We start from the raw sequence: 72,089 nt of genomic DNA, 5'->3' as shown, positions 1-72,089 counted from the left end.
AATCCACAGTTGCAGCAGAATGGAATAAAAAAAAGCATGTGTCGGCTTGCGTGGTCCTTACAGCAGTGCTGGGGCGTCCTCCACTGTCGCGGCGTGCGTCCTGCGTGGGCACACTGCCTGGAGAACTCGGACAGTGTGGTGCACAGACACATGTCACTGCTGCCGAGCGTCGCGTTAGCCGCCACCGCAATGCTGTTGGTACCTGTCAACAGTGATGGAAAAAAGTACAAAATTTTTTGTACTCAAGTAAAACTATCAATAATGCAATGTAGAAATACCCCGTTACATGTAAAAGTCCGTAATAAAGAAATTACTTGAATAAAAGTACAAAAGTATTGGTATCAAAAGTAGAAAGTAGTCGTTATGCACAATGTCCCATTTCACAAGTTTTCAAATGTATTACAATATTTTGAAAATAGCACATTGTGACGCATTGTGAGCTTGTAGATCGGCTATTTTAAAATGGCCAAAATGTATATAGGGCTGAAGTGGGTTATGAATGTTTTGTAATAACAATCAAAATCTACAAAGTAACTAGTAAATAAAGTTTTCAAATAATTGTAATGGAGTAAAAGTACATTATTTGAGATGAGATGTAGTGGAGTAGTAGTAGAAATATATAATTGGAAATACTCAAACTACTTTCCACCGTTTTACATTGCCAAATCATACAGTTACTGTCAACACGTCGCTGTCAGGCAGAAACCTCATATCTCCATATATACACCCATGTATTTTTTGCTAAATTCACACCCTACTAATTCATCATACAAGGGTGTCACACAAATGTAATGAAAATAGCAGATCTACAGGCTCACAGGCCTTGTTAGCTTTTAGATCAGTCATTTTCATTATTTTAAATAATTTTTAAAAATAATAATAGAAAGGGAACGGTTTTGGACATACAAGGTTTCCACCCGACAGTGACGATGTACAGTATACAGAGACAACATGACAAGTATACAGGCACGCCGATTTATGTGCGCGGCCGTGGGGGCGCAACTCGACCCCCACTGGCCCCGCCCCCCCCAGCCACGTCATTTTTCTCTGTCTGGGGCCTGGGCTATTGTTCTATAGTGCGTACCAAAAAATCCTGAAGGGGGCGTCAACAAGTGTCATTTGGTAGCGCGGACATCTTGGTGGGGTATAAACAGGTTGATTGAACATTGACCCCCCCAAGTATGTCTGCAGCTACTATGCCACGCCCCCCGCGGTAACGACACGTTGGCAAGCATTATAGCTGCGCCCCACTATAGTAATGGTAATGAGTAGAGGTGTAACGATATAGTAACTGCATCGAAAAATATTTTTTTATTTCCAATGATCTACTATATCGATATGCAAACAGCAAAATATCGTATCGTTTGACTTTGTATCGTATCGAATCGTTTTGCAATGCAAATAATCGTATCGAATCGTTTTGCAATGCAAATAATCAATTTTATCAATACTAAGTACTTTTAAGAAGAAAAAAGATAAACAGGGGTTTATATCCAGTATCCAGGTATTTATTTTTCACACAGAATTTTTGGGTAAATAAATAGTTACTATATCGATTTTAAATCATTGAATCGAATCGTATCGTTCTAAATTAACCTGTCCTGTATCGTTCATGTATCGTATCGACTAAATCACTGAATCGAAACGTATCGTTCTAAATGAACCTGTATCGTTCATGTATCGTATCGACAACCAAGTATCGTGATACGTATCGAATCGTTGTTAAAACGTTTAGTTACACCCCTAGTAATGAGCCCCGACATCTGAGTTTGATGTGGGGTCTGATCATTTCGAGTGGGGGCTTAAGCCCCGAGGCCCCCGCGGTATCGGCGTCTATGAGTGAGTAACATACAAAACCGTAACAGCCAAAAAGGTGCATTTAGACATACATCCTAACATTAATAAGTGAAGAAGAAGCCACTATAGTAATAATAAAAACCTGTGAATAACAAACACTGAAACGATGATAACAGTGATATGCAGCAGTTTAGTGAGTTTGTCACCTGTCACCAGGCTGCTGTCGTTGGCACAGTGACAGATGTCAGCCGCGCACACGTCCACGAACGAGGTCAAGTCCAGCACGTCCGCGCAGTCGCTGAACGCCGGAGCTGAGAACAGCTGCTCACACATGGGCTTCTGTACAGCAAGACAGGAGAGAAGACATACATGAGACCAAATTAAAGGCAGGGTTAGTGATATGTTTGGGTTAAAATATGTGTCAAATAGCTCTATATTCTGATAGCAGTCATTGGTCAACCTTAGGCACGGGTGCCAACATTGGCACAGGGGAGAGTGATCACTGGTATTAGTGTGAGAGAGAGGAACAAAACAAACTCTGTTAAATTAAGTCCCCTCACATCTATATGCAAATTATCTAAATGCATTCAAACTCTGAACTCTGACTGGGGAGGGAGTCTGGGAGATAGGTGGGTTATTGCCAATGAGATCAATACATCCTGATGTGAAAGAAAATATTTCTCAAGAAGAAGAAAAATCACACCCAGTGTGAAGTGGGCGGTGTGGTCACAGTGGTCATCACAGTGATGGAAGAAGTGATGGAAGAAGTGATGGAAGAAACCATAACTTTAAAAAAAAAAAATTATGTTTTTTTTTAAGTTATGGTCCTATTTATAGGGCTATGCACATGTGTCATGTTTCCCTAGCCAATCACAGTCCTGAATAGACTGTGATTGGCCAATCACGGTGCAGGGTTAGGGGGGTACATTTGTGGCCAATCACAGCGCAGGATTTGGAATATCCAAACCTCACATATAGGGGCGGTTTCAACGCCCAAAAATATGTTGTTATCTATATGGACAATCAAAATATGTTGGAAATATAACATTTTTATGTGGTGTCATAATCAAACTTAATGTTGATATAGCACACATATCAAAAAAATTTAAACATGACACTTCATCTCAAAAAGGTTTGCCGATCCCTGCTATGGAGTGTTTGTTCAGTAACAGGAGTCTCCCTGTCTCTTCAGCTCTTTAGTAAACAGAACATACATGTTCAGGTCAGGACACCAATTTCATCCCATCAGGACAGATATCTTATACACTAGGATACAGGATAAACAAGTGAAATTAGAAATGAGGAAACACAACAACATGAGCAGACAAAAGTTTGAACTAGAACAGAAGCTGATCAATGATCTTTGTGGCGTTCTCTCTCCTGATTGGTTGAAATGTGTGACCCACCAGAAAATGTATGTTCTGTTTACTAGAGCTGGATAGACGAAGTTCGAGGGAAAAGCTTTGTTCTTTATTTAAGAAAAGGAAAGTATTGTCTTAAAATGACCACAGTATTCTATAGTTTCAAATGTACAGAATGTTATTTAGATAGCATGTTGTTTAGAGTTTAAACTGATACTAGGCCCATTGTTTAACCTGGTATCCTATAGCTTCAATGCACAGATTATTATCTTGATAATATATTGTTTAGACTGACAGTTGGGTTACCTGATCCTTAGTTTCTTGTCTCTCCTTAGTTTCTTGTTTCCTGTCTCTCTGCATTCTATGTATGTGTTCACCTTGTTTATTGTAAGTCACTCTGGATAAGAGCATCTGCTAAATGCCTATATTGTAAACAGTGGTGTAAAGTAACTAAGTACATTTACTCAAGTAGTGTACGTATGTAAACTTTTGAGGAATTTTTACTTTACTGGAGTATTTCTCATTTTCAATACTTTTACTTCTATTCCACTACATCTCAGAGGCAAATATTATACTTTTACTCCATTACAATTATGTGACAGCTTTAGTTACTAGTTACTTTACGGATTTAGATTATTATGCAGCGCGACGCATTGTGAGCTTGTAGAGCTCACATTTTGATGCCAATACTTTTGTACTTTTACTCAAGTAAACTTTGAATTCCAGACTTTTAGTTGTAACAGTATTTCTACACTGCAGTATTTTTACTGCAGTGCAATACTTTTACTTAAGTACAAAATTTGAGTACATTTTCCACCACTGATTGTGAATAGTAAATTGTACCATGTTGTGGCAGCTCTCTGCCGGAGGTAAGATGAAGTCAGAGCAGCTCTCAGTGGGACCATTGACTCTCCACATGTTACCGTAGTCTGAGGGGGTCATCCTGGCATCTGATGAAACATTAAAAAAAAGTTGAAATGTTACCTACGGCACTTGGTTCTCAATGTGGGGTTCGGGGAACCTCAAGGGTCCTTGAGGTGGTTCCAGGGGGTCCCCAGCCAAATTGAAAGCTGGGAACCAAATTGACCCTTATCTGTCTGTAACTGAGAGAGAGTACAAATGAACTAGAACACAAGCTGGTTCCATTTGTATGCTCTCAGAGTTACATCAACGCTGATGATACTATACCGTGCAGATTGGGGGGTCCCGAATATCAAAATACTGTATCTTTTCAAACGGGGGTCCGCGGGCTAATATGTGTCAATTTGGGGGTTTGAGAACCGCTGACGGTAACTGAGGGGGACATTTTTACCACCTAATTAATCAATGAATGCATACATTCATACAGTACATAGATACATACATGCATGCATGCTTGTATACGTACGCAAATACATACATGCATGCATGCATGCATGTATGTATGCGTACATACACACACACACACACACACACACACACACACACACACACATCAGGGGCGGCACATGCGCTGGGCAAACAGGGCAATTGCCCTGGGGGCCAAGTCCCTAGGGGCGCCAAAGGGCGCTGTGCCATCACAGCTGAAAAAGATTTTAGTTATTATTGCGCTCGCTATGACGTCAGTACAAAGCATTTCTGACCAATTTGCCCGGGGGCGCTACATTGCCTTGCGCTGGGCCTGGCACGCACGCACGCACGCACGCACGCGCGCACACGCACACGCACACGCACACGCACACGCACACACACACACACACACACACACACACACACACACACATAAAAAGGTTACCATGGCTGAAATAGAACTCGTCGTGGAGCTGGACTCCGTTGAAGTCACCACACAGACCACAGGTTTGGTTCTCGTACTTTGCGTCGAGCTCCACCTGCATTGGTGGACAGTTACAAAACACATCTACTTGAGTACTGTTACTTAACTGTACATGTTTTGAGTATCTGTAGTTTACTTGAGCATTTCAACCACTTCAGCCGTATGTGTACGCGGCCTTCATGCCTAGATTTTCAGGCTGCTAGAAAATCCAGGGTGAAAACCCTGATGACTGGATTTGGACAGACATGTCATGTTTTGGGACATTTTGCACCTGTTAAGACAAAGAGATATACAGTATCATCGCTGTCAGGCAAAAACCTCATATCTCCATACCGGTATTTCAACTTCGTGTTTTTTTCCTTTTTGTTTTGTAAATTTATGTCGTACTTTATCGTTTGATTGATTGAATACGTTATTAGTCATAAATGTAAACAGCACGAGGTACAGTCAGACATGAAGGCCTGGGGACTTGTTTCCATTGTGGTCCTATCATGTAAGAGTGATGCGCAAAAGTAGCCAAAATAGCCTATCTACAAGCTCACAACGCATTGCGATGCGACACGCTGTAAGCTTGTACCCTATATCCCAGAATAGAGATGCTGGGGTTCAAGTGGTTAATCGTAATGGTGAGTGCTACTCACCAGTAAAGAGTCCTTCTGGTTCCAGTAGGCTACCAGCCCCAGCTTGGCTTTGATTTTGATGTAGGAGACAGTCTGTTCAATGAGGACTCCTGATTCACTGTATGGAAGGATGATCCTACACACAAAACAGATTATGATTATTATGATTATGATGAGGATTATTATTAATTGTATTATTATTATTAGGGTGCCAAGCACTTGTATTTGCAAGTTTTACTGGGTCAAAATAGTAGATCTACACAACGCGTTGTGAGCTTGTAGATCTGCTATTTTCACTACTTCTTAAACTTTTTATTCATTTATTTACGGAAATTATTAGATTTATTTTAATTTTGTATTAAATACTTTTGAAAAATGTTGGATTTGTTTTTAATTAAAGAACAGTTGTGATTTAAAATGTTATTTTAAATCTTTTGAAATAATATATATATATATATATTTAACCATAGGCAATGGAATAAAGGAGATAATTACTCGCAACCCATGAAAATAGGTCGACCCACTGTTTGGGAAACAGTGCATTATATACATGGGGAAGTTCATTTACTTAAGTACTGTACTTAAGTACAATTTGGAGGTATTTGTACTTTACTTGAGTGTTTCCAATTTCCAATACTTTTACTTCTACTCCACTACATTTATTTGAAAACTTTAGTTACTAGTTACTTTGTAGATTTGGATTATTATTACAAAACAAACATTAACCACATCAGCCCTATACATTTCGGCCATTTGAAAATGGCCGATCTACATGCTCACAATGCGTCGAGTTGCGACGCATTGTGAGCTTGTAGATCTGCTATTGTCAAATGACCCCCCCCCCCCCCCCCCCCGCAGGCCAACTGACCTAAACTGATTCGACTGTGCTGGACTGGACATGATGTGTAATTGCACTTTTGAAATGCACAACAGCACTTTACCAAGACTGTGCTGGTAACTTTACTTTTCCTACTATATGTGCTGTGTTGGTAGCTTTTTAATGTTTGTTTATGCTGTTGTTATGTTTGTTTATGCTGTTTTTAGTCTGGGTCTTTTATGTTTTTTTAGATAGGCTTGATGTTTTATGTTACACTGCTATAGTGACTGAGGGGGAACGATATTTCATTCTCTGTATGTATACAAAGTACATGGAGAAAGTGACAAATAAAGTGATTCTGATGATTCTGATTTCTAAACGTTTGAAAACTTGAAATGGGACATTCTGCATAATGAGTACTTTTACTTTTGGTCCATTTTCATGACAATGCTTTTGTACTTTTATTCAAGTACATTTTGAATTCCGGACTTTTACTTGTAACAAAGTATTTCTATATTGCAGTATTGATACTTTTACTTAAGTAAAAATGTGGAACACTTTTTCCACCAGTGATGGGATGCATGCATAGCAAGTGTTACCAACTCATATTTTATCTCATTGAGTTGTGCTTCTGGTTGTGACTCACGTCTCTCCGTTGACGACGACAGAGCCGTTGGAGGAGAGCTCCACCACGGCGCCATCAAGCTTCATGACGATGCCACTGATGGTGGGCGAGCCGCCCAGCACGCCGCGGCGCATCTGCACGTGGAAGTCGCTGTAGGTGGCGCCGCAGTGTGACGTCAGCACGTGGTTGCAGGTGGACGGCAGCTGGAACACGTCTCCGTCGAACGTCTTGTAGTGGAAGTTGCCCCAGGTGCTGCACACGCGGTCGTTATGGCCGGGCTCTGCGCGCAACAACAGACAATTTTGTATAGTTATTGTATTTGTATTGACCTTATTCCTGGCCACACCCACTGTGGGCCTGGCCATGCCCACTGTGGGCGTGGTCATGCCCACTGTGGGCGTGGTCATGCCCACTGTGGGCGTGGCCAGGTAGGGGAGGTGGGGAGGTGGGGAGCCCCATATCAATGAGTTTCCTGTTTACCAGTGTTGCCGTGTCTGCTTATAATAAGCAATTTGGGGCTTTTTAAAAGTGTAGTTGCTTAATTGGGCTTGCTTTCTAATGTTTTTTAAACCAGTGGTTCCCACATTTGTTCATGTCAAGGACCCCCAGATTATTATTAATAGATTAATAATAATATATTTGTCCGCAGAGTCGCAGACCCCCATCTGAAAATATGTGGTGCCAGGGACCCCCATACAAGATGTGTGTTGTTAACTCATTCACTGCCTAGAACGACTAAAACGACTTTTGTCCTTTAACACTCGCATGACTGAGGTTTCATTCTCCTCCACCAAGCCTGAAAAAAGATCATTTTGATCCCCAAATCAGGCTATCCTATTGGCCACTGTCTCCCTCTGTTCTCCAGACTAGTTCACACTTTCTCCCCCAAACAGTGGGGGGTTCCATTGTCTTCTAAAAAGCTGAGAGTTGAAACTGGGTTGCCAAATTTTGAGAGAGAAATAAGCAGGCAGGTCTATGAAAGTGTAGGCAGTAGGCTAGTGTGTATTTCTATCTGTCTCCTATATGTCATCATGATTTGTGATTTGTGTATGTGGGGATCTCATTTTTACTTCCATGCAGTGTTGATTTCGTTAACGTTAATTTATTTGAAAATAGCAGATCTACAAGCTCACAATGCATGCTTGTAGATCGGCAATTTTCAAATAGCCAATGTACGTCGCGATGTGACGCGTTGTGAGCTTAAGTACAGTACTTGAGTAAATGTACTTAGTTACTTCCCACCACTGCAAATAAGCAGCTACACGACGTCGTGACGTCTTTGTTGAACTGCAACATGGCGTTTGCACTTTGTTCATTTACAGCCTGTACATCTACATAAACGTTCAGATGTCAAATATAAAGTGCTTACCCCATGGCCACACATGTTACAATTCACTTCGGGTGGGTATAAGTACCCGTATCTTCAGCATTGTTCAATAAAAAGCATTTCAATCCAATCGGCAGCCATTTTTTCATAGTTATAATGTATCAAGAGTGCAATACTCCTCCCAACCGATGCGGTCGCGTAGTTGAAAGCAAATGGATAAAATGGCCACCGATCGGATTAAAATGCTTTTTATTGAACAATACGGAAGATACGTGTACTTATGTGGGCCCGTACATAATTTTAACATCCGTGGCCATGCGTTAAGCACTTTACATTTGAAATCTGAACGTTTATGTCGATGCACGGGCTGTAAATGAAGAAAGTGCAAACGCCATGTTGCAGTTCAACAAAGACGTCACGACGTCGTGTAGCTGTTCAGGCAAGACACTCGCCACAACGAGCTAACGAGGCTATGCCTAGCTACACGTTGTGGAATACAGTGGAATACTTCCATAGAAACAAGCGGCCTGTTTAGCTGAAAGGTTGGTATAGCTCAAAATGGGGGTGGGGGGTCATCAAACACACGGAGGAATATGAATGAATAATCCTTTCTGCTGATCAGATCAGAGCAAAAAAAAAGTTATTTAGCTAGTTTCTACTGTTTTTCAACTCGTGAGTTGATGCCTGAAACACCAGGCCTGCTCACAAATGTGCTCAATCCTGCGCAAAATATCTGATCTTCATGCATAAAACAGTTGCTGCGTGACAAGCTGTATGCTTGTAGATCCAATCTTTTTCCACCGCTTTGCAGTGAAAGGGAAAGTGGAAAATGGGTCGCCAAATTTTGAGAGAGAAATAAGCAGGCAGGTCTATGAAAATGTTACTGCATACATTGTGCCTTTCTGTGTGTCTCCTATATGTCATCATGAGGACCGTTAGCACCTGTTAGGACATCTTCCATAAATAACACTACTACAAAGGTTCCAATCTTTCGGCCATTACAGAGGAATGCACTGAAATCCATCCTTGAATAATGTAAATGTGTGCAATTTAGTAGCTACTTCGTTACAGGTCAGTCAAAGTCCAGAATTAAACAAACAACACAAAATGAAGGAAAACATTGCATTGTATTATGGGGTTTATAGCCGAGGCTAATTTGCACCTAATACCTAAGACCTAATAAAAACATTGTAATGCTGCTATAAATCTAGTAGCAGCAAGCGAACTATAGTAACTTGTAAACAACCCAGTGTGCAAACTGTGCACAAAACACGTGGGCAGCTATATTATTATTACCATTATAATGTAATTATATATATATAATAATAATAATAATAATAATAATAATAATAATAATAATAATAATAGAAAGACGTGAAAAACAAGCCCAAAGTCGCTTATAATAAGCAGACATGGCAACATAGACTCTGAGTCTGCTCGTCTACGGGCCGCTCTGCGGGGGGTCTAGAGGTGTCAACTGCTCTTGCCTGGGGGAGAGAGGGGGAGAGCGGTCAATTTAGCCAAAATATAACGGTTGGGATGGTATATATGGTATATATTTCATATTTATAATACGTTTCAGAAGAAAAAAAAAACGGAGATGATTTGAAACAAATATTTAGGAAAAGTCATGAAAGGGGAACTTTCTCAGAGCTTCATGAGAGAAGATAATCCACTTTAAATTCTCAAAATCGGTCATATTGATAGCTTAGTCATGCAAGTGTTAAGCCCCCACTGCCAAGAACAACTAAAACAACTTTTATTTATTTTTTCTTATTTATTTATTTAATTTTTAACCTAAAGACCAAGGAGATATGATTTGTTGAAGATCTAGACTCCAATCCACTTCCTTGTTAACTTAAAACTTAAACATTTTGTATCTTGGCTCCTGAGTACTTTCTTTTTCTATGAAAAATCTCTGGCAGTTTGGTCAAACGCAAAAATAAAATATAGCTGCAAGCAGCGATAATACGGGGCCAGGGAATGAAGAGAGAAAAAGAAAGAAGCAATGATAAGTAATATGCACAATAAGCCATTGAAACATAGAAGACTGAACTTGAGAGAAAGAAGACCATGCAATTAACATGAGCATTACCTCAGTAAAACAACACCTAAGCCTATCCTCAAGAAACACTATGTGTTATCCGAATAATGCCAAATCATGATCATCTCAATACATTGTCGTGGACAGGGATCGAACCAGCGACCTACGGACTCCAAGACTGCCTTTCTTCTCATTGAGCTAGATATATGGCCTCCCTGATAGTATCTGTTGATATTTATAAGTATTTCCGTCCATTTTGAACCAGGCCTCTGTCTCCTTAAAATCATTATGTACCCTAAAATCATTATGTAGTCCTTAAAATCATTATGTACTCCTTAACTCATTCACTGCCAGAACTTTTTACGGGGCCAGAGCTCAGCTCTGGACCTGTTTTAATGTTCCCCTCTTTTTTCTTCTGCCACTTTTGGCAGTTCTGGCTGAACCATGCATACGCTTTTTACGAAACTTGGCCATATGGTAGATGGTCATGAAAAACTATCAAGAAATAATTCTCACAATCTTTCGTCAAAAGGTGGCGCTATAGCAAAATGCCAACTTTGAACAGGTACAACTCATGCCCTGTTTGACCTACAGCCATAAAACTTCAATACACACATGCGTCTACTCATGATGAACAACTTTAACCCTCTGACTTTTGACCTCTGACCTTTAGATCTCCCACCATTTTGAATTATATGAAAAACAGTTAAAACCTATCTCCTCCTGGGATTTTTTAGTAATCTGCACGAAACGTTTTACACATGAACTTTGGACCTATGCCGACAAACAAGCAGCAAGATTTTTCCATAAGTGAAAAAATGAAGCTTTAATGAGCCAATGAATATTGCAGTTTTATGACAATTATTCATCTGCCCCTAACACATACATGCAGACTCACATTTCTTTGAAACTTTGCGTTAATGTTGAGGGTCATTCCAAATATTACTGAAACCAATCTTACTCCAATTGGTCAAAGGGGGGCGCTATAGCGATTTTTTGAAAGTGCAAACTTTAAACAGGCAAAAGTCATGCCTCGTTTGGCCGACAGCCATTAAACCTGCTTACACATGTGCCTTGACTCATGAGGAACACATGTATCACGTTGACCAGTAAGCTCCGCCCTTAGATTGTCCGCAATTTTGAGCAGTTTGAAAAACACTTAAACCCAGGATTTTTCAGCTATTTGCGTGAAACTGTATCATCTGTGTGATCTCCTTTTTCACAAGTTCTTGTCTGTTGGTCCAATGGCTTCTCCCTTAAACGTGTGCCTCACAACCTGAAGGTTGCCAGTTCAAGCCTCACTTGATGCGGACTTCATTAAAGTTGCATTGCACACAACATGATTGTGTCAATTAATACATGTGCAATTGTTAAACATAACCTGAAATACTTATTTGAGAGGGTATGTTTTTGCAATGTATGACATGCTTCATTCTGAAAATAGCCGATCTACAATATCAAAACTTTTCAGATAGCAACGTGTTTCTGAGTTTGTAGATCGGCTGCTTTCACTGGTTCACTTTTATCTTCAACAGACAACCTCAGCCTGGACAAAGCTATAGCACTATAGGTAATGTTGCAGCCCGTCAATCCGAAGGTTGAGGGTTAGATTCCTGTTAATGGCAATAGGTTGACACGTCCAATCAATCCATTCTGCTTCCATCCTTCTCTCTCTTCAATCTATTGTTTCCATGTCTCTCTCTCTTCAATCTATTCCGTTTCCATGTCTCTCTCTCCGCCCTTAGATTGTTAGGCATTTAGTCCATGAGCCAGAGCCCCAAAATTGAGCAGATATTGAATATTCCCTCGTTAAAAACCTTTGAATCCAACATCTTAACAAAATGAAATAAGTATGTTGACTCTGGCTTTGTCCAATGTTGATTCTGGAAAGTTATGCAAATTTGGGCATATTTTCCTATGCCTAATTTGCATATTTAAATATACAATTTCAGAAAACTTGTAATACGATAAATCATTGTCTTCATGTAAGTAATCAACTCAGGAAGTTTCATTATGATAACTCTTTTTTAAATTTTGTCATTTTTTCACCTGTCATGTACGTATGGGGAAAATAACAAAATGTGTGATAACCATGAAAAAGCTGCTCCTGTGGAAAGGTTATCATATATTTATTTACTCGTATTGACCCTATGAACAATTTAATATAGGTTTGGTTTTGCCCACTCTTTCGATAAGTTTTGCTCAATTTTGGGGCTCTGGCTCATGGACTATCTATTCCGTTTCCATGTCTCTCTCTCTCTCTCTCTCTCTCTCTCTCTTTTGAGGGGCGGCCATAGCTGAGTGGTTAGTGAGCCAGCCTAGGGAGCCAGAGGCCCTAGTTGCCCCAGGTACGATTCCAGGCCAGGCCAGCAAATGAAATTTGTCCCTGAGCAAGACTCTTAACCCTTATCTCTTCAATCTATTCCGTTTCCATGTCTCTCTCTCCGATCTACAATCTCACAACTTTTCAGATAGCAACGTATTTCTGAGCTTGTAGGTTGGCTGCTTTCACTGGTTCACTTTTATCTTCAACAGACAACCTCAATCTGTACAAAGCTATAGCACTATAGGTAGTGTTGCAGCCTGTCAATCCGAAGGTTGAGGGTTCGATTCCTGTTAATGGCAATAGGTTGAGATGTCCATTCAATCCGTTCTGTTTCCATCTCTCTCTCTCTTCAGTCTATTCCGTTTCCATGTCTCTCTCTCTCTCTTCAATCTATTCCGTTTCCATGTCTCTCTCTCTCTTCAATCTATTCCTTTTCCAAGTCTCTCTCTCTCTCTCTCTTCAATCTATTCCTTTTCCAAGTCTCTCTCTCTCTTTCTCTTCAATCTATTCAGTTTCTCTCTCTCTCTCTCTTTCTCTTCAATCTATTCCTTCTCTCTCTCTCTCTCTTCAATCTATTCCAATTCTCTCTCTCTCTCTCTCTCTCTTCAATCTATTCCGTTTCTCTCTCTCTCTCTTCAATCTATTCCGTTTCTCTCTCTTTCTCTTCAATCTATTCCGTTTCTCTCTCTCTCTCTTTCTCTTCAATCTATTCCGTCTCTCTCTCTTTCTCTTCAATCTATTCCGTCTCTCTCTCTCTCTCTCTCTCTCTCTCTCTCTCTCTCTCTCTCTCTCTCTCTCTCTCATAATTATGTTCTTTTAGAAAGTGAGCAACAGCAACAGTCCACCTGGCCTATTCCCATGGATTGGATCTACCCACCTCACCTGCTGTCATTCCAGGTGAGGTGGGATAGCCTGGAGGGATGATTCCACTGCGATTGGCTAGTTTGTTGCATGGCCAACCGACAGACTACACCCCATAGCCCGGAAGGATGTTTTGTCTAACAATGAACTAGCCAATCGGCTGACAATTGGAGCAATCAGCTGGCCAAAGTTGTAACTTCATCCCTTTGTGTTAAAAGTATGACATGTTTTCCTTGACATTATCACCTTTGGGATAGCATCCTGCTACTCCGCTGACCTCACGACACTCCTCTGTGGGGTCACAGGAATTATCCTCACACTGCAAGGTGTTGTTCCCTGCACAGCGACACAGCTTGGAGCAGCCGTCACCAAAGATGATCTCTCCAGGCTGACAAACATAAGACAGGGCATGAAGTCAGTCTTAAGGCTGCACATTGTAACTTTCCTGTTCTACTTGGGATTTGAACTCACATCAGGTAGATCATTTACATATGGCGTCTAACCTCGTAGTAGTTGTTGTGTTCATCCAGACAGCCACAGGTCTCCGGTTTGACACAACGGCGTCCGTTTAAGACGTAGCCCGGCTTACAGAAGCAGCCACTAATGCAGGGGCCTGTACAGTTGGTGGAGGGTTCCTTACAGCTGGGACTACAAGCTGGACCACACTCATTGTACTCAGCATTAGGAGGACATGTTACTGTGGGTCACAAGACAACGCAGAGATGAGAACATTAAATAAATGATTCATAAATGAGGTATGACAAGCACACAGTTGGTGTGCTTGTTGTGGTTGGTTTGGGTTTAGTTGGTCCTGGTGTTGGAGGTTTGGGTGTTGTTGGAGGTGGAGTTGAAGGTCATATATTTTAGTACTTTTTTCATAAGTTTCTATTTGTAATTTTGGAACCAACCTTTCCTGATAGCTTTTGTCTCTGCATAAAAAACATGTTATTTGACTGTATCTACATGCATTGAGTGTGAGGTCTCTTTTATTTACACCTGTAAATCTATGATGTCAGCACACATCTCTCAAGTGAAGTGAACTTACTGTTGGGGTAGCAGCCCAGATCTCCTCCTTGTAGTTTACACTCATGCAGTGGAGGGCAGTCTGCTGCCGAACAGTTGACGAAGGGAGCATTACACCTACACTTCAACAAACAGTTATCCACATAAAACTCCTCTCCAGGCTGAGAGAGAGAGAGAGAGAGAGAGAGAGAGAGAGAGAGAGAGAGAGAGAGAGAGAGAGAGTATGAATTCATTAGTCAAAATAAATATGTTAAAGGTGCTGTCAGTGAAAACAAGAATACGTTTGTTAAAAAGTTAAAGCTCTATAATACTCTGATCACAAAATTCATTTTCAGCTAGGACACCAATTTTATCCGATCAGGATATTAAACCCATGTAGGCCTATCAGCTTCAATGTCATAGTGTTCCAGTTCCAATTCGGTCTACATTTCCCTGGAAATGTACACATTTTCCAACAGCCTGGTAAATTACTATATTTCCAGGGAAATGTAGACATTCCCAGCAGACTGGGATAATTGGATAAAAAGCAATTAAGCACACAGACACACACTGACACCCTCCACAGAGCAGTCTGTCAGAATGCTCTTAAGTGGTTAGTGCTATAGATAGGATGAGATGGAGTGAGAGGAACCAAAAGTAAAAGTACAAAAATGTTGATGTTTGCTATGAAATGTTGAAATGTTGTATGAAAAGTTGCTATGAAAATAGCAGATCTACAAGCTCACAACGCGCCGCGATGCGACGCATTGTGAGCTTGTAGATCGGCTAATTTCTAATAGCCTAGGTATAAAATAGGGCTAAAGTGGTTAATGTATGTTTTATAATGTAATAATTGATATCTGCAAAGTAACTAGTAACTAAAGTTTTCAAATAATTGTAGTGGAGTAAAAGTACAATATTTGCATCTGCGATGTAGTGGAGTAGAAGTAAAAGTATAGACAATTGGAAATACTCCAGTAAAGTAAAAGTACCAAAACTTGACTTAAGTACAGTACTTGAGTAAATGTACTTAGTTACTTTACAACACTGATTTCACTCAATGTCCTGCACATGTGCAATTTCCAAACTATTGATAGCCTGCTCTATTCCGTCCAACACGGCTTGTCAACCCTGACCCTTGACGTGTGAGGCAATCGGCTGCTAAGTACAGGCACTCGCTCGCCTACAGTAGCTCCATTCTTTATTAGTAGTAGACATTTCAGTCTCTCCTATGTACCTCATAGTATTGTCCGTTGGTGTGTTTGCATCCACAGTCAGTGGTCCTCACACACTTTCCAGCGCTGAGGATGTAGCCGGGGTCACACACACACGACTCCACACAGGGACCACCACAGCCCGTGGGGGGCTTCCCAGCGCACGTATTCTGACAGGGGTCTGCACACAGCTCATAGTGGCTGTTAGCAGGACAGTCCAGAGCTGCAGGAAGGAGAGAGAGGAACAGGTATAAACAAACACATACACACACCTTTATCGTTAGTTCAATACAGTACTTTATAATTCTGCTTAGATGATTTTGAAATATCGCTCATCTAACATTCATCCCCTCATCTCCTTATCCATCCATCCATCCATCCATCCATCCATCCATCCATCCATCCATCCATCCATCCTCCACTGGTCAGTTGACTCACGGCAGAATGTTTGGTTCCTCCAGGGGGGGATGTTGACTCCACGGTCCTGGCACTCATTGACGTAGGCTTCAATGGCCTCACACAGGATGGGCTTGGCCCCATCCAGCTCACACAGGTCAAACATACAGTCCTTGAAGTAGTCCTGGAGAATAAACAAACATACAGTATTGAGAAAGAAGTTGAAAATGTGTTTTAGTGCATTATGTATTTGTGTCTGTGTGTGTGATATTTGTGTGTGTAAAAACACTCACATTGGGGTTGACCTTGCGGTGACAGACAGCAAATGGTCCCCTCTTGTCCAACAGGATGCCACAGTATCCAGAGCTCTCATACAGATCCTGTTCCTCATCCGTACATCCCGGGACCGTGACGTTGGGCTTCTTATTACAGCTATGGAGACGCGTTTGTGGATGAATGTTTGTGTTTTTGTCACGTTACTTAGCCACACATTTGATGACCGGCCGAGTCTCCGGTAAAAGACTCAATGATTCATTGAGAAAATATAATAAGTGCTTTATATGAAACATTAAGAAAAAACATATAAAGACAGAGCAAAATAAGCACAGATGATATTGTTACTCACGTAGGGTCGGTCACCCAGCTGTGTCCGAACACATAGGGGTCATTGGTCACGATGCCGTCTGGCTTTCGCATGTCATCGTTGGCATTGTCATTGTAGTCTCCACACAGACCACACAATGTGTCCTTGTAACTGCAGGTCACCAGTTGGAGGCAAAGGAACGAGTGGAGAGGAATTAATTCATGGGACACCTGTTCAGTTACTGTCTGTATCTTTAAATTAGAAAAGTGAAATGATTCAAATAACAGACTGTGATGGGTGTCACTCACTCTTTGATCACTTTGATGTCCATCAAGTGGTTTCCATCGTAGCGGACGGTCACACCAAAGTCCATGGCTACAGTGTAGTGTATCCCAGACTTGAACACAGAGACACCGCTGGCTGGAGTGACTGGCAGGTTGACATTGGGCCCATTCAGCTACGCAAGAGCAACACAAGAGCATTTTATCAGCACTCCAACATTTCCCTTTCCGTTAAGCATCACTAGGTAGAAGTATGAAATCGCAGGTATGACAGCGGACCAGGGTGCTGCAGGTGCATCGCTGCTCAGCAGCAGTGTTATTGTTGTTCTTATGGTTGATTAGTTACAGACTGCAGGGTGAAGTGGGATTTTTATAAACGCCTAGAAGATGAGCTCCCTGTCGCTCTTGCTTAACAGCCAAGCTGTTAAGCTATTTCATCAAATATGCCACTGTCAATATCTGCAGGCACAAATTGATCACTAATGTGGGTGCTACACCCATCTCACCTGTACTGTGCCTCCCCTCAGGATGGAAATCTTCATGCTGCGCACGTACACGTGCACAGCCTTCAAATAGGAAACGGTAGGGTTGTTGTAGCGGTTTTCGTTGTCGACATGGACCTCGAAGTTGGGCATGGAGGTGTGGTTGCAGGGTTTAGACATCACATAGCTGCAGTTGCCCATGAAGTCGTACTCGCGACGGTCAAAGGTGGTGTAGTGTGGGTCTCCCCAGGCTATGCAGGTGGAGGTAGCTGTATGACAGATGGTGGAGGAAGGTATGTGTTACTGTGTGCTCGGGTTACAAATAATGTTTCATCATCAATCATCACAAAGCCAATCACATTGTCAAAGTGATAGGATAGCAACTGTTTCCTCTATGGAAACGTCAAGAATATTATCAACCACCCTTTAAACTAGGCTTTGTCCATGTGAAATTAATCAAGATTAAGCAACTGCATGAACTATTGCTCTCTTAAAATGTAATCAGAAACCGTATATGCAAAATAGAGATTGCTCCCAGACAAGGTGCGTTTGTCATTATAAACGTCCTCAATCCCATAGCCTGGAGGGATGATTCCACTGCGATTGGCTAGTTTGTTGCATGGCCAACCGACAGACTACACCCCATAGCCCGGAAGGATGTTTTGTCTAACAATGAACTAGCCAATCGGCTGACAATTGGAGCAATCAGCTGGCCAAAGTTGTAACTTCATCCCTTTGTGTTAAAAGTATGACATGTTTTCCTTGACATTATCACCTTTGGGATAGCATCCTGCTACTCCGCTGACCTCACGACACTCCTCTGTGGGGTCACAGGAATTATCCTCACACTGCAAGGTGTTGTTCCCTGCACAGCGACACAGCTTGGAGCAGCCGTCACCAAAGATGATCTCTCCAGGCTGACAAACATAAGACAGGGCATGAAGTCAGTCTTAAGGCTGCACATTGTAACTTTCCTGTTCTACTTGGGATTTGAACTCACATCAGGTAGATCATTTACATATGGCGTCTAACCTCGTAGTAGTTGTTGTGTTCATCCAGACAGCCACAGGTCTCCGGTTTGACACAACGGCGTCCGTTTAAGACGTAGCCCGGCTTACAGAAGCAGCCACTAATGCAGGGGCCTGTACAGTTGGTGGAGGGTTCCTTACAGCTGGGACTACAAGCTGGACCACACTCATTGTACTCAGCATTAGGAGGACATGTTACTGTGGGTCACAAGACAACGCAGAGATGAGAACATTAAATAAATGATTCATAAATGAGGTATGACAAGCACACAGTTGGTGTGCTTGTTGTGGTTGGTTTGGGTTTAGTTGGTCCTGGTGTTGGAGGTTTGGGTGTTGTTGGAGGTGGAGTTGAAGGTCATATATTTTAGTACTTTTTTCATAAGTTTCTATTTGTAATTTTGGAACCAACCTTTCCTGATAGCTTTTGTCTCTGCATAAAAAACATGTTATTTGACTGTATCTACATGCATTGAGTGTGAGGTCTCTTTTATTTACACCTGTAAATCTATGATGTCAGCACACATCTCTCAAGTGAAGTGAACTTACTGTTGGGGTAGCAGCCCAGATCTCCTCCTTGTAGTTTACACTCATGCAGTGGAGGGCAGTCTGCTGCCGAACAGTTGACGAAGGGAGCATTACACCTACACTTCAACAAACAGTTCTCCACATAAAACTCCTCTCCAGGCTGAGAGAGAGAGAGAGAGAGAGAGAGAGAGAGAGAGAGAGAGAGAGAGTATGAATTCATTAGTCAAAATAAATATGTTAAAGGTGCTGTCAGTGAAAACAAGAATACGTTTGTTAAAAAGTTAAAGCTCTATAATACTCTGATCACAAAATTCATTTTCAGCTAGGACACCAATTTTATCCGATCAGGATATTAAACCCATGTAGGCCTATCAGCTTCAATGTCATAGTGTTCCAGTTCCAATTCGGTCTACATTTCCCTGGAAATGTACACATTTTCCAACAGCCTGGTAAATTACTATATTTCCAGGGAAATGTAGACATTCCCAGCAGACTGGGATAATTGGATAAAAAGCAATTAAGCACACAGACACACACTGACACCCTCCACAGAGCAGTCTGTCAGAATGCTCTTAAGTGGTTAGTGCTATAGATAGGATGAGATGGAGTGAGAGGAACCAAAAGTAAAAGTACAAAAATGTTGATGTTTGCTATGAAATGTTGAAATGTTGTATGAAAAGTTGCTATGAAAATAGCAGATCTACAAGCTCACAACGCGCCGCGATGCGACGCATTGTGAGCTTGTAGATCGGCTAATTTCTAATAGCCTAGGTATAAAATAGGGCTAAAGTGGTTAATGTATGTTTTATAATGTAATAATTGATATCTGCAAAGTAACTAGTAACTAAAGTTTTCAAATAATTGTAGTGGAGTAAAAGTACAATATTTGCATCTGCGATGTAGTGGAGTAGAAGTAAAAGTATAGACAATTGGAAATACTCCAGTAAAGTAAAAGTACCAAAACTTGACTTAAGTACAGTACTTGAGTAAATGTACTTAGTTACTTTACAACACTGATTTCACTCAATGTCCTGCACATGTGCAATTTCCAAACTATTGATAGCCTGCTCTATTCCGTCCAACACGGCTTGTCAACCCTGACCCTTGACGTGTGAGGCAATCGGCTGCTAAGTACAGGCACTCGCTCGCCTACAGTAGCTCCATTCTTTATTAGTAGTAGACATTTCAGTCTCTCCTATGTACCTCATAGTATTGTCCGTTGGTGTGTTTGCATCCACAGTCAGTGGTCCTCACACACTTTCCAGCGCTGAGGATGTAGCCGGGGTCACACACACACGACTCCACACAGGGACCACCACAGCCCGTGGGGGGCTTCCCAGCGCACGTATTCTGACAGGGGTCTGCACACAGCTCATAGTGGCTGTTAGCAGGACAGTCCAGAGCTGCAGGAAGGAGAGAGAGGAACAGGTATAAACAAACACATACACACACCTTTATCGTTAGTTCAATACAGTACTTTATAATTCTGCTTAGATGATTTTGAAATATCGCTCATCTAACATTCATCCCCTCATCTCCTTATCCATCCATCCATCCATCCATCCATCCATCCATCCATCCATCCATCCATCCTCCACTGGTCAGTTGACTCACGGCAGAATGTTTGGTTCCTCCAGGGGGGGATGTTGACTCCACGGTCCTGGCACTCATTGACGTAGGCTTCAATGGCCTCACACAGGATGGGCTTGGCCCCATCCAGCTCACACAGGTCAAACATACAGTCCTTGAAGTAGTCCTGGAGAATAAACAAACATACAGTATTGAGAAAGAAGTTGAAAATGTGTTTTAGTGCATTATGTATTTGTGTCTGTGTGTGTGATATTTGTGTGTGTAAAAACACTCACATTGGGGTTGACCTTGCGGTGACAGACAGCAAATGGTCCCCTCTTGTCCAACAGGATGCCACAGTATCCAGAGCTCTCATACAGATCCTGTTCCTCATCCGTACATCCCGGGACCGTGACGTTGGGCTTCTTATTACAGCTATGGAGACGCGTTTGTGGATGAATGTTTGTGTTTTTGTCACGTTACTTAGCCACACATTTGATGACCGGCCGAGTCTCCGGTAAAAGACTCAATGATTCATTGAGAAAATATAATAAGTGCTTTATATGAAACATTAAGAAAAAACATATAAAGACAGAGCAAAATAAGCACAGATGATATTGTTACTCACGTAGGGTCGGTCACCCAGCTGTGTCCGAACACATAGGGGTCATTGGTCACGATGCCGTCTGGCTTTCGCATGTCATCGTTGGCATTGTCATTGTAGTCTCCACACAGACCACACAATGTGTCCTTGTAACTGCAGGTCACCAGTTGGAGGCAAAGGAACGAGTGGAGAGGAATTAATTCATGGGACACCTGTTCAGTTACTGTCTGTATCTTTAAATTAGAAAAGTGAAATGATTCAAATAACAGACTGTGATGGGTGTCACTCACTCTTTGATCACTTTGATGTCCATCAAGTGGTTTCCATCGTAGCGGACGGTCACACCAAAGTCCATGGCTACAGTGTAGTGTATCCCAGACTTGAACACAGAGACACCGCTGGCTGGAGTGACTGGCAGGTTGACATTGGGCCCATTCAGCTACGCAAGAGCAACACAAGAGCATTTTATCAGCACTCCAACATTTCCCTTTCCGTTAAGCATCACTAGGTAGAAGTATGAAATCGCAGGTATGACAGCGGACCAGGGTGCTGCAGGTGCATCGCTGCTCAGCAGCAGTGTTATTGTTGTTCTTATGGTTGATTAGTTACAGACTGCAGGGTGAAGTGGGATTTTTATAAACGCCTAGAAGATGAGCTCCCTGTCGCTCTTGCTTAACAGCCAAGCTGTTAAGCTATTTCATCAAATATGCCACTGTCAATATCTGCAGGCACAAATTGATCACTAATGTGGGTGCTACACCCATCTCACCTGTACTGTGCCTCCCCTCAGGATGGAAATCTTCATGCTGCGCACGTACACGTGCACAGCCTTCAAATAGGAAACGGTAGGGTTGTTGTAGCGGTTTTCGTTGTCGACATGGACCTCGAAGTTGGGCATGGAGGTGTGGTTGCAGGGTTTAGACATCACATAGCTGCAGTTGCCCATGAAGTCGTACTCGCGACGGTCAAAGGTGGTGTAGTGTGGGTCTCCCCAGGCTATGCAGGTGGAGGTAGCTGTATGACAGATGGTGGAGGAAGGTATGTGTTACTGTGTGCTCGGGTTACAAATAATGTTTCATCATCAATCATCACAAAGCCAATCACATTGTCAAAGTGATAGGATAGCAACTGTTTCCTCTATGGAAACGTCAAGAATATTATCAACCACCCTTTAAACTAGGCTTTGTCCATGTGAAATTAATCAAGATTAAGCAACTGCATGAACTATTGCTCTCTTAAAATGTAATCAGAAACCGTATATGCAAAATAGAGATTGCTCCCAGACAAGGTGCGTTTGTCATTATAAACGTCCTCAATCCCATAGCCTGGAGGGATGATTCCACTGCGATTGGCTAGTTTGTTGCATGGCCAACCGACAGACTACACCCCATAGCCCGGAAGGATGTTTTGTCTAACAATGAACTAGCCAATCGGCTGACAATTGGAGCAATCAGCTGGCCAAAGTTGTAACTTCATCCCTTTGTGTTAAAAGTATGACATGTTTTCCTTGACATTATCACCTTTGGGATAGCATCCTGCTACTCCGCTGACCTCACGACACTCCTCTGTGGGGTCACAGGAATTATCCTCACACTGCAAGGTGTTGTTCCCTGCACAGCGACACAGCTTGGAGCAGCCGTCACCAAAGATGATCTCTCCAGGCTGACAAACATAAGACAGGGCATGAAGTCAGTCTTAAGGCTGCACATTGTAACTTTCCTGTTCTACTTGGGATTTGAACTCACATCAGGTAGATCATTTACATATGGCGTCTAACCTCGTAGTAGTTGTTGTGTTCATCCAGACAGCCACAGGTCTCCGGTTTGACACAACGGCGTCCGTTTAAGACGTAGCCCGGCTTACAGAAGCAGCCACTAATGCAGGGGCCTGTACAGTTGGTGGAGGGTTCCTTACAGCTGGGACTACAAGCTGGACCACACTCATTGTACTCAGCATTAGGAGGACATGTTACTGTGGGTCACAAGACAACGCAGAGATGAGAACATTAAATAAATGATTCATAAATGAGGTATGACAAGCACACAGTTGGTGTGCTTGTTGTGGTTGGTTTGGGTTTAGTTGGTCCTGGTGTTGGAGGTTTGGGTGTTGTTGGAGGTGGAGTTGAAGGTCATATATTTTAGTACTTTTTTCATAAGTTTCTATTTGTAATTTTGGAACCAACCTTTCCTGATAGCTTTTGTCACTGCATAAAAAACATGTTATTTGACTGTATCTACATGCATTGAGTGTGAGGTCTCTTTTATTTACACCTGTAAATCTATGATGTCAGCACACATCTCTCAAGTGAAGTGAACTTACTGTTGGGGTAGCAGCCCAGATCTCCTCCTTGTAGTTTACACTCATGCAGTGGAGGGCAGTCTGCTGCCGAACAGTTGACGAAGGGAGCATTACACCTACACTTCAACAAACAGTTCTCCACATAAAACTCCTCTCCAGGCTGAGAGAGAGAGAGAGAGAGAGAGAGAGAGAGAGAGAGAGAGAGAGAGAGTATGAATTCATTAGTCAAAATAAATATGTTAAAGGTGCTGTCAGTGAAAACAAGAATACGTTTGTTAAAAAGTTAAAGCTCTATAATACTCTGATCACAAAATTCATTTTCAGCTAGGACACCAATTTTATCCGATCAGGATATTAAACCCATGTAGGCCTATCAGCTTCAATGTCATAGTGTTCCAGTTCCAATTCGGTCTACATTTCCCTGGAAATGTACACATTTTCCAACAGCCTGGTAAATTACTATATTTCCAGGGAAATGTAGACATTCCCAGCAGACTGGGATAATTGGATAAAAAGCAATTAAGCACACAGACACACACTGACACCCTCCACAGAGCAGTCTGTCAGAATGCTCTTAAGTGGTTAGTGCTATAGATAGGATGAGATGGAGTGAGAGGAACCAAAAGTAAAAGTACAAAAATGTTGATGTTTGCTATGAAATGTTGAAATGTTGTATGAAAAGTTGCTATGAAAATAGCAGATCTACAAGCTCACAACGCGCCGCGATGCGACGCATTGTGAGCTTGTAGATCGGCTAATTTCTAATAGCCTAGGTATAAAATAGGGCTAAAGTGGTTAATGTATGTTTTATAATGTAATAATTGATATCTGCAAAGTAACTAGTAACTAAAGTTTTCAAATAATTGTAGTGGAGTAAAAGTACAATATTTGCATCTGCGATGTAGTGGAGTAGAAGTAAAAGTATAGACAATTGGAAATACTCCAGTAAAGTAAAAGTACCAAAACTTGACTTAAGTACAGTACTTGAGTAAATGTACTTAGTTACTTTACAACACTGATTTCACTCAATGTCCTGCACATGTGCAATTTCCAAACTATTGATAGCCTGCTCTATTCCGTCCAACACGGCTTGTCAACCCTGACCCTTGACGTGTGAGGCAATCGGCTGCTAAGTACAGGCACTCGCTCGCCTACAGTAGCTCCATTCTTTATTAGTAGTAGACATTTCAGTCTCTCCTATGTACCTCATAGTATTGTCCGTTGGTGTGTTTGCATCCACAGTCAGTGGTCCTCACACACTTTCCAGCGCTGAGGATGTAGCCGGGGTCACACACACACGACTCCACACAGGGACCACCACAGCCCGTGGGGGGCTTCCCAGCGCACGTATTCTGACAGGGGTCTGCACACAGCTCATAGTGGCTGTTAGCAGGACAGTCCAGAGCTGCAGGAAGGAGAGAGAGGAACAGGTATAAACAAACACATACACACACCTTTATCGTTAGTTCAATACAGTACTTTATAATTCTGCTTAGATGATTTTGAAATATCGCTCATCTAACATTCATCCCCTCATCTCCTTATCCATCCATCCATCCATCCATCCATCCATCCATCCATCCATCCATCCATCCATCCTCCACTGGTCAGTTGACTCACGGCAGAATGTTTGGTTCCTCCAGGGGGGGATGTTGACTCCACGGTCCTGGCACTCATTGACGTAGGCTTCAATGGCCTCACACAGGATGGGCTTGGCCCCATCCAGCTCACACAGGTCAAACATACAGTCCTTGAAGTAGTCCTGGAGAATAAACAAACATACAGTATTGAGAAAGAAGTTGAAAATGTGTTTTAGTGCATTATGTATTTGTGTCTGTGTGTGTGATATTTGTGTGTGTAAAAACACTCACATTGGGGTTGACCTTGCGGTGACAGACAGCAAATGGTCCCCTCTTGTCCAACAGGATGCCACAGTATCCAGAGCTCTCATACAGATCCTGTTCCTCATCCGTACATCCCGGGACCGTGACGTTGGGCTTCTTATTACAGCTATGGAGACGCGTTTGTGGATGAATGTTTGTGTTTTTGTCACGTTACTTAGCCACACATTTGATGACCGGCCGAGTCTCCGGTAAAAGACTCAATGATTCATTGAGAAAATATAATAAGTGCTTTATATGAAACATTAAGAAAAAACATATAAAGACAGAGCAAAATAAGCACAGATGATATTGTTACTCACGTAGGGTCGGTCACCCAGCTGTGTCCGAACACATAGGGGTCATTGGTCACGATGCCGTCTGGCTTTCGCATGTCATCGTTGGCATTGTCATTGTAGTCTCCACACAGACCACACAATGTGTCCTTGTAACTGCAGGTCACCAGTTGGAGGCAAAGGAACGAGTGGAGAGGAATTAATTCATGGGACACCTGTTCAGTTACTGTCTGTATCTTTAAATTAGAAAAGTGAAATGATTCAAATAACAGACTGTGATGGGTGTCACTCACTCTTTGATCACTTTGATGTCCATCAAGTGGTTTCCATCGTAGCGGACGGTCACACCAAAGTCCATGGCTACAGTGTAGTGTATCCCAGACTTGAACACAGAGACACCGCTGGCTGGAGTGACTGGCAGGTTGACATTGGGCCCATTCAGCTACGCAAGAGCAACACAAGAGCATTTTATCAGCACTCCAACATTTCCCTTTCCGTTAAGCATCACTAGGTAGAAGTATGAAATCGCAGGTATGACAGCGGACCAGGGTGCTGCAGGTGCATCGCTGCTCAGCAGCAGTGTTATTGTTGTTCTTATGGTTGATTAGTTACAGACTGCAGGGTGAAGTGGGATTTTTATAAACGCCTAGAAGATGAGCTCCCTGTCGCTCTTGCTTAACAGCCAAGCTGTTAAGCTATTTCATCAAATATGCCACTGTCAATATCTGCAGGCACAAATTGATCACTAATGTGGGTGCTACACCCATCTCACCTGTACTGTGCCTCCCCTCAGGATGGAAATCTTCATGCTGCGCACGTACACGTGCACAGCCTTCAAATAGGAAACGGTAGGGTTGTTGTAGCGGTTTTCGTTGTCGACATGGACCTCGAAGTTGGGCATGGAGGTGTGGTTGCAGGGTTTAGACATCACATAGCTGCAGTTGCCCATGAAGTCGTACTCGCGACGGTCAAAGGTGGTGTAGTGTGGGTCTCCCCAGGCTATGCAGGTGGAGGTAGCTGTATGACAGATGGTGGAGGAAGGTATGTGTTACTGTGTGCTCGGGTTACAAATAATGTTTCATCATCAATCATCACAAAGCCAATCACATTGTCAAAGTGATAGGATAGCAACTGTTTCCTCTATGGAAACGTCAAGAATATTATCAACCACCCTTTAAACTAGGCTTTGTCCATGTGAAATTAATCAAGATTAAGCAACTGCATGAACTATTGCTCTCTTAAAATGTAATCAGAAACCGTATATGCAAAATAGAGATTGCTCCCAGACAAGGTGCGTTTGTCATTATAAACGTCCTCAATCCCATAGCCTGGAGGGATGATTCCACTGCGATTGGCTAGTTTGTTGCATGGCCAACCGACAGACTACACCCCATAGCCCGGAAGGATGTTTTGTCTAACAATGAACTAGCCAATCGGCTGACAATTGGAGCAATCAGCTGGCCAAAGTTGTAACTTCATCCCTTTGTGTTAAAAGTATGACATGTTTTCCTTGACATTATCACCTTTGGGATAGCATCCTGCTACTCCGCTGACCTCACGACACTCCTCTGTGGGGTCACAGGAATTATCCTCACACTGCAAGGTGTTGTTCCCTGCACAGCGACACAGCTTGGAGCAGCCGTCACCAAAGATGATCTCTCCAGGCTGACAAACATAAGACAGGGCATGAAGTCAGTCTTAAGGCTGCACATTGTAACTTTCCTGTTCTACTTGGGATTTGAACTCACATCAGGTAGATCATTTACATATGGCGTCTAACCTCGTAGTAGTTGTTGTGTTCATCCAGACAGCCACAGGTCTCCGGTTTGACACAACGGCGTCCGTTTAAGACGTAGCCCGGCTTACAGAAGCAGCCACTAATGCAGGGGCCTGTACAGTTGGTGGAGGGTTCCTTACAGCTGGGACTACAAGCTGGACCACACTCATTGTACTCAGCATTAGGAGGACATGTTACTGTGGGTCACAAGACAACGCAGAGATGAGAACATTAAATAAATGATTCATAAATGAGGTATGACAAGCACACAGTTGGTGTGCTTGTTGTGGTTGGTTTGGGTTTAGTTGGTCCTGGTGTTGGAGGTTTGGGTGTTGTTGGAGGTGGAGTTGAAGGTCATATATTTTAGTACTTTTTTCATAAGTTTCTATTTGTAATTTTGGAACCAACCTTTCCTGATAGCTTTTGTCTCTGCATAAAAAACATGTTATTTGACTGTATCTACATGCATTGAGTGTGAGGTCTCTTTTATTTACACCTGTAAATCTATGATGTCAGCACACATCTCTCAAGTGAAGTGAACTTACTGTTGGGGTAGCAGCCCAGATCTCCTCCTTGTAGTTTACACTCATGCAGTGGAGGGCAGTCTGCTGCCGAACAGTTGACGAAGGGAGCATTACACCTACACTTCAACAAACAGTTCTCCACATAAAACTCCTCTCCAGGCTGAGAGAGAGAGAGAGAGAGAGAGAGAGAGAGAGAGAGAGAGAGAGAGAGAGAGAGAGAGAGAGTATGAATTCATTAGTCAAAATAAATATGTTAAAGGTGCTGTCAGTGAAAACAAGAATACGTTTGTTAAAAAGTTAAAGCTCTATAATACTCTGATCACAAAATTCATTTTCAGCTAGGACACCAATTTTATCCGATCAGGATATTAAACCCATGTAGGCCTATCAGCTTCAATGTCATAGTGTTCCAGTTCCAATTCGGTCTACATTTCCCTGGAAATGTACACATTTTCCAACAGCCTGGTAAATTACTATATTTCCAGGGAAATGTAGACATTCCCAGCAGACTGGGATAATTGGATAAAAAGCAATTAAGCACACAGACACACACTGACACCCTCCACAGAGCAGTCTGTCAGAATGCTCTTAAGTGGTTAGTGCTATAGATAGGATGAGATGGAGTGAGAGGAACCAAAAGTAAAAGTACAAAAATGTTGATGTTTGCTATGAAATGTTGAAATGTTGTATGAAAAGTTGCTATGAAAATAGCAGATCTACAAGCTCACAACGCGCCGCGATGCGACGCATTGTGAGCTTGTAGATCGGCTAATTTCTAATAGCCTAGGTATAAAATAGGGCTAAAGTGGTTAATGTATGTTTTATAATGTAATAATTGATATCTGCAAAGTAACTAGTAACTAAAGTTTTCAAATAATTGTAGTGGAGTAAAAGTACAATATTTGCATCTGCGATGTAGTGGAGTAGAAGTAAAAGTATAGACAATTGGAAATACTCCAGTAAAGTAAAAGTACCAAAACTTGACTTAAGTACAGTACTTGAGTAAATGTACTTAGTTACTTTACAACACTGATTTCACTCAATGTCCTGCACATGTGCAATTTCCAAACTATTGATAGCCTGCTCTATTCCGTCCAACACGGCTTGTCAACCCTGACCCTTGACGTGTGAGGCAATCGGCTGCTAAGTACAGGCACTCGCTCGCCTACAGTAGCTCCATTCTTTATTAGTAGTAGACATTTCAGTCTCTCCTATGTACCTCATAGTATTGTCCGTTGGTGTGTTTGCATCCACAGTCAGTGGTCCTCACACACTTTCCAGCGCTGAGGATGTAGCCGGGGTCACACACACACGACTCCACACAGGGACCACCACAGCCCGTGGGGGGCTTCCCAGCGCACGTATTCTGACAGGGGTCTGCACACAGCTCATAGTGGCTGTTAGCAGGACAGTCCAGAGCTGCAGGAAGGAGAGAGAGGAACAGGTATAAACAAACACATACACACACCTTTATCGTTAGTTCAATACAGTACTTTATAATTCTGCTTAGATGATTTTGAAATATCGCTCATCTAACATTCATCCCCTCATCTCCTTATCCATCCATCCATCCATCCATCCATCCATCCATCCATCCATCCATCCATCCATCCTCCACTGGTCAGTTGACTCACGGCAGAATGTTTGGTTCCTCCAGGGGGGGATGTTGACTCCACGGTCCTGGCACTCATTGACGTAGGCTTCAATGGCCTCACACAGGATGGGCTTGGCCCCATCCAGCTCACACAGGTCAAACATACAGTCCTTGAAGTAGTCCTGGAGAATAAACAAACATACAGTATTGAGAAAGAAGTTGAAAATGTGTTTTAGTGCATTATGTATTTGTGTCTGTGTGTGTGATATTTGTGTGTGTAAAAACACTCACATTGGGGTTGACCTTGCGGTGACAGACAGCAAATGGTCCCCTCTTGTCCAACAGGATGCCACAGTATCCAGAGCTCTCATACAGATCCTGTTCCTCATCCGTACATCCCGGGACCGTGACGTTGGGCTTCTTATTACAGCTATGGAGACGCGTTTGTGGATGAATGTTTGTGTTTTTGTCACGTTACTTAGCCACACATTTGATGACCGGCCGAGTCTCCGGTAAAAGACTCAATGATTCATTGAGAAAATATAATAAGTGCTTTATATGAAACATTAAGAAAAAACATATAAAGACAGAGCAAAATAAGCACAGATGATATTGTTACTCACGTAGGGTCGGTCACCCAGCTGTGTCCGAACACATAGGGGTCATTGGTCACGATGCCGTCTGGCTTTCGCATGTCATCGTTGGCATTGTCATTGTAGTCTCCACACAGACCACACAATGTGTCCTTGTAACTGCAGGTCACCAGTTGGAGGCAAAGGAACGAGTGGAGAGGAATTAATTCATGGGACACCTGTTCAGTTACTGTCTGTATCTTTAAATTAGAAAAGTGAAATGATTCAAATAACAGACTGTGATGGGTGTCACTCACTCTTTGATCACTTTGATGTCCATCAAGTGGTTTCCATCGTAGCGGACGGTCACACCAAAGTCCATGGCTACAGTGTAGTGTATCCCAGACTTGAACACAGAGACACCGCTGGCTGGAGTGACTGGCAGGTTGACATTGGGCCCATTCAGCTACGCAAGAGCAACACAAGAGCATTTTATCAGCACTCCAACATTTCCCTTTCCGTTAAGCATCACTAGGTAGAAGTATGAAATCGCAGGTATGACAGCGGACCAGGGTGCTGCAGGTGCATCGCTGCTCAGCAGCAGTGTTATTGTTGTTCTTATGGTTGATTAGTTACAGACTGCAGGGTGAAGTGGGATTTTTATAAACGCCTAGAAGATGAGCTCCCTGTCGCTCTTGCTTAACAGCCAAGCTGTTAAGCTATTTCATCAAATATGCCACTGTCAATATCTGCAGGCACAAATTGATCACTAATGTGGGTGCTACACCCATCTCACCTGTACTGTGCCTCCCCTCAGGATGGAAATCTTCATGCTGCGCACGTACACGTGCACAGCCTTCAAATAGGAAACGGTAGGGTTGTTGTAGCGGTTTTCGTTGTCGACATGGACCTCGAAGTTGGGCATGGAGGTGTGGTTGCAGGGTTTAGACATCACATAGCTGCAGTTGCCCATGAAGTCGTACTCGCGACGGTCAAAGGTGGTGTAGTGTGGGTCTCCCCAGGCTATGCAGGTGGAGGTAGCTGTATGACAGATGGTGGAGGAAGGTATGTGTTACTGTGTGCTCGGGTTACAAATAATGTTTCATCATCAATCATCACAAAGCCAATCACATTGTCAAAGTGATAGGATAGCAACTGTTTCCTCTATGGAAACGTCAAGAATATTATCAACCACCCTTTAAACTAGGCTTTGTCCATGTGAAATTAATCAAGATTAAGCAACTGCATGAACTATTGCTCTCTTAAAATGTAATCAGAAACCGTATATGCAAAATAGAGATTGCTCCCAGACAAGGTGCGTTTGTCATTATAAACGTCCTCAATCCCATAGCCTGGAGGGATGATTCCACTGCGATTGGCTAGTTTGTTGCATGGCCAACCGACAGACTACACCCCATAGCCCGGAAGGATGTTTTGTCTAACAATGAACTAGCCAATCGGCTGACAATTGGAGCAATCAGCTGGCCAAAGTTGTAACTTCATCCCTTTGTGTTAAAAGTATGACATGTTTTCCTTGACATTATCACCTTTGGGATAGCATCCTGCTACTCCGCTGACCTCACGACACTCCTCTGTGGGGTCACAGGAATTATCCTCACACTGCAAGGTGTTGTTCCCTGCACAGCGACACAGCTTGGAGCAGCCGTCACCAAAGATGATCTCTCCAGGCTGACAAACATAAGACAGGGCATGAAGTCAGTCTTAAGGCTGCACATTGTAACTTTCCTGTTCTACTTGGGATTTGAACTCACATCAGGTAGATCATTTACATATGGCGTCTAACCTCGTAGTAGTTGTTGTGTTCATCCAGACAGCCACAGGTCTCCGGTTTGACACAACGGCGTCCGTTTAAGACGTAGCCCGGCTTACAGAAGCAGCCACTAATGCAGGGGCCTGTACAGTTGGTGGAGGGTTCCTTACAGCTGGGACTACAAGCTGGACCACACTCATTGTACTCAGCATTAGGAGGACATGTTACTGTGGGTCACAAGACAACGCAGAGATGAGAACATTAAATAAATGATTCATAAATGAGGTATGACAAGCACACAGTTGGTGTGCTTGTTGTGGTTGGTTTGGGTTTAGTTGGTCCTGGTGTTGGAGGTTTGGGTGTTGTTGGAGGTGGAGTTGAAGGTCATATATTTTAGTACTTTTTTCATAAGTTTCTATTTGTAATTTTGGAACCAACCTTTCCTGATAGCTTTTGTCTCTGCATAAAAAACATGTTATTTGACTGTATCTACATGCATTGAGTGTGAGGTCTCTTTTATTTACACCTGTAAATCTATGATGTCAGCACACATCTCTCAAGTGAAGTGAACTTACTGTTGGGGTAGCAGCCCAGATCTCCTCCTTGTAGTTTACACTCATGCAGTGGAGGGCAGTCTGCTGCCGAACAGTTGACGAAGGGAGCATTACACCTACACTTCAACAAACAGTTCTCCACATAAAACTCCTCTCCAGGCTGAGAGAGAGAGAGAGAGAGAGAGAGAGAGAGAGAGAGTATGAATTCATTAGTCAAAATAAATATGTTAAAGGTGCTGTCAGTGAAAACAAGAATACGTTTGTTAAAAAGTTAAAGCTCTATAATACTCTGATCACAAAATTCATTTTCAGCTAGGACACCAATTTTATCCGATCAGGATATTAAACCCATGTAGGCCTATCAGCTTCAATGTCATAGTGTTCCAGTTCCAATTCGGTCTACATTTCCCTGGAAATGTACACATTTTCCAACAGCCTGGTAAATTACTATATTTCCAGGGAAATGTAGACATTCCCAGCAGACTGGGATAATTGGATAAAAAGCAATTAAGCACACAGACACACACTGACACCCTCCACAGAGCAGTCTGTCAGAATGCTCTTAAGTGGTTAGTGCTATAGATAGGATGAGATGGAGTGAGAGGAACCAAAAGTAAAAGTACAAAAATGTTGATGTTTGCTATGAAATGTTGAAATGTTGTATGAAAAGTTGCTATGAAAATAGCAGATCTACAAGCTCACAACGCGCCGCGATGCGACGCATTGTGAGCTTGTAGATCGGCTAATTTCTAATAGCCTAGGTATAAAATAGGGCTAAAGTGGTTAATGTATGTTTTATAATGTAATAATTGATATCTGCAAAGTAACTAGTAACTAAAGTTTTCAAATAATTGTAGTGGAGTAAAAGTACAATATTTGCATCTGCGATGTAGTGGAGTAGAAGTAAAAGTATAGACAATTGGAAATACTCCAGTAAAGTAAAAGTACCAAAACTTGACTTAAGTACAGTACTTGAGTAAATGTACTTAGTTACTTTACAACACTGATTTCACTCAATGTCCTGCACATGTGCAATTTCCAAACTATTGATAGCCTGCTCTATTCCGTCCAACACGGCTTGTCAACCCTGACCCTTGACGTGTGAGGCAATCGGCTGCTAAGTACAGGCACTCGCTCGCCTACAGTAGCTCCATTCTTTATTAGTAGTAGACATTTCAGTCTCTCCTATGTACCTCATAGTATTGTCCGTTGGTGTGTTTGCATCCACAGTCAGTGGTCCTCACACACTTTCCAGCGCTGAGGATGTAGCCGGGGTCACACACACACGACTCCACACAGGGACCACCACAGCCCGTGGGGGGCTTCCCAGCGCACGTATTCTGACAGGGGTCTGCACACAGCTCATAGTGGCTGTTAGCAGGACAGTCCAGAGCTGCAGGAAGGAGAGAGAGGAACAGGTATAAACAAACACATACACACACCTTTATCGTTAGTTCAATACAGTACTTTATAATTCTGCTTAGATGATTTTGAAATATCGCTCATCTAACATTCATCCCCTCATCTCCTTATCCATCCATCCATCCATCCATCCATCCATCCATCCATCCATCCATCCTCCACTGGTCAGTTGACTCACGGCAGAATGTTTGGTTCCTCCAGGGGGGGATGTTGACTCCACGGTCCTGGCACTCATTGACGTAGGCTTCAATGGCCTCACACAGGATGGGCTTGGCCCCATCCAGCTCACACAGGTCAAACATACAGTCCTTGAAGTAGTCCTGGAGAATAAACAAACATACAGTATTGAGAAAGAAGTTGAAAATGTGTTTTAGTGCATTATGTATTTGTGTCTGTGTGTGTGATATTTGTGTGTGTAAAAACACTCACATTGGGGTTGACCTTGCGGTGACAGACAGCAAATGGTCCCCTCTTGTCCAACAGGATGCCACAGTATCCAGAGCTCTCATACAGATCCTGTTCCTCATCCGTACATCCCGGGACCGTGACGTTGGGCTTCTTATTACAGCTATGGAGACGCGTTTGTGGATGAATGTTTGTGTTTTTGTCACGTTACTTAGCCACACATTTGATGACCGGCCGAGTCTCCGGTAAAAGACTCAATGATTCATTGAGAAAATATAATAAGTGCTTTATATGAAACATTAAGAAAAAACATATAAAGACAGAGCAAAATAAGCACAGATGATATTGTTACTCACGTAGGGTCGGTCACCCAGCTGTGTCCGAACACATAGGGGTCATTGGTCACGATGCCGTCTGGCTTTCGCATGTCATCGTTGGCATTGTCATTGTAGTCTCCACACAGACCACACAATGTGTCCTTGTAACTGCAGGTCACCAGTTGGAGGCAAAGGAACGAGTGGAGAGGAATTAATTCATGGGACACCTGTTCAGTTACTGTCTGTATCTTTAAATTAGAAAAGTGAAATGATTCAAATAACAGACTGTGATGGGTGTCACTCACTCTTTGATCACTTTGATGTCCATCAAGTGGTTTCCATCGTAGCGGACGGTCACACCAAAGTCCATGGCTACAGTGTAGTGTATCCCAGACTTGAACACAGAGACACCGCTGGCTGGAGTGACTGGCAGGTTGACATTGGGCCCATTCAGCTACGCAAGAGCAACACAAGAGCATTTTATCAGCACTCCAACATTTCCCTTTCCGTTAAGCATCACTAGGTAGAAGTATGAAATCGCAGGTATGACAGCGGACCAGGGTGCTGCAGGTGCATCGCTGCTCAGCAGCAGTGTTATTGTTGTTCTTATGGTTGATTAGTTACAGACTGCAGGGTGAAGTGGGATTTTTATAAACGCCTAGAAGATGAGCTCCCTGTCGCTCTTGCTTAACAGCCAAGCTGTTAAGCTATTTCATCAAATATGCCACTGTCAATATCTGCAGGCACAAATTGATCACTAATGTGGGTGCTACACCCATCTCACCTGTACTGTGCCTCCCCTCAGGATGGAAATCTTCATGCTGCGCACGTACACGTGCACAGCCTTCAAATAGGAAACGGTAGGGTTGTTGTAGCGGTTTTCGTTGTCGACATGGACCTCGAAGTTGGGCATGGAGGTGTGGTTGCAGGGTTTAGACATCACATAGCTGCAGTTGCCCATGAAGTCGTACTCGCGACGGTCAAAGGTGGTGTAGTGTGGGTCTCCCCAGGCTATGCAGGTGGAGGTAGCTGTATGACAGATGGTGGAGGAAGGTATGTGTTACTGTGTGCTCGGGTTACAAATAATGTTTCATCATCAATCATCACAAAGCCAATCACATTGTCAAAGTGATAGGATAGCAACTGTTTCCTCTATGGAAACGTCAAGAATATTATCAACCACCCTTTAAACTAGGCTTTGTCCATGTGAAATTAATCAAGATTAAGCAACTGCATGAACTATTGCTCTCTTAAAATGTAATCAGAAACCGTATATGCAAAATAGAGATTGCTCCCAGACAAGGTGCGTTTGTCATTATAAACGTCCTCAATCCCATAGCCTGGAGGGATGATTCCACTGCGATTGGCTAGTTTGTTGCATGGCCAACCGACAGACTACACCCCATAGCCCGGAAGGATGTTTTGTCTAACAATGAACTAGCCAATCGGCTGACAATTGGAGCAATCAGCTGGCCAAAGTTGTAACTTCATCCCTTTGTGTTAAAAGTATGACATGTTTTCCTTGACATTATCACCTTTGGGATAGCATCCTGCTACTCCGCTGACCTCACGACACTCCTCTGTGGGGTCACAGGAATTATCCTCACACTGCAAGGTGTTGTTCCCTGCACAGCGACACAGCTTGGAGCAGCCGTCACCAAAGATGATCTCTCCAGGCTGACAAACATAAGACAGGGCATGAAGTCAGTCTTAAGGCTGCACATTGTAACTTTCCTGTTCTACTTGGGATTTGAACTCACATCAGGTAGATCATTTACATATGGCGTCTAACCTCGTAGTAGTTGTTGTGTTCATCCAGACAGCCACAGGTCTCCGGTTTGACACAACGGCGTCCGTTTAAGACGTAGCCCGGCTTACAGAAGCAGCCACTAATGCAGGGGCCTGTACAGTTGGTGGAGGGTTCCTTACAGCTGGGACTACAAGCTGGACCACACTCATTGTACTCAGCATTAGGAGGACATGTTACTGTGGGTCACAAGACAACGCAGAGATGAGAACATTAAATAAATGATTCATAAATGAGGTATGACAAGCACACAGTTGGTGTGCTTGTTGTGGTTGGTTTGGGTTTAGTTGGTCCTGGTGTTGGAGGTTTGGGTGTTGTTGGAGGTGGAGTTGAAGGTCATATATTTTAGTACTTTTTTCATAAGTTTCTATTTGTAATTTTGGAACCAACCTTTCCTGATAGCTTTTGTCTCTGCATAAAAAACATGTTATTTGACTGTATCTACATGCATTGAGTGTGAGGTCTCTTTTATTTACACCTGTAAATCTATGATGTCAGCACACATCTCTCAAGTGAAGTGAACTTACTGTTGGGGTAGCAGCCCAGATCTCCTCCTTGTAGTTTACACTCATGCAGTGGAGGGCAGTCTGCTGCCGAACAGTTGACGAAGGGAGCATTACACCTACACTTCAACAAACAGTTCTCCACATAAAACTCCTCTCCAGGCTGAGAGAGAGAGAGAGAGAGAGAGAGAGAGAGAGAGAGAGAGAGAGAGAGAGAGAGAGAGAGAGAGTATGAATTCATTAGTCAAAATAAATATGTTAAAGGTGCTGTCAGTGAAAACAAGAATACGTTTGTTAAAAAGTTAAAGCTCTATAATACTCTGATCACAAAATTCATTTTCAGCTAGGACACCAATTTTATCCGATCAGGATATTAAACCCATGTAGGCCTATCAGCTTCAATGTCATAGTGTTCCAGTTCCAATTCGGTCTACATTTCCCTGGAAATGTACACATTTTCCAACAGCCTGGTAAATTACTATATTTCCAGGGAAATGTAGACATTCCCAGCAGACTGGGATAATTGGATAAAAAGCAATTAAGCACACAGACACACACTGACACCCTCCACAGAGCAGTCTGTCAGAATGCTCTTAAGTGGTTAGTGCTATAGATAGGATGAGATGGAGTGAGAGGAACCAAAAGTAAAAGTACAAAAATGTTGATGTTTGCTATGAAATGTTGAAATGTTGTATGAAAAGTTGCTATGAAAATAGCAGATCTACAAGCTCACAACGCGCCGCGATGCGACGCATTGTGAGCTTGTAGATCGGCTAATTTCTAATAGCCTAGGTATAAAATAGGGCTAAAGTGGTTAATGTATGTTTTATAATGTAATAATTGATATCTGCAAAGTAACTAGTAACTAAAGTTTTCAAATAATTGTAGTGGAGTAAAAGTACAATATTTGCATCTGCGATGTAGTGGAGTAGAAGTAAAAGTATAGACAATTGGAAATACTCCAGTAAAGTAAAAGTACCAAAACTTGACTTAAGTACAGTACTTGAGTAAATGTACTTAGTTACTTTACAACACTGATTTCACTCAATGTCCTGCACATGTGCAATTTCCAAACTATTGATAGCCTGCTCTATTCCGTCCAACACGGCTTGTCAACCCTGACCCTTGACGTGTGAGGCAATCGGCTGCTAAGTACAGGCACTCGCTCGCCTACAGTAGCTCCATTCTTTATTAGTAGTAGACATTTCAGTCTCTCCTATGTACCTCATAGTATTGTCCGTTGGTGTGTTTGCATCCACAGTCAGTGGTCCTCACACACTTTCCAGCGCTGAGGATGTAGCCGGGGTCACACACACACGACTCCACACAGGGACCACCACAGCCCGTGGGGGGCTTCCCAGCGCACGTATTCTGACAGGGGTCTGCACACAGCTCATAGTGGCTGTTAGCAGGACAGTCCAGAGCTGCAGGAAGGAGAGAGAGGAACAGGTATAAACAAACACATACACACACCTTTATCGTTAGTTCAATACAGTACTTTATAATTCTGCTTAGATGATTTTGAAATATCGCTCATCTAACATTCATCCCCTCATCTCCTTATCCATCCATCCATCCATCCATCCATCCATCCATCCATCCATCCATCCTCCACTGGTCAGTTGACTCACGGCAGAATGTTTGGTTCCTCCAGGGGGGGATGTTGACTCCACGGTCCTGGCACTCATTGACGTAGGCTTCAATGGCCTCACACAGGATGGGCTTGGCCCCATCCAGCTCACACAGGTCAAACATACAGTCCTTGAAGTAGTCCTGGAGAATAAACAAACATACAGTATTGAGAAAGAAGTTGAAAATGTGTTTTAGTGCATTATGTATTTGTGTCTGTGTGTGTGATATTTGTGTGTGTAAAAACACTCACATTGGGGTTGACCTTGCGGTGACAGACAGCAAATGGTCCCCTCTTGTCCAACAGGATGCCACAGTATCCAGAGCTCTCATACAGATCCTGTTCCTCATCCGTACATCCCGGGACCGTGACGTTGGGCTTCTTATTACAGCTATGGAGACGCGTTTGTGGATGAATGTTTGTGTTTTTGTCACGTTACTTAGCCACACATTTGATGACCGGCCGAGTCTCCGGTAAAAGACTCAATGATTCATTGAGAAAATATAATAAGTGCTTTATATGAAACATTAAGAAAAAACATATAAAGACAGAGCAAAATAAGCACAGATGATATTGTTACTCACGTAGGGTCGGTCACCCAGCTGTGTCCGAACACATAGGGGTCATTGGTCACGATGCCGTCTGGCTTTCGCATGTCATCGTTGGCATTGTCATTGTAGTCTCCACACAGACCACACAATGTGTCCTTGTAACTGCAGGTCACCAGTTGGAGGCAAAGGAACGAGTGGAGAGGAATTAATTCATGGGACACCTGTTCAGTTACTGTCTGTATCTTTAAATTAGAAAAGTGAAATGATTCAAATAACAGACTGTGATGGGTGTCACTCACTCTTTGATCACTTTGATGTCCATCAAGTGGTTTCCATCGTAGCGGACGGTCACACCAAAGTCCATGGCTACAGTGTAGTGTATCCCAGACTTGAACACAGAGACACCGCTGGCTGGAGTGACTGGCAGGTTGACATTGGGCCCATTCAGCTACGCAAGAGCAACACAAGAGCATTTTATCAGCACTCCAACATTTCCCTTTCCGTTAAGCATCACTAGGTAGAAGTATGAAATCGCAGGTATGACAGCGGACCAGGGTGCTGCAGGTGCATCGCTGCTCAGCAGCAGTGTTATTGTTGTTCTTATGGTTGATTAGTTACAGACTGCAGGGTGAAGTGGGATTTTTATAAACGCCTAGAAGATGAGCTCCCTGTCGCTCTTGCTTAACAGCCAAGCTGTTAAGCTATTTCATCAAATATGCCACTGTCAATATCTGCAGGCACAAATTGATCACTAATGTGGGTGCTACACCCATCTCACCTGTACTGTGCCTCCCCTCAGGATGGAAATCTTCATGCTGCGCACGTACACGTGCACAGCCTTCAAATAGGAAACGGTAGGGTTGTTGTAGCGGTTTTCGTTGTCGACATGGACCTCGAAGTTGGGCATGGAGGTGTGGTTGCAGGGTTTAGACATCACATAGCTGCAGTTGCCCATGAAGTCGTACTCGCGACGGTCAAAGGTGGTGTAGTGTGGGTCTCCCCAGGCTATGCAGGTGGAGGTAGCTGTATGACAGATGGTGGAGGAAGGTATGTGTTACTGTGTGCTCGGGTTACAAATAATGTTTCATCATCAATCATCACAAAGCCAATCACATTGTCAAAGTGATAGGATAGCAACTGTTTCCTCTATGGAAACGTCAAGAATATTATCAACCACCCTTTAAACTAGGCTTTGTCCATGTGAAATTAATCAAGATTAAGCAACTGCATGAACTATTGCTCTCTTAAAATGTAATCAGAAACCGTATATGCAAAATAGAGATTGCTCCCAGACAAGGTGCGTTTGTCATTATAAACGTCCTCAATCCCATAGCCTGGAGGGATGATTCCACTGCGATTGGCTAGTTTGTTGCATGGCCAACCGACAGACTACACCCCATAGCCCGGAAGGATGTTTTGTCTAACAATGAACTAGCCAATCGGCTGACAATTGGAGCAATCAGCTGGCCAAAGTTGTAACTTCATCCCTTTGTGTTAAAAGTATGACATGTTTTCCTTGACATTATCACCTTTGGGATAGCATCCTGCTACTCCGCTGACCTCACGACACTCCTCTGTGGGGTCACAGGAATTATCCTCACACTGCAAGGTGTTGTTCCCTGCACAGCGACACAGCTTGGAGCAGCCGTCACCAAAGATGATCTCTCCAGGCTGACAAACATAAGACAGGGCATGAAGTCAGTCTTAAGGCTGCACATTGTAACTTTCCTGTTCTACTTGGGATTTGAACTCACATCAGGTAGATCATTTACATATGGCGTCTAACCTCGTAGTAGTTGTTGTGTTCATCCAGACAGCCACAGGTCTCCGGTTTGACACAACGGCGTCCGTTTAAGACGTAGCCCGGCTTACAGAAGCAGCCACTAATGCAGGGGCCTGTACAGTTGGTGGAGGGTTCCTTACAGCTGGGACTACAAGCTGGACCACACTCATTGTACTCAGCATTAGGAGGACATGTTACTGTGGGTCACAAGACAACGCAGAGATGAGAACATTAAATAAATGATTCATAAATGAGGTATGACAAGCACACAGTTGGTGTGCTTGTTGTGGTTGGTTTGGGTTTAGTTGGTCCTGGTGTTGGAGGTTTGGGTGTTGTTGGAGGTGGAGTTGAAGGTCATATATTTTAGTACTTTTTTCATAAGTTTCTATTTGTAATTTTGGAACCAACCTTTCCTGATAGCTTTTGTCTCTGCATAAAAAACATGTTATTTGACTGTATCTACATGCATTGAGTGTGAGGTCTCTTTTATTTACACCTGTAAATCTATGATGTCAGCACACATCTCTCAAGTGAAGTGAACTTACTGTTGGGGTAGCAGCCCAGATCTCCTCCTTGTAGTTTACACTCATGCAGTGGAGGGCAGTCTGCTGCCGAACAGTTGACGAAGGGAGCATTACACCTACACTTCAACAAACAGTTCTCCACATAAAACTCCTCTCCAGGCTGAGAGAGAGAGAGAGAGAGAGAGAGAGAGAGAGAGAGAGAGAGAGAGTATGAATTCATAAGTCAAAATAAATATGTTAAAGGTGCTGTCAGTGAAAACAAGAATAAGTTTGTTAAAAAGTTAAAGCTCTATAATAATCTGATCACAAAATGCATTTTCAGGTAGGACACCAATTTTATCCGATCAGGATATTAAACCCATGTAGGCCTATCAGCTTCAATGTCATAGTGTTCCAGTTCCAATTCGGTCTACATTTCCCTGGAAATTTACACATTTTCCAACAGCCTGGTAAATTACTATATTTCCAGGGAAATGTAGACATTCCCAGCAGACTGGGATAATTGGATAAAAAGCAATTAAGCACACAGACACACACTGACACCCTCCACAGAGCAGTCTGTCAGAATGCTCTTAAGTGGTTAGTGCTATAGATAGAATGAGATGGAGGGAGAGGAACCAAAAGTAAAAGTATTAAAATGTTTGAAAATAGCAGATCTACAGGCTCACAACGTGCCGCGATGCGGCGCATTGTGAGCTTGTAGATCGGCTATTTTCAAATAGCCTAGGTATAAAATAGGGCTAAAGTGGTTAATGTATGTTTTATAATGTAAAAATTGATATCTGCAAAGTAACTAGTAACTAAAGTTTTCAAATAATTGTAGTGGAGTAAAAGTACAATATTTGCATCTGCGATGTAGTGGAGTAGAAGTAAAAGTATAGACAATTGGAAATACTCCAGTAAAGTAAAAGTACCAAAACTTGACTTAAGTACAGTACTTGAGTAAATGTACTTAGTTACTTTACAACATTGGTTTCACTCAATGTCCTGCACATGTGCAATTTCCAAACTATTGATAGCCTGCTCTATTCCGTCCAACACGGCTTGTCAACCCTGACCCTTGACGTGTGAGGCAATCGGCTGCTAAGTACAGGCACTCGCTCGCCTACAGTAGCTCCATTCTTTATTAGTAGAAGACATTTCAGTCTCTCCTATGTACCTCATAGTATTGTCCGTTGGTGTGTTTGCATCCACACTCAGTGGTCCTCACACACTTTCCAGCGCTGAGGATGTAGCCGGGGTCACACACACACAACTCCACACAGGGACCACCGCAGCCCGTGGGGGGCTTCCCAGCGCACGTATTCTGACAGGGGTCTGCACACGGCTCATAGTGGCTGTTAGGAGGACACTCCAGAGCTGCAGGAAGGAGAGAGAGGTACATGTATAAACACACACACCCATGAAACTGGAACAGGTACTTAATGTCAACTTTCCTGTATCTTTAGTTAAATTCTTTCTAATTCTGCTTAGATTATTAGTACTATCGTTCATCTAACATCCATCCATCTTCCCATCTTTTCTGGCATCCACTGGCAGATAAGATCATTAATGGCCATCATTGCATTCCACTCTCTGTTCCCTGTAACTGATCTATCGTTCCCTCCATCTGTCACTCCATCCGTCCATTCCTCACTCTCTCCATTCATCCCCTCTTCCATCCATCTTTCCATCCCTCCATCCTCCACTGGTCAGTTGACTCACGGCAGAATGCTTGGTTCCTCCAGGGGGGGATGTTGACTCCACGGTCCTGGCACTCATTGACGTAGGCTTCAATGGCCTCACACAGGATGGGCTTGGCCCCGTCCAGCTCACACAGGTCAAACAGACAGTCCTTGAAGTAGTCCTGAATGCACAAATGAATTCATTTTAAGAAAAGAGTTGACAAAGTGTTTGAGTGTATATGCACGTGCAATGTGTTTACATGATATTTGTGTGTGTATTAGCACTCACATTGGGGTTGACCTTGCGGTGACAGACAGCAAAGGGTCCCCTCTTGTCCAACAGGATGCCACAGTATCCAGAGCTCTCATACAGATCCTGTTCCTCACCCATACATCCTCCTGGGACCGTGACGTTGGGCTTCTTATTACAGCTATGGAGACACATGTTTGTGGATGAATGTATCTGTATCAATGTGTGTGTTTGTGCGTGTTCATAATAGAGTAGGCGGCGTTCATGTTAACGTTACTCACTTGGGGTCAGTCACCCAGCTGTGTCCGAACACATTGGGGTCATTGGTCACGATGCCGTCTGGCTTTCGCATGTCATCGTTGTCATTGTCATTGTAGTCTCCACACAGACCACACAATGTGTCCTTGTAACTGCAGGTCACCAGGTGGAGGCAAAGGAACGAGTGGAGAGGAATTAATTCATGGGACACCTGTTCAGTTACTGTCTGTATCTTTAAATTAGATCAGTGAAATGATTCAAATAACAGACTGTGATGGGTGTCACTCACTCTTTGATCACTTTGATGTCCATGAAGTGGTTTCCATCGTAGCGGACGGTCACACCAAAGTCCATGGCTACAGTGAATAGTTGCCCAGACTTGAACACAGAGACACCGCTGGCTGGAGTGACTAGGTTGACATTGGCCCCATTCAGCTACGCAAGAGCAACACAAGAGCATTTTATCAGCACTCCAACATTTCCCTTTCCGTTAAGCATCACTAGGAAGAAATATGAAATTGCAGGTATGACAGCAGACCAGGGTGCTGCAAGTGCATCGCTGCTCAGCAGCAGTGTTATAGCATTGTTTAACACTTCAAATGGCCATACTGCGGTGACCATTGCTCTTATCAGCGCAACAAAGGACTAGGTTTGAAGGCCGCGTGACGGCCTGAAAATCTAGTTTTATAAATGATTGTTTATTGTTGTTGTTATGGTTGATTAGTTACTGACTGCAGGGTGAAGTGGGATTTTTTAAACGCCTAGAAGATGAGCTCCCTGTCGCTCTTGCTTAACAGCCAAGCTGTTAAGCTCTTCATCAAATATGCCACTGTCAACATCTGCAGGCACTAATTGATCACTAATGTGGGTATTACACCCATCTCACCTGTACTGTGCCTCCCCTCAGGATGGAAATCTTCATGCTGCGCACGTACACGTGCACAGCCTTCACATAGGAAACGGTAGGGTTGTTGTAGCGGTTTTCGTTGTCGACATGGACCTCAAAGTACTGCATGGAGGTGTGGTTGCAGGGTTTAGACATCACATAGCTGCAGTTGCCCATGAAGTCGTACTTGCGACGGTCAAAGGTGGTGTAGTGTGGGTCTCCAGAGGCTATGCAGGTGGATGTAGCTGTATGACAGATGGTGGAGGAAGGTATGTGTTACTGTGTGCTCGGGTTACAAATAATGTTTCATCATCAATCATCACAAAGCCAATCACATTGTCAAAGTGACAGGATAGCAACTGTTTCCTCTATGGAAACGTCAAGAATATTATTAACCACCTTTTAAACTAGGCTTTGTCCATGTGAAATTAATCAAGATTAAGCAACTGCATGAACTATTGCTCTCTTAAAATGTAATCAGAAACCGTATATGCAAAATAAAGATTACTCCCAGACAAGGTGCGTTTGTCATTATAAACGTCCTCAATCCCATAGCCTGGAGTGATGATTCCACTGCGATTGGCTAGTTTGTTGCATGGCCAACCGACAGACTACACCCCATAGCCCGGAAGGATGTTTGGTCTAACAATGAACTAGCCAATCGGCTGGACAATTGGAGCAATCAGCTGGCCAAAGTTGTAACTTCATCCCTTTGTGTTAAAAGTATGACATGTTTTCCTTGACATTATCACCTTTGGGATAGCATCCTGCTACTCCGCTGACCTCACGACACTCCTCTGTGGGGTCACAGGAATTATCCTCACACTGCAAGGTGTTGTTCCCTGCACAGCGACACAGCTTGGAGCAGCCGTCACCAAAGATGATCTCTCCAGGCTGACAAACATAAGACAGGGCATGAAGTCAGTCTTAAGGCTGCACATTGTAACTTTCCTGTTCTACTTGGGATTTGAACTCACATCAGGTAGATCATTTACATATGGCGTCTAACCTCGTAGTAGTTGTTGTGTTCATCCAGACAGCCACAGGTCTCCGGTTTGACACAACGGCGTCCCTTAAAGACGTAGCCCGGCTTACAGAAGCAGCCACTAATGCAGGGGCCTGTACAGTTGGTGGAGGGTTCCTTACAGCTGGGACTACAAGCTGGACCACACTCATTGTACTCAGCATTAGGAGGACATGTTTCTGTGGGTCACAAGACAACGCAGAGATGAGAACATTAAATAAATGGTTCATAAATGAGGTATGAAGGACACTTGGTGTGCTTGTCGTGGTTGGTTTGGGTTTAGTTGGTCCTGGTGTTGGAGGTTTGGGTGTTGTTGGAGCTGGAGTTGAAGGTCATATATTTTAGTACTTTTTTCACAAGTTTCTATTTGTAATTTTGGAACCAACCTTTCCTGATAGCTTTTTTCTCTGCATAAAAACATGTTATTTGACTGTATCTACATGCATTGAGTATGAGGTCTCTTTTATTTACACCTGTAAATCTATGATGTCAGCACACATCTCTCAAGTGAAGTGAACTTACTGTTGGGGTAGCAGCCCAGATCTCCTCCTTGTAGTTTACACTCATGCAGTGGAGGGCAGTCTGCTGCCGAACAGTTGACGAAGGGAGCATTACACCTACACTTCAACAAACAGTTCTCCACATAAAACTCCTCTCCAGGCTGAGAGAGAGAGAGAGAGAGAGAGAGAGAGAGAGAGAGAGAGAGAGAGAGAGAGAGAGAGAGAGAGAGAGAGAGAGAGAGAGAGTATGAATTCATAAGTCAAAATAAATATGTTAAAGGTGCTGTCAGTGAAAACAAGAATAAGTTTGTTAAAAAGTTAAAGCGCTATAATACTCTGATCACAAAATTCATTTTCAGCTAGGACACCAATTTTATCCAATCAGGATATTAAACCCATGTAGGCCTATCAGCTTCAATGTCATAGTGTTCCAGTTCCAATTCGGTCTACATTTCCCTGGAAATGTACACATTTTCCAACAGCCTGGTAAATTACTATATTTCCAGGGAAATGTAGACATTCCCAGCAGACTGGGATAATTGGATAAAAAGCAATTAAGCACACAGACACACACTGACACCCTCCACAGAGCAGTCTGTCAGAATGCTCTTAAGTGGTTAGTGCTATAGATAGGATGAGATGGAGTGAGAGGAACCAAAAGTAAAAGTACAAAAATGTTGATGTTTGCTATGAAATGTTGAAATGTTGTATGAAAAGTTGCTATGAAAATAGCAGATCTACAAGCTCACAACGCGCCGCGATGCGACGCATTGTGAGCTTGTAGATCGGCTAATTTCTAATAGCCTAGGTATAAAATAGGGCTAAAGTGGTTAATGTATGTTTTATAATGTAATAATTGATATCTGCAAAGTAACTAGTAACTAAAGTTTTCAAATAATTGTAGTGGAGTAAAAGTACAATATTTGCATCTGCGATGTAGTGGAGTAGAAGTAAAAGTATAGACAATTGGAAATACTCCAGTAAAGTAAAAGTACCAAAACTTGACTTAAGTACAGTACTTGAGTAAATGTACTTAGTTACTTTACAACACTGGTTTCACTCAATGTCCTGCACATGTGCAATTTCCAAACTATTGATAGCCTGCTCTATTCCGTCCAACACGGCTTGTCAACCCTGACCCTTGACGTGTGAGGCAATCGGCTGCTAAGTACAGGCACTCGCTCGCCTACAGTAGCTCCATTCTTTATTAGTAGTAGACATTTCAGTCTCTCCTATGTACCTCATAGTATTGTCCGTTGGTGTGTTTGCATCCACACTCAGTGGTCCTCACACACTTTCCAGCGCTGAGGATGTAGCCGGGGTCACACACACACGACTCCACACAGGGACCACCGCAGCCCGTGGGGGGCTTCCCAGCGCACGTATTCTGACAGGGGTCTGCACACGGCTCATAGTGGCTGTTAGCAGGACAGTCCAGAGCTGCAGGAAGGAGAGAGAGGTACATGTATAAATAATACACACACCCATGAAACTGGAACTTAATGTCAACTTTCCTGTATCTTTAGTTAAATTCTTTCTAATTCTGCTTAGATTATTAGTACTATCGTTCATCTAACATCCATCCATCTTCCCATCTTTTCTGGCATCCACTGGCAGATAAGATCATTAATGGCCATCATTGCATTCCACTCTCTGTTCCCTGTAACTGATCTATCGTTCCCTCCATCTGTCACTCCATCCGTCCATTCCTCACTCTCTCCATTCATCCCCTCTTCCATCCATCTTTCCATCCCTCCATCCTCCACTGGTCAGTTGACTCACGGCAGAATGCTTGGTTCCTCCAGGGGGGGATGTTGACTCCACGGTCCTGGCACTCATTGACGTAGGCTTCAATGGCCTCACACAGGATGGGCTTGGCCCCGTCCAGCTCACACAGGTCAAACAGACAGTCCTTGAAGTAGTCCTGAATGCACAAATGAATTCATTTTAAGAAAATAGTTGACAAAGTGTTTGAGTGTATATGCACGTGCAATGTGTTTACATGATATTTGTGTGTGTATTAGCACTCACATTGGGGTTGACCTTGCGGTGACAGACAGCAAAGGGTCCCCTCTTGTCCAACAGGATGCCACAGTATCCAGAGCTCTCATACAGATCCTGTTCCTCACCCATACATCCTCCTGGGACCGTGACGTTGGGCTTCTTATTACAGCTATGGAGACACATGTTTGTGGATGAATGTATCTGTATCAATGTGTGTGTTTGTGCGTGTTCATAATATAGTAGGCGGCGTTCATGTTAACGTTACTCACTTGGGGTCAGTCACCCAGCTGTGTCCGAACACATTGGGGTCATTGGTCACGATGCCGTCTGGCTTTCGCATGTCATCGTTGGCATTGTCATTGTAGTCTCCACACAGACCACACAATGTGTCCTTGTAACTGCAGGTCACCAGGTGGAGGCAAAGGAACGAGTGGAGAGGAATTAATTCATGGGACACCTGTTCAGTTACTGTCTGTATCTTTAAATTAGATCAGTGAAATGATTCAAATAACAGACTGTGATGGGTGTCACTCACTCTTTGATCACTTTGATGTCCATGAAGTGGTTTCCATCGTAGCGGACGGTCACACCAAAGTCCATGGCTACAGTGAATAGTTGCCCAGACTTGAACACAGAGACACCGCTGGCTGGAGTGACTAGGTTGACATTGGCCCCATTCAGCTACGCAAGAGCAACACAAGAGCATTTTATCAGCACTCCAACATTTCCCTTTCCGTTAAGCATCACTAGGAAGAAATATGAAATTGCAGGTATGACAGCAGACCAGGGTGCTGCAAGTGCATCGCTGCTCAGCAGCAGTGTTATAGCATTGTTTAACACTTCAAATGGCCATACTGCGGTGACCATTGCTCTTATCAGCGCAACAAAGGACTAGGTTTGAAGGCCGCGTGACGGCCTGAAAATCTAGTTTTATAAATGATTGTTTATTGTTGTTGTTATGGTTGATTAGTTACTGACTGCAGGGTGAAGTGGGATTTTTTAAACGCCTAGAAGATGAGCTCCCTGTCGCTCTTGCTTAACAGCCAAGCTGTTAAGCTCTTCATCAAATATGCCACTGTCAACATCTGCAGGCACTAATTGATCACTAATGTGGGTATTACACCCATCTTACCTGTACTGTGCCTCCCCTCAGGATGGAAATCTTCATGCTGCGCACGTACACGTGCACAGCCTTCACATAGGAAACGGTAGGGTTGTTGTAGCGGTTTTCGTTGTCGACATGGACCTCAAAGTACTGCATGGAGGTGTGGTTGCAGGGTTTAGACATCACATAGCTGCAGTTGCCCATGAAGTCGTACTTGCGACGGTCAAAGGTGGTGTAGTGTGGGTCTCCAGAGGCTATGCAGGTGGATGTAGCTGTATGACAGATGGTGGAGGAAGGTATGTGTTACTGTGTGCTCGGGTTACAAATAATGTTTCATCATCAATCATCACAAAGCCAATCACATTGTCAAAGTGACAGGATAGCAACTGTTTCCTCTATGGAAACGTCAAGAATATTATTAACCACCTTTTAAACTAGGCTTTGTCCATGTGAAATTAATCAAGATTAAGCAACTGCATGAACTATTGCTCTCTTAAAATGTAATCAGAAACCGTATATGCAAAATAAAGATTACTCCCAGACAAGGTGCGTTTGTCATTATAAACGTCCTCAATCCCATAGCCTGGAGTGATGATTCCACTGCGATTGGCTAGTTTGTTGCATGGCCAACCGACAGACTACACCCCATAGCCCGGAAGGATGTTTGGTCTAACAATGAACTAGCCAATCGGCTGGACAATTGGAGCAATCAGCTGGCCAAAGTTGTAACTTCATCCCTTTGTGTTAAAAGTATGACATGTTTTCCTTGACATTATCACCTTTGGGATAGCATCCTGCTACTCCGCTGACCTCACGACACTCCTCTGTGGGGTCACAGGAATTATCCACACACTGCAAGGTGTTGTTCCCTGCACAGCGACACAGCTTGGAGCAGCCGTCACCAAAGATGATCTCTCCAGGCTGACAAACATAAGACAGGGCATGAAGTCAGTCTTAAGGCTGCACATTGTAACTTTCCTGTTCTACTTGGGATTTGAACTCACATCAGGTAGATCATTTACATATGGCGTCTAACCTCGTAGTAGTTGTTGTGTTCATCCAGACAGCCACAGGTCTCCAGTTTGACACAACGGCGTCCCTTAAAGACGTAGCCTGGCTTACAGAAGCAGGCACTAATACAGGAGCCTGTACAGTTGGTGGAGGGTTCCATACAGCTGGGAATACAAGCTGGACCACACTCATTGTACTCAGCATTAGGAGGACATGTTTCTGTGGGCCACAAGACAACACAGAGAAAAACAACACAGTGAGAAGATGGATTAAATGTCTTATGATGGCATATGACATAAAATACATAGCATAGGGTTTGAAAATAATCTAAGCTACTGGTGAAAGAAGAGATTCTAATATTTGTTTTGAGATATTCCATGTGTTCATAGTCATAGCACAAAATATTCTGTGGGTCCTAAAAGATGAGAGAATGTCAGAATGGTCAAAATGCCTGCCACTGGCTGCAGCCTGTTCTAGAAAACCTCTGGCAGTGAATGTGTTAAAAGGTTTCACAAATATTCAAAATATTTTACTTTTTTCCCCAATATTTTTTTAAAGCAGCAGATCTACAAGCTCACAACGTGTCATGATGTGACACATTTTGTTGATCTGCTATTTTCAAATAGCCGATTTAAAGTGGTAAAACTGAGCCTAGTTGCTTCCTTTGGCCTTGTTTTCATAGACCTGGCCGCTTGTTTCTTTTGCGAAATCTGGCAACCATAGACATATAAAGGTAGACGACGCCTCCTCTGGCTCTGAGGCGTCTGTATGGCGGGCGCGCTTCCGCCAGGACTTCTGACGAGTCCTGGAAAAGACGTGCTATGATTGGCCAATAGTCGACGCGGTGTGATTGGCCAGTGCCACGTTCCCCCCGGAAATATGGCGGCCCCCATACGAAACAGGTCGCTCCAACGAACTGCAGAGGCCAATGAGGTAAGGTATCTAGGTTTCTATATCTATGCTGGCAACACACTGACTACCTGCTCACTTCCTTAATAGGGAGGAAGTGAACAGATATTGAATGAAGCAGCACACAGAGAAAAACTCAATAGTGCCCCCTGTAAGAGGCATGGCGGCACCCTGGAGAAGCTCAGGAATAAGATGGATAGAGCAGTGGTTCTCAAACGTTTTAGGCCACGACCCCCTCAAAAGTACTCATATCTGCAAATTAATTATACTCGTGAATTTCATGATGTCTGCAATCTTAATAAAGTTCAGCAATCAATCACAATCAAAGTCTCATTTGTCTTGTACCTACATTTTCCATTGTGAGATGCATGCATTTATTCATTCAGATAGACAGACAGACATTCCGAGCATGGTATAAATAGTGATATATTTTTCTTAAAACATTATCTGATGCGTTTAAAAAAAGGAAATGTAAAATAATGTCTCCATAAGCACCTGTGACCGCTGGACAGTTGCCTCGGCAGGGTCCTGGAAAAGTAGGAAGAATTAGGAATAGTAATGTGACATTTATTGGATTACTTAAAAAATATATATAATGAAAATGGCATATATCATGGCAATAGTATTTTTTGTTATGCTATTGCATTGTAGCAAAACTTCTCAAGATCACATCTCAGATATTCCAATGTCTATTCTAGTCTAGTTTTTATTTGTTGACGAAATTGCCAATATATTTAGTCTTAGTTCTAGTCATCGTAGCTTAGTTTTTATTTCGTTTTTATTTCGTTTTCGTCAGTGAAAAAAGGTAGTCAACGAACATTTTTCGTCATAGTTTTAGTCGATGAAATCAACACTGGTTGACAGTATTGGACATACATGTAGCACAGTCATTATTTTCCAGTGCCTACCAGTCACAGCCGGTTGTCCCAGCACCCTGTTGGCACATTCACCGGCAAAGGCAGTGACCCACACGCTGAGGTGTTCACCGCACGGGACACCGGCCACAACGCAGCTGTCGCCGATACTGGTACAATTATATTGGTCTCCGCTGTTCCCAAAAACCTCCACCAGGTAGGATTCAGCACCGGCCGCAACGTCCCAGCTTGTGGTCAGATTGCCAGACCGGCAGTCTGAGGATGTCTTCACATTTGTCGGTCTACATGGAGCTAGATGAGAGAGAAAGGGAGGAGGAACGGAAATGTTTATCTGAATATCCATCCTTCTGTGTCAGGAGGATAACAAGCAGTGGTGGAAAAAGTACTCACATTTTTTACTTAAAGATGGGGTGCCGTGATTTTCAGTGATCCCCCCCCCCCCCCCCCTAAAACATAATCATCAGGTATTATGGTTATACTAGGAGGAAGATTGTTTTCAAAAAAGTGTACTGAAAGTGTTAAAATTATGTTTTTATGTGGGCACGCCTCCAGTTCATTAAGTATACCTGGTTCTCACCTCCTCCACCACCTAAAGTGGCGTACATACTAGACGGAGATGGGGATTGACGTACGTCGGGGGTGAGGAACTGGTACGTTCTTTACGTTCTTTACAAGAGGCTATTTATCCTCCAGAGGGAAGCAGTGAAAGTACGTCAGGTACGTCAGGTTGAGTTCAGAACTCAACCTGACGGATGACATAATCGACGGACAAACCCCCCATCCCCCCTCCCCTTTTTGGTCTCCCCCTCCGTTCCTTATGCTTACTTAAGGGTCTTACGTCGAGTATGAATAGGCCTTTAGCACCACCCACCTGTCCTAGTCCCTCCTCCTCCTCATGCCCACACCTGTTGTGTTATGATAATGAGGGGGAGGGTATATTGTTACATTAAATGGCTGTTTTTCTATTGGCACGTTTGACCCTCAAGGTTTCAGCCTCCAGGAAGAAACTCAAAATAGTCAGAGAAGACATAAAACACCATAAAAACACCACCAGGGGGCTTAATGAAGTTCTATCAACCTCATAGACACAAGAAAAACAGAAAAAGTGCAAAACCATGGCACCACCTCTTTAAGTAAAAGTATCAATACTGCGATGTCGAAATGCTCTGTTACAAGAAAAAGTCAGGAAATTCAAAATGTACTTGAGTAAAAGTACAAAAGTGTTGGTATCAAAATGTACTTAAAGTATCAAAAGTAGAAAGTACTCATTCTGCAGTAATGTCCCATTTCACAAGTTTTCAAATAAAAATCTTTTTGAAAATAGCAGATCTACAAGCTCACAATAACGCATTGTGAGCTTGTAGATCGTCTATTTTCAAATGGCCGAAATGTATATAGGGCTGAAGTGGTTAATGTATGTTTTGTAATAATAATCAAAATCTACAAATAACTAGTAACTAAAGTTTTAAAATAATTGTAGTGGAGTAAAAAAAAACATATTTGTCTCTAAGATGTAGTGGAGTAAAGGTAAAAGTAGTGAAAATTTGATATATTCCAGTAAAGTAAAACATACCTCAAATTATACTTAAGTACAGTACTTGAGTAAATGTACTTAGTTACTTTACACAACTGATAACAGGGCGACGGTGGCTCAGGGGTTGATTGGCCGGTAGAGCGGCCGGATGGGAATCACAAGGTTCCCAGTTCGATCCCGGGCTGCCCCAGAGTTAGTGTCGAAGTGTCCTTGAGCAAGACACTGAACCCCTAATTGCTCCCGATGAGCAGGTTGGTGCCTTGCATGGTTTCCTGATGTGTGTGTGTGTGTGTGTGTGTGTGTGTGTGTGTGTGTGTGTGTGTGTGTGTGTGTGTGTGTGTGTGTGTGTGTGTGTGTGTGTGTGTGTGTGTGTGTGTGTGTGTGTGTGTGTGTGTGTGTGTGTGTGTGTGTGTGTGTGTGTGAATGTAATTAATGCACAATCGATGTAAAGCAGCGCAATATAAATGCACCATTTACCATAAGAAGTTAGAGCTAGCTCACAACAAAGAGAACTTTGTATTTGATCACCAACCCCTTAAATGAATACTCACAGGCCTGTACTGTTGTAGGGGGGCTGACTTCACTCTGTACGTCACACTCTGTACTTTTGGCGTACACAGTGTAAGTGTAGGACAGACCACAGTGAGTGTCGGTGAAGATGCATGCCGTGTCGGTGGTCCTGCATTCAAACGTCTCCCCACTGCTGCTCACGGATTTGGCCACGTAGTAGATGGCGTTGTTGTCGGCGGCCTGCCAGCTGAAGACGACCCCATTACTGGCACATTCTCGGAATGCCATGGGATTAACAGGTGCACAGGGAACTATATGAACAACAGGGAAGAGACAAATTGGTTATTGGTTGTGAGCTGGGAGTTGTGGAGAATGAGTTTCATTTCGTTTTTCACTGTCCACAGTACAATGATGTAAGACATTCTTTGATTGACAAAAATCCAGGCTAAGAATCTAGATTCGTTTTGGATGTCTGAATGTTGTATGTTAAAGGGATACTAGGTACCTTTGCAGATCTGTGTTTGTAAACACACACTCCCCCCTCCCCCCCTCTCTGACAGGTATCAAAGTGATTGCTGTCTTTGCATTCATTGATTAGAGAGCGCACTAACGAGGTTGACACTGTTATGGCCCTATCAAACAACTCAGTTCACAACCCCTTTGAAGTTCAAAGGGATCAATTAAGAGCTCCGGCCGAGCCCCACCTCTCCCCCCACAGACTTTTCAGTCCCTGCAAAGGGATGCATGACAACATAAACAGTGGAACAAAACCAAATTACAGCCAGAGGGATGTGCTTGTCTGCAGGAAAACACACCAGCATATTATATAGTGGCTGATAGAGGGAAAAAATAATAAAATATCGTCGCCTTGCTAAACTAATGGCCTAAGTCATTTTTTAAAAAGTTTTTCAGGAAAAATAAAAAAAATGATCCAAAACAAAACTATAAGATATTTCTTAATCATTTCGCCCAAAATATTTATAACAAATTATGACTATTTAAATAGAAATAACACTGTCTGTCAGTTATGTAACATAAGAGATATAAATAGGTTTAAAGGGATATTTCACTTTCAAATAAAATAAACATTTAAAAAATATATTAAAAATAAATGAAAAAAGTAATGGAAAAATCACGGCCCCCTCACGCATTAGAGTGTCCTACTAATGTGTGAGGGGGCCGTGATTTTGCCATAACTTTTTTCATTTTTTTAAAATATTTATTTTTAATGTTTATTTTATTTGAAAGTGAAATATCCCTTTAAATAGGATTAAATCTGACTTAGTGCCAAAAAAACAAAACAAACAAAATTGCCTAAATCAGTAAATAATTTGGCTTAAGTCACAAAACCATGTGACTTAAGCCCAAAAAAATGCCTATTTTGGCCTAAGTCACACTAGGGAGTTAGGCCATTATACTAAAAGGGGAGTGAACAGCATGATCCTTTTCAATTAGCAGATGGGTGATTTTACCAGAGGTGGCCAGTGTCATGAGGAGCTGACTTAGGCAAAATATAATTTTCCTCAAAAAATGACTAAGGCCATTAGTTTAGCAAGGCGACGATATATTTACATATTTTTTACCTAGTACAATATTTGCCTCTGAGATGTAGTGGAGTAGAAGTAAAAGTACTGACAATTTTGAAATACTCCAGTAAAGTAAAAATACATCAAAATTGCACTTAAGTACAGTACTTGAGTAAATGTACTTCTCTCAACACTGAGAACAAAGCACGACAGAAAGTAAGTGGAAGTGACACTGCCATGTCGACCGGCCCATGCGATAGTGTACCCCCCTGCCCACCAACAAACACACACATGCGCACGCGCACACACACACACACACACACACACACACACACACACACACACACACACACACACACACACACACACACACACACACACACACACACACACACACACACACACACACACACACCTGTGTCGTAGAGGGTGGTGGTGTGGGAGACGCTCTCGCAGTCGTCGGAGGTGGCTGTGACGCGGACCTGGTACTTCTCACCACACTTCAGACTGCCGATGGTACAACTCGTGGAGGTGGAGGTGCAGTTGAGTTCTGCGCCCGTACCGTCGATGGCCATGGCCTTGTAGGAGTTGGCCCCAAACACCGGTCCCCAGATCACCGTCGCTATGCTCGTCGTACAGTTGGAGGTCACTGAGATCGAACTGACTTTGTTTATGGCTGTGAGAGATAAAAAAACATAAACAGAGTTTAGCCCATTAAGACCGGGAACGCATCTGTGTCATTTTAAGATTTCTTTGGGTTATTAAAAAAATAGCAGATATACAAGCTCATAGCATGGCACAGAGTGCCACGCTTTTTAAAAAAAATCGTGGCCATTTGTGCAAATCTTTGAATTATGTATATTTTTTTATGTAACATTTTTAACTCAAATCTTTGCTTCTGGGGGGTCCCTGGAACAACATATTTTGAGATGGGGGTCCGCGGCCAAATACGTGTAATTTTGGGTGGTCCTTAACATGAAAAAGGTTTGAGAACCACTGATATTATAACAACATACTGTAGGTTTTTTCAAAAAAACTGTGAGAATTTAGAAGACGTTTGTACAATCCCCATAAAATATATATAATCACTTGCATTTGCACACATTTTCATGATTTATTTGAAAAATAGCAGATCTACAAGCTCATAGCGTGGCACTTGGTGCCGCGCTATGAGCTTGTATATCTGCTATTTTTGAATAGCCAAAGAAATCTATAAAATTACACACAGATGCGTTCCCGGTCTCAATGGGTTAATTAAAAAGTTTAATGCCTTTTTTGGTGGCAAGATGAAGATATGAGGGTGATGGCATGTCCCTTATTACATTAAATTTAGCTTAGATGAACAACTCCTGTTTCTACTGTGTACACAGTGCTTAAGCCGCGGACAGGGTCCATGGCACTGCAGCAATGTGGTTAACAAATGGACTGGTTGATTCACGAGTACATCAGTTGATTTATAAAACATGTTGCATTGACAGAAAATCTCAAAGTGCAACAAGCTTGAATGCACTTTGTGGAAATCATGCTGATAATCAGATGATCAGATCAATAAATACCCACTGCTGGTTGTGTGTGAGATGTTAGCAGGCTCGCCAGCCACCAGGACGTTGTTGATTGATGACACTCCAACTACGTAATTGGAGCAAGGCTGGAGATCACTGATGTCCATAGTTGTAGCTGAGGTTCTTCTGACGACCGGGGCGATGCTGGAGTCATCGGTGTCACTAAGGGTCACTTGATACAACAGGACATTGCTCACGGCAGTCCATGTGACTCTGGCTGTGCTTTTTGACGTTGCCGTAAGTTGCACATCTGTTGGTGGCTGTACCACTGTGAGGAAAGAATATGCGCTGTTAAATCTGTACATGTACAAGTCCCCGCCGTTTACAAACGTCAATGAAGTGTCATTTCTAGTTTTCCTTTATATAGTTTGCACACTGAGTTTAACTAACAGTGTATTTAGGCAACGTCTAACTACTTATGTTAATTCATTCAATGTGGCCTATAGTCATTACTACTTTCATGCTGACTTACATGTTGTGAGCGTCTTAGATCCATTCCTGGCCCCCATGCCAGCACTATTAGAGGAGTAAACATAGCATGTGTAGGTTGTGGATGGAGTTAGACCATCCACCAGTGCACTGGTGGATGTGAAGCTCTGGTTGAACAACGGTTGTGGGGCCCTAAAGAGGCTCAAAACCAAGAAGTACTCAGTCGCCCCCGTCATGTTGGACCATTCAAACTTTATGGAGGTACTGGAAATGGCTTCCCAAACGGTGAATTGGGATGCGGCCGGTACTGTAGGAAAGTAATACCAAGGATTTATAGTTAATCAGTTGTGAAGCAACTTCTCTTTCTCTTACATTTTATTTCAATGTTAATTTTGAAAGCAACTTTTCTTTGTGTACCTGTCCATGACGTATTCTTGGTCTCACACAAGAACGACCAAACCCCCCGATAAGCCTTCAGTGTTACTTCATATAAATGTCCTGGCCGCAGCCCCTGGACCCGTTTATTCGTATTGGTTACATTCACCATAAATGGAGCGATGCTTGATACGCCCACAACTCGGAGTTCCAATTGATACAATGATGCATCAATGGCGTTGTCCCATACGACTTGCAATGACGAGGCTGAGGGAGATGATATTGAAGTAATGACACAACCTGGGAAAGAGAAATAAGTACATGATTAAGTATACCACAGAGTGCACATGTCATGTAATAACAGAAAATAAAGGAAACGCCTGTTCTTGCAATTGAGCGTTTGCCAAAGTGACTTAAATACGTTGGGGTTTGTGCTCTTGTTGTAACCCACACCACTGAGACGTTATTTATGCAATGGAAGAAATTCCAAAGGTACAGATCAGAAACCGAGGTTCTGCAAGAATCTGGAGTTTGAAGGCCCTATTTTAGTAGCTAAAGCTATAAGAGTAGCTAAACCCACAATTTGGGGCGTTCCCGTGCAAAAGTTGCTCTTTTCGGACACCGAAACATTATAATAAATACATTATGCATAGGTGTGGTTTGGGCATTACAAGAATAAAACCAATCAACGTGCCAGATGCCATTGCCTTTAAGAGAAGACTGCGCAAGCCATTATCCCCAATGCAATCTTACGCTCTCTCCCTCTCTGCCAGCGTTGCCAGGTCTGTTTATTATAAGCCACGTTGGGCTTTTGTTTCTGTAAAATTGCTTGTAAATAATAGTAGTTGCAGGTTGTGGTTGTGAGCTTGTACGACATATATAGGTTTGAAGTGCTCATGTGGCCTATAGTCGCTTCTTTTGGGCTTGTTTTCATAGACCTGGTTGCTTATTCCTCTCGCAAAATCTGGCAACTCTGCTCTCTGACCATCGGTAACAAGAAGTTGCCTTGGAATACAATTATATTTGATACAAATAATTATCACTCACACATTGCTGGTTATAGAGAACTTTAAATTACAGCAATCTACTTGTGTTCTGGATTAATTAAACAAAAAGAGAGTACTTTCCACCATTGGTCACAATGCAACATGATGAGCTGTCAGGGGTTGTTTTGGTTTTTACTACATTATGTAGCGTTTTGCTCCCCGAGGTCCCGAGGACGTTTTTGTGTTTTAGCCCTTATATAAGGCTAATAAGCCTTATATGCTTTAATACATTATAATTGCCCTGTATAACAAAACATTACAATTAAACATTTTATTTATTTTACAGATAGTTCATCTTTTACTGAAGGGGAACGACGCCCGTCGCAAGTTGATGAAGTAATTTGTCCATAGGGTCCAGCCCTATGGAATGCATGTGGTAATAAAAACATATATTAATATAATTTTGATGCTCATATTAACCTCAGGAAGTGTTAATTAGTTTTTTATTTGCACATGCATTCCATACATTCCATAGGGCTGGACCACACATGGACAAATGACATCATCAACTTGCGACGGGTGTTGTCCCCCTTGAGTAAAAGATTGACTGTTTCTAAAATAAATAAAACATTTTAAATGTTTGTTATAGAGGGCAATTCTAATGTATTAAGGCAAATAGTGCTTATTAGCCAGGGATCCTTTTAGGTAAGAAAAGCCATCAATCTCTATAATAGCTTCAATGTTTTTTCAGCCCAGGGACCCCCTAGCTTAGAGAGAGATGAAGCAGGGACCCCCAATTACAATGTTTCATTAGCATCATCAATCCATGTTGGATTGTGTTCATGTGTATTTTCAGACCATTTAACCACTTAAACCGTCAATACTTAGTAAACTTGACCTTTCTCTGTGTACTTGATCTGCTCTTTTCCCCCCTCTACAGCAAACCTCTTTGCCGAAAATAGCAGATCGACAAGCTCAAAACGCCTCACGCTTCGAGGCGTTGTGCTTTTGTAGATCTGCTATTTTCGGCTAATGTTCTCCTCAGAATAGGGATGCTAGGGTTCAAGTGGTTAATGTAAAATTAATATCCTATCACACAAAGATTTGGCGGACCCCCTGTAGTAACTCTGAGGACCCCCCTAGGGGTCCCGGACCCCCTGTTGAAGACCCATGCTCTGTAATAGCCATGATGTATAATACGCATCCTCTCCCCTTTGCAGCTAAGTGGCCATTCTGCAATGGAAGCTACTCTGTACTGATACGACTCAATCATTGCAATCCCAAACAGAATGTGTTTGGACCATGAAGCCACATTTAATGCCCTGTTTTTAGAATGACTTTTTTCATTTATTATGTTAAATGTTTTGGGAAAATTGAAAATAAATTATACATAAATTAAATTAAATAAATGAAGAAAAAAAAAGCACGGCCTCCTCATTCATTAGAAGGACAATATCAGTCACAAATTTCACCCAATCAGGAGAGAGAACCCATGAAATGAAAATGTTTGATAACCACAGGTTTAAACAACTACACTTTAGAAAGTGACTTTACATAAAACAACAAGCCTGAATTTGCTTATAATAGATAAGAATAGACTAAATTAGTACTTTTACTTTTGGTACTTTAAGTATATTTAGATGCCAAATACTTTTGTACCTTTACTCAAGTCAATTTTGATTACCGGACTTTTGCTTGTAACAGAGTATTTCTGCATTGCAGTATTGATACTTTTACTTGAGTAAACAATTTGAGTACTTTTTCCACCACTGTGTGTCTGTGGACCACTTCAGCCATATATACATTTCAGCCATTTGAAAATAGCCGATCTACAAGCATCGCAACGCATTGTGATGTTGTAGATCTGCTATTTATAAAATATTTTCACATATTTTAATCATTTCAAAACTTGTGAAATTTGACATTCCGCATAATGTGTACTTTCTACTTTTGGAATACTTTTAAGTACATTTTTGGTACCAATACTTTTATACATTTACTCAAGAAATGTTGAATTCCGGACTTTTACTTGTAACAGAGTATATCTATACATTGCAGTATTGATACTTTTACTAAAGTAAAAAAAAAAAGGAGTACTTTCCACAACTGAGTGTATACGTACCGGTACCGAAGATAGTTTGCAGTGATACCGGCGTAGATAGCAGCGTGGCCGACAGGGTCAGCCACAGCAGCCAGCTGCTGGTAGCCATGCTTGACCGCTGATGGGGAGAAGGAGAAGTCATCTGCTGTAGGATATGTTCCCACAGGCAGGTGTGAAGATGGTGGAAGGCAAGGCCACATGCTTTATACTTACTGGGATGTGGGCAGGTGTACGCTGTTAACTATGTCACGAGTGTTGTATGTCTATCCAATTCCGTGGGATTCCACGGATGCATGGATTCCAAGATAAGCGCATGAATGCCCCAAAGCTATAAATTACACTTGACATTCAGGGTTGGAACAAGATTACATTTTCCAAAAAGCATTATTTGTTTCCTTGTTATACAACCTCCACCATAATCTCGTCCTCATATTTCAATATTTTGGCATCACGTTGTTGTGGCAAATGTAGTTTCCTTGTCATCCAAACTTGTCAGAATCATTAGTTTTTCTTCCTCATATCTTCACTAATCCCATTTAAACCCCATTTTTATATGGTTGGATGGATCACAAATAAATGTGCTCACATCACACCAGTTTTGGCATCACTCCATTGGCTCCCGGTTAAAGATAGAATAGATTTTAAGCTTCTACAATTATAGTTTTTTTTAACATATCAATGGGCTTATGGCTGAACTTCTACAGAGCCATAACTGGTTCTACCAAAAACCTGACTTAAAACCAGAGGTGACTCGACTGTGCCTTTGTGGTGGCGGGTCCCAGCCCAGCAGGCCCAGTGGTTCTCAGACATTTTAATTTCAACGACCCCCATAACCCTGAGAGTGTACAAATGGAACTAAATGGGCCGTCAAAGGCCAACACGCACAATATCAGCACCCTGACTCTGTTTGACCAAGAATGGAACGGAGCCTTCATTAGTATCATTGGTAAGACCTATGAAGGAAGTAAGGAAGAGGCATAAGGCGAGTGAGTGCGTGTATAAAAGGATTTCTAAAATGACACATCAGGGCGTGAGACAGGATGTTGTAATAGAGAAATCAAGGTTCAAGGTTCAAGGTTCAAGTTTATTAATGTCCCAGAAGGGCAATTAGGTTTACAGCCAGAGTAGTGGTTTAAAACATATAGACAGTACAGGACAACAGCAGACATGAAACACCATAGCATAAAACATAGTGCAAGAGATAAAAATAATTATGAAGTTCCGGCATAAAGTGCTTGTTTCATCATCATCATCATCATCATCGTCATCACAGTAAAGTGCAAGAGATAAGATAGAATAAAGGGTTACATTCAGAAATATAAGGTGCCTGCATAAAGTGCTTGTTTCATCATCACCATCACCATCAGTAACATTATCCTCTATCGGTCCCTGGCAACATTGATTGCCCGAATTGAGGCAGGAACAAATGAGTGCTTGTATCTGTTGTTTTTGACACCAGGGGCACTCAGACGACGGCCAGAAGGCAATCGCCTATACTCTGGCTCGAGTGGGTGTGCACTATCTTGTCGAATGGACCTGGTCTTCAAGAGCAGTTGTCTGCTATAGAAGGGGTCGAGGCTCTCCAGTTGGATGCCAGTGATTTTGGAGGCAGTTTTCACTATCCTTCCTAAAGAATAAGAAATGACAAGACAGAATAGCAGGTGCTGGAAAGTTACCGGTTTTCTCCACCAGTTTATTTCATTTCTGTATCGGCTTTCTTTCACAGGCCGCCACTATTTGTTTTGTTTGTTTCGCCTTATCTATCGGTGCCATTTTTCTCCTCTTAGTCATATTACACCAAAACATGACACCAATGAGTTACATAAAACAAAGATATGGCTCGCAACTCACTTTGATGCTCCAGGTTTTATTTCACAACAAACAGCTGATACGACGTTTCGACCCTTTCGGTCTTTTTCAAGTATAAACAAGAACAGGAAATGACCTCTTTTTATACAGGAACAAATGATTTTGGTTACCAGCCCCACCTGGAGATCAGGGGCGGTACCAATACTTGATAAACATTTTGTCAAGAGACAACTTATCAAAAGATAACATTTCATCTTTTACATTTTATTTACATTTATTTTTAGAACATTTTCTTGATTTTTTACAACCATTTTTTAGAAAAAAGACTTTAGTAAAGATACAAGTATTAAAATGAATTGAGTCTTCTACTTGTTTTTAATACTTGTATCTTTACTAAAGTCTTTTTTCTAAAAAATGGTTGTAAAAAATCAAGAAAATGTTCTAAAAATACTCTGTAAAATGTAAAAGATGAAATGTTATCTTTTGATAAGTTGTCTCTTGACAAAATGTTTATCAAGTCTTAGTACCGCCCCTGATCACCAGGTGGGGCTGGTAACCAAAATCATGACTGCAACCCTGCTTCACCACCCTGCGGAGGGCGGGAAGGGTGTAGCTCCATTGACTGACTGCTCGTACCCCGATCCGGGCCATAGGGTGGAATGCAGGGATTGGTACCAGCACCACCCAAGCACCGACAGGGACATTCTTCTAGCTGACACAGTTAACAGCAAGAATGCTGTCTCATGAGAAGCCATTGCAGCCCAAGTGTCCACGGGCTCAGATGGCTCATGACGCAAGGCCGACAGTACCACCTCCCGTGGGGAGACTGCTGGCCTACCGTGCGAGGGACGAACCCTACGAGCACCCTTCGGCTCTTGTGTTGTGTGTTGCCCTTGTTTGGGACCCGCGCCCCGCCGTGTCACACAACAGATCCCCGGCGTAGCAACACAATTATCTTGGGATCAGGAGGGAGCTCACTCTGTGGCTTCACACGACCATGCCGGCTTCCGCCACGCAGAACTACACTACAGGTGCGTAAACGGCCATGCCATAATACACCTATATGGTGCGTTCTGTTAATGCTCAATATAATTGTATTTGTTGTTGTTGGTGCATAGCTTAAATAATATTAATATATGTTTTATTAGCACATGCTTTCCATACATTCCATATAGGGCTGGACCCTATGGACAAATGACATTGTCAACTTGCGACGGGCATTGTTCCCCTTAAGTAAAAGATGAACTATTTGTAAAATAAATAAAATGTTTAAGGTGTTCTTAATTTGTATTTTTTGTTATACAGGGTAATTATAATGTATTAAAGCTATAAGGCCTTATATAAGGGCTAAACACACAAAAAAAGGCTACATAATGTAGTTAACAACATGATCAAAAATGCCACAAGGAATTTTTTCAACAAGAAAACTGACAAAAACTAAAACAACACAGAATTATCATTTTTTTGGGTGTGAGACAGGATGTTGTACTGCAATAGAGAAATGACGAGACAGAATAGCAGGTACTGGAAAGTTACCGGTTTTCTCCAGTTTATTTCATTACTGTATCGGCTTTCTTTCACAGGCCGCCACTATTTGTTTCGTTTGTTTCGTTTGCTTATCTATCGGTGCCATTTTCCTCCTCTTTGTCATATTACACCAAAACATGACACCAATGAGTTACATGACACCATATTTCATTAACGTCCTTACTGGAAATTAGCTGCTGCGTTTAGAATGACAAAGGGTTCCTGTAACAATAACCGAGAGGAACCAGGACTGACAGCTCATCATTTCAGTTTAGTTTTGATTCGTTTTCAAAGTGTGTTTGCTAGTTTAGTATTAGTTATTTTTAAGACTTAGATTTAGTTTAGTTTTCATTAGTTTAATTTTTTATTGTAATCAGGATTAGTCAAAGGCAAGATTGAACAATGTCAGAAAATTTGAAATAATGGCAAGCTCACAACAGGTAGCATGCGGTGCGTTGTAGATCTGCTATTTCTGAAAATACTTTGTGCCCAGGGGACCCCCCAGGGGTACTGTACCCTCTGTTGAAGTCCCATTATGTTTAAAACAGTGATTCTCAATTTCTTCAATTTTTTTAAGGACCCCCAGTTTGATATGCATCAGGCCACGGATCCCCATTTGATACAATGGGTTCTTAATCTCTGTGACCCCTAATCTGCACCGTAAAATCCTGTGTTTATTCAACTCTGAGAGTGTACTAGTGGAACCAAATGGACCCGTAAGGGCCTCATAGGCTTCTCACAACATGGAGTATGGGTTCAGTGTGGGCGTTTTGCCTCTGAATCTGACGATGGCTCATTTGATGCTTTGGATTGAGATGGTGACATGGGCTTTGTTTTTGTTTTTGTTTTTTGTGGTGTGCTAATAATGTTTTGCTGTGTTTTCCTTTGCAGATCCATATGAGTCCATGTGGAACCCTGGGGTTCCCCTGGACTCGACGTTGAGAAATGGTGGTTTAAAGAGGTGGTGCCATGGTTTTGCACTTTTTCTGTTTTTCATGTGTCTATGAGGTTGCTAGAACCCCCTGGTGGTGTTTTTATGGTGTTTCATGTCTTCTCTGACTATATTGAGTTTCTTCCTGGAGGCTGAAACCTTGAGGGTCAAACGTGCCAATAGAAAAACAGCGCTTTAATGACAATGAAAAATATACCCTCCCCCTCATTATCATAACACAACAGGTGTGGTCATGAGGAGGAGGAGGGACTAGGACAGGTGGGTGGTGCTAAGGTGGTGGAGGAGGTGCTAAGGTGAGAACCAGGTATACTTAATGAACTGGAGGCGTGTCCACATAAAAACATAATTTTAACACTTTCTGTACACTTTTTTGAAATAAATCTTCCTTCAAGTTTAACCATAATACCTGATGATTATGTTTTGGTGGGGGAAAAATCACTGAAAATCACGGCACCCGGTCTTTAAGGTACATAAGGGAAGGGCTGTTGTATTATATCTGTACTTGTTGACCACCATTGCAAAATAGGCATTAATACTTTAAAGGGATAGTTCACCCCAAAAATGATCTATCGATTAGTCACCACTTAAATTAATGGATATTTTTTAGTTTTTGTCGCAATAATTCCTCCTAAGCCAATAATTTGATGACCGGCATTGTTTCCGGTAGGAGACTTTGTGTCTCCTACCAGAACCGCTGCCTACCGGTCCACTTGTCATCAAATTATTGTCTGGAATGCGACAAAAACGAAAAAAAACATCCATGAAAGTTTTTTTAGGGGTGAACTATCCATTTAAAGGGGAAATCCACCCCTTTTCAATATTTAACTATGTCATTAATATAGCATAAAGGAGTTGTGTGGAAATAAGAAAAAAGTTCCCCCCTTTCTGTGTTGCCTTGAACTGGAGGATTGATTGTGGGTTTAACATTGCAAATTACACCATGATGAGTCATCACGGTGGTCTCAACCCACTATGTTGTTGACCACGTAATGTAATGTTAGAGCTTATTTGGTTTAGTGTTGTATAGGCTACTCCGTGGCGTGGTGCACGCCTCATGCGCCGCTCGATCGCGCCTCATTGTTTATGCTGCCCAAAATAACAGATCTGTAAGCTGTCGACACACCATGACGCAGAGCGTTGATAGCTTGTATGTCTGTTATATAGCAGCCACAGTCAATCTGCGTTCGCTTCCAGCGTTCGTGTGTCTTACTTGTGGGTAGGTAGGCGACGCACATTACGCGTCGCAGCAATGTATCTGGGTTTGAGAGACTATGATTGATGTAAACTTACAGTGTAGCTCTGTTCAGGATTATTGAACAAAGGTGGATGATGAAAGAGAACAGGGACAATACTTGGATGTAAGTTAACTGCGTCACTTCAGAGGAAACTAAATGGAGCTACTTCAGAGATGTTTACACACCCCTGGAATCCGTTAGAATGGTGGAAATTGAACAATAACAGCCAACGTGAGTACATATAGATCTTTCCTATTGTCCAATTTATAGCCATATGCTACTGTATGTCATGTGACTGTGTACCACCGCCCGGCCCGGTGGTCGGCCAGCTGGAGGTCCATGGCTGCCTGTAGGAGTGTTCTCGTCGCGCTGCTCACAGCTCAACATGATTTAATTAATTATTTGGGAGCACAGAGCAGGTGTGTAAGATTCCAATAGTAGAAATATTTTAAATGGCTTTCATATACTATTCCGGATCAGACTAATATGACAAGTTGCTTATTGTGAACACAATAGGCTACAAATTAATTAATATAAAAATGTATATAAATATATATATATATTATATATATCAATGTGGCTTATAATAATCAGACCAGGCAACAGTGCAGACAGGGAGATAGGAGAGCATAATATTGGATTGGGGATGACGGCTAGCACAGTCTTCTCTTAAAGGCAATGGCTTCTGGCACGGTGATTGGTTTTATCATTGTAACGCCCAAACCACACTTATGCATAATGTATGGGGTAGGGCAGGTGTTTAGCGGGTAAGGGAGGTGCCCCAGAATACCAACTTTTGCGGGGGGACACCCGCTACCTAGTCCTAAATCCGATGATAGTGTGTTTAGCAACTTTGCGGCTGAATAGAGGCCTATGACTACAACAACATCAGAGCGTTTGACACAGAGTCCAACTGCTGGCTGAGCGTGCCTTCTGCACCGCTTCAACCAAAAGCATTCAACCATTCATACCAAGGACCCCAATGGAAACAAGACCGTGAACGGACCTTTTAGACAAAGTATTATAAATGTAATTGTGATGTTTAAATGTTTTGCCTAATAACATATCCCACACACACACACACACACACACACACACACACACACACACACACACACACTCACACACACACACACACACACACACAGGTCATGAGTTAATAGAAAGAAAAATGAGTTGATAGAAAGAGAACGTGACGTCACCCCATTCAATCGCAATCTTGTGTTCTGTTGCACTTTAATCCATTAAGAACGGGAACGCTTCTGTGTCATTTTTTAATTTCTTTGGGCTATTAAAACATAGCAGATCTACAAGCTCATAGCGCGGCATGAGCGATTCTAGAATCGTAGAATTTGTAAAATTTGTAGAATTTGTAGAAACATTTTCATGTCAAGGATAAATGATCATGATCAAAATGTATTTGGCCGTGGACGCCCATCTCAAAATATTTTGTTCCAGGGACCCCCAGAAGCAAAGGCTTGAGTTACAAATGTTCTCTTTAAAAATATTATTATATTAAAAGATTTGCAAACATTTTCATGATTTTTTCAAAAATAGCAGCTCTACAAGCTCATAGCGCGGCACCCGGTGCCCGCGTGCAGGTTAGTGAAAGTTTTCTCTCCTATACATTGAATTCAGATTTCCACAGATGTATCAGTAGACAGAGATCTCTGATCATCACTTTGATCACATGAGACTAAAGCTGATAATGTGACGTTGTGATTATTTTCCACACAGCAATGACCTTGCCCTGCTGAAACTGGACAAGAGTCCCTTCATGACCGACAGCGTTGGCGTGGCTTGTCTTCCAGAGTCTGGGGAGATGCTGGCCCACGGGGCAGCCTGCTACATCTCTGGCTGGGGCCGACTTTACAGTAATGACTCACTCCCAATCTTCCGCCGTAATCTGAAGACTCATCTCTTCAGACTCTCTTCATGGAGATTTTTTTTAAATTTTTGTCGCATTTCTAAGCCAATCATTTTATGACCTGCGGTCTCTCCGGTAGGAGACTCAAAGCTCCTACTGGATACATTAGCATCTTTCCTCCGGTCATCAAATTATTGGCTTAGAAATGCGACAAAAACTAAAAAATCGCCATGAATTCAATGCTTCATGAGTTGTGTAATTGATAGAAAATAATAATTGTTTGGGTGAATTACTCCTTTTACCCGTAGCACTTGCCCTAGCACTTGCACTTGCCCTAGCCTTGACGACCATAAGGTCTTATGCAAAAGCTAAAATGTAACTTAGATAGCATGTTATGTAGACAGATGCCAGGTTCATTTGTTGACCTGGCATCCTATAGTTTATATAGTTTCAATGTACAGATTTTTTTTTTTGTTGATATTATACTGTTTAGACTGATGATAGGTTCTTGGTTTACCAGATACCTCAGGCTTACTGTAAATCACTCTGGATTAAGAGCATCTGCTAAATGCCTAAATTGAAAATTGTAAATTGTAATGTGTCCCTGTTCTCATTCCGTCACTGTTTATGTAACATGTTCATTTGAATGGGCCAGCTGTTTTTCTTTCCTGAGCGCAGCAAATTGTTTATAATGTGAGCGCCGCTTTTTTCGGAAACACCAACAGTGTGGCGTGGCTCTGGGCATTTATTTCGCGCCGACATGTTCATGTGGCGGTTTTCTCTGCTTGAAGCTTTTCATGTTGCATGGAAATGTAGTTTAATAAAATCCACAGAACATCTAGAGAGAACATAACACTTTTTGTTTATATCAATGACATTAGACACATTTGCGTTTCATGAAATAACGTCAGATAACATGATGTCTCTGTGTTCCCCAGCCAACGGCCCCATCCAGCGGCGGACTGGCCATTTTTTTTTTAATCAAATATTTCCGTTCCCGTTTTAGGATTATTACGGTCATTTCAGGGTCGCGTGGCCCAATTATTAGTTATGTTAATGTTTGGGCTGGGATGCTTTCCAGCAGGGGCCTCAGTGCGGCTGCAGAGTTCATGTGCAGGGCTGGGCTGAAACAGTGAAACGCTCCCCCCCCCCCCCCCCCCCGTTGACAAAACGGTCCGGGGGGTGGTGGGCCGGTCCGGACCAAAATGCCAGGGCTGAATTTTGGTCCCAGTCCGGCCCTGGCCCCATCCCTGACATCCTGCAGCAGGCCTTGCTGCCGGTGGTAGAACACAGTGTGTGCAGCAGCAGTGACTGGTGGGGCGACAGCGTCAAGACCACCATGACCTGTGCTGGAGGAGCCGTCATGGCCGGATGCAACGTATGTCAGTTGTTCTCAAACTTTTTCATCCTGAGTAAGTAGGTAGATCGGAGAGGCTTCCAGAGTCTATCCCGTTCCAATTAGAGTTCTCAACAGTCCTCGAAAATTAAGGCCCGGCCCTAACTGGGCCGTCCCAAACAATTACCATAATGTTAGGCCCGAAAACCTGAAAAAAAACATACAATATAGTTTATAACAATAAAAAATTAATATATATATATATATATATCTTTTTTTTTTTCTCATGGAACTCTAGGCTCGGCCCAGCCCGACTAATTACCATATAATTTCGTCCCGGCCCGAAAACATCGGGTCGGGTCGGGTTCGGGCTGAATTTGAGAACTCTATTTCCAATGCACTAGATCCCTGGGAGATGGCTTGCTGATGTGGAGCACCACACCTACCATCAGCTCCCAGTACTTACTGCACCGACTTGCTGCAGCTTGAGCTAACCCAAGCAAATTGGCGGCATATACTGTAGGCTACATGGGATCGAACCCATGACCTTGTGATCTAAAGGCGAGAGCTCCACCGACTGAGCTACCCGGACACCTGTCAAAGTCAGAGCCACGGGTCTGAAATCGTTAAGTGTTTTAGGTTTGCTGGTCTTGGCTACGGGTACAACAGTGGACCGTTTCCAAAGGGAGGGTACTCTCTGCTGGCTAAGAGATAGTTTCAAAATATAATAAAAAATGGGACCTAATTGTTCAGCACAGGTATTTAGTAAAAGGCCACCGATGTGGTCCGGGCCTGAACTTTTACGAGGGTTGCATTTTTTGAAGCAGTTGATCACATCCTGCTCGTCAAAGAAAGATCTGGAGGGGGGACAGAAGTCTATTCCTGATCTCAGAGTGATTTCCGCTGAAAACATGGGTGTCGAATCTAACATAGAAATCATTGAGGCTCTGAGCCAGTTGCTGGTCACAGTTGTAATTGGCTAATATGAATTTTTTCCTGCCATTTTCTTTCAGCCCTGTTATGGTTTTCATACCATCCCAGGCAGAGCCCAGGTTATTTGCTCTAAGTTGGCTCTCGATTTTTTCCTTGTAGATCTTTTTACTAGCCCATACCTCTCTTTTAATGTCTGCTTGTGTGTGTCCATGTCTTTGTGTCTGTCCCTCATGTCTCAGGGGGACTCAGGGGGTCCGCTGAACTGTAAGGGACAGGATGGTAGGTGGTACGTCCACGGGGTCACCAGCTTCGTCTCCAAAGAGAACTGCAATAACGCGTATCTCTGCCTTCAGAGACTGGCTCAGCGACATAAGACACCTGACCCACTAGACGCTGTTCAGGGGTCTACCATGAGAACAGTCACCAAAAAAAAGAGAGGTTGAGGTCTGGGTTGTGTAGTTACCTTGCCATGATGTCCAGCTGGACAAGAAATTTAAAAAAATTGCTCCATTGTGTGAATCAACTTTGTTTGCGTTTGTTTACGTGCTAAAAGAGTGAGTGACTTTGAGAGCTGTTTCACCGTACAATGTAAGTCAATGAGGAGCATATTTTGAATTATTAATTTATAATCAATGGAGCAATTATTTTTGATTTCTTGTCCACCTTTGAAGTTACATCATGGCAAGGTAACTACACAACCCAAACCTCTACCAAAGTGGTCTTGCACTTTAACAGTTCAAATGGCCATAACTCGGTGACCACTGCTCAATATAGGACTGGATCGATCTATCTATCCATCCAGACAGACAGACAGACAGATAGATAGGATCAAAATAACAGAATACTGCATGTTTCTTTTCTAAAACCATTCTTGTCATTTCATCTCCTCAGATTATGCTCCATTACTGAAGATCTACTGGATGTCAGCAGATGATTTATTACTCTATGTCCAAATAAATATCATTATTATTATATGTCTGGTCTCACTGTAGGGCACTTTGTGTGTGTGTGTGTGTGTGTGTGTGTGTGTGTGTGTGTGTGTGTGTGTGTGTGTGTGTGTGTGTGTGTGTGTGTGTGTGTGTGTGTGTGTGTGTGTGTGTGTGTGTGTGTGTGTGTGTGTGTGTCTGCGTGTGTGTGTGTGTGTGTGTGCGCGCGTGCGTGCGTGCGTCTTTGTGTGTGTGTGAGTGTGTCTATCTATCTGCTGGCTCAGAAAGCACAGCTGTCCTGTCACAATCTGTTTCAGCTGACTCTACACTTTAAGTGGTGCTGTACATTCAATACAGTGTGAGTGACGCAACATGCCAGTAGAAATACCTGTTACTTAATCCAGTCTAACTACTCCATAACAAAACATAATGTGTGATGAGTAGAGGTGTAACGATACAGTAACCGCATCGATGCATCGTTTTTAATTTGCAACGATCTACTATAATAACTA

At 42.6% G+C, this 72,089-nt stretch overlaps 1 protein-coding gene across 1 annotated transcript; it reads right to left on the bottom strand.

Annotated features, from left to right (window-relative positions):
• Positions 1-17,090: 17,090 nt before the first annotated feature.
• Positions 17,091-42,992, bottom strand: LOC308086345 (IgGFc-binding protein-like; the record flags this gene model as incomplete). Its single annotated transcript, XM_080429866.1, has 52 exons — positions 17,091-17,243; positions 17,574-17,818; positions 18,325-18,466; positions 18,582-18,775; positions 19,124-19,262; positions 20,306-20,505; positions 20,717-20,858; positions 20,968-21,106; positions 21,300-21,428; positions 21,566-21,714; positions 22,045-22,289; positions 22,796-22,937; positions 23,053-23,246; positions 23,595-23,733; positions 24,779-24,978; positions 25,194-25,335; positions 25,445-25,583; positions 25,777-25,905; positions 26,043-26,191; positions 26,522-26,766; positions 27,273-27,414; positions 27,530-27,723; positions 28,072-28,210; positions 29,270-29,469; positions 29,685-29,826; positions 29,936-30,074; positions 30,268-30,396; positions 30,534-30,682; positions 31,013-31,257; positions 31,764-31,905; positions 32,021-32,214; positions 32,563-32,701; positions 33,735-33,934; positions 34,142-34,283; positions 34,393-34,531; positions 34,725-34,853; positions 34,991-35,139; positions 35,470-35,714; positions 36,221-36,362; positions 36,478-36,671; positions 37,020-37,158; positions 38,220-38,419; positions 38,627-38,768; positions 38,878-39,016; positions 39,210-39,338; positions 39,476-39,624; positions 39,955-40,199; positions 40,706-40,847; positions 40,963-41,156; positions 41,505-41,599; positions 42,698-42,842; positions 42,983-42,992. The coding sequence occupies 52 exons, from the start codon at positions 42,990-42,992 to the stop codon at positions 17,091-17,093; spliced, it is 8,379 nt and encodes a 2,792-aa protein (XP_080285992.1).
• Between the last annotated feature and the right edge of the window lie 29,097 nt (positions 42,993-72,089).

The sequence above is a fragment of the Gymnoscopelus braueri genome (assembly GCF_963280865.1).
Source record: "Gymnoscopelus braueri genome assembly, chromosome: 6".
Taxonomy (NCBI): Eukaryota; Metazoa; Chordata; class Actinopteri; order Myctophiformes; family Myctophidae; genus Gymnoscopelus; species Gymnoscopelus braueri.
The sequence above is the reverse complement of the archived record's forward strand: the minus strand, read 5'-3'. Positions and strand labels throughout refer to the sequence as shown.